We start from the raw sequence: 72089 nt of genomic DNA, 5'->3' as shown, positions 1-72089 counted from the left end.
TGTGACTTCAATTGTTTGTTTATAACCATCACATGTTTTGCCATGCTTGTTGCCCATTCACGATTCTCTGCACTTGCTTCCACTGTCATTTCTAACTTTGTCACTGGTGGTATATCTACTTTCTGCCCAAAAGAAATGACAATGAAAAACAACACCTATAGCATGCATATAAATCCAAAACACATCACAACACTATCTGTTCGAGTTTTTGTATCCTTAGCTATAAAAATATAATGCGACAAATATTTTGTTTTTCTTTTTGTGCAGGTAAATTAAAGGGACCAGTCATTTTGATTACTTATTCCACTAAATTACTAAATAAAAATAAATTTTGAAGACAAAAAATAATTAATTATTATATTAACTAAATTTTGTAACTATGTATTTGTTGTGGTGGATATGAAACATAATAGATTGAAGTGTAGTATTTTCTGGTTTTTGGTTGTAATGGATATGCAACATAATAGATTGAAGAGTATTCTTTCGTGAATTTTGGTAATGGTGGATCTAGAACATAATAGATTGAAGCGTAGTGTTTCTTGGATTTTTGTTGTCACAATTACAAAACTACTTAATAATCTAAGTACTCTCGAGAGTTTGTTGGTCTTGGTCTTTTTTGTTGGTTGTTGTATCATTTTGTGATGTTTTGGTCTTCTAGTTAGGTTTTTATGTTTAAGTCATTTCATTCACATGTTGTATATAGGTTGGATCATTCCTTAATTGTCTCATTTTACTTAATATAATTAGTGATAAAAAAATACTAAAAAAATAATTATTATCTAAATTAGTTTATATTATTGATAAATAGTTTTTGTATCTAATTAGCTACCAACTTTAGAATTTAAATAATCGATAGCTAAAAATTGGTAGTTGATTAGATATCAATTTAAAAATTATTTATCAATAATAAAAACTAATTTAAATAATAATAATTTTTTTAGTATCTAATTTAGTGAATATAGTAACTAATGAATTTTTGTCTCTAAAATTAATTTATATTTAATAATTTTCATATTTAGCATTTATATGGATGTCATGTAAGTTACATTTGCATGCGTTATAAAAGAACTCGATCATGTTCATAAATTGAGGTTGTTTAGGGAAAGAGAGAAAACCTGTTTTTCAACAATCTTTTGTTTCAATAAACCAGAACTATCAATGGCACTTTGATTTCCTCTGTAGGGTGGACATAAGGAAAGGAGGGTGGCAATTCCCTGGATTGAGTTTTGCGGATGCTTGTCAAGTTGAGAAACGCTATATTCATTGGAGGCTCTCCTGTTTCTTGGTGTAGAATGCAACGAAGATAGTGAAACTACCACAAGATTGGTTACTCTCCCTGCGTTTAACAAAATAATCAACTATGCATTTATACCAGTTTTGAAACATTAACCATAACTATCATGGCTTCTACAAGCTGTTATTTATGTAAATGAATATTAAATGATCTTTGAAATACAATTTAGATGAAAAATCTCATTTTACATGTGAAAATGGATTAGACTTAATTCCATTATCTTTCATATGGTATTCAAATCTATTTAGTGAACTGGTTTTGCAAGAATTAGACTTAATTCAAATATCTTAATATTTTGTCCTATAAAATGTTTTACACATACCAAAGTGACTAGTAAATTTCTATCATAAGATCATGAAATAAATACATATTTGGATTGGTTATTACCTTTTAGGAGACTAAACCTTCTAATGATTTGCAAACTGGAGATGTCCCAGGTGCAAATCGAATAATCTTCAGAGGCAGATATTAGGCATGATCGAGATGAGGTTAAGGCAGTAATGGCTCCACTACAATGTTGACAAATTTTTAAGCTGGTTATATTCAACCTCATTATGTGAGCATGACTACGAGTTTTGAAAGTTAGGATGAAAACTTGACCTCTTAAAAAGAGGTTGCTTTGTAGTACTAAATGGTTTGGTTTTAAAACAAGGTAATTTGAAGCATTCCAACACTTCCATGGAATTTTACATGTTTCAGAAATAGCTATGAAATGACAAGTCACCAAACATTCAAGAAATGAATACTTTTGTTAATAGTCAATACTTAATTACATGTTTTGTGATGAAATTATATCCTGAATAAATAATGCAGAAAATGAGAAGCTTTAAGCAGTATATATATATATGTTACTTGTGTCCTTTCAATTCAAGTGGCTGGACTTCAGTGCCAATAAAAGGACCTTCTCTCCGACCAAAATCGAGCTTCTCGACAAATATTGTTCCTTTTTCTGTTCCGCAGAACAAAAGACTTTCTCTTTGGTGAAGGGCAATTGCAGTTATGGCCAAAGAATAAACTTTAGTTTGCATATGTTCTCCTGAGATAAAATCCCAAACCTATGGCAAATGAAAAATATCATCTCATGGAAATCTTATAATTTGTATTAGAAGTAAGAGTGTAATTATACAGATTCATCACCTTGCAGGTGCCATCAAGGGAGCTTGATATTAAGACTGAGAAGTAACTATTTGGTGTAGTTAAAAGGCCTGTTATGGAGGACGTATGTCCTGACAAACAAAGCATTGGAGGTGGCGAACTTCTCGTTTCTTCTATGTCTAACAAGCTTCCATTGAATCAAACACGACAAACGCATCAACATAAATTTGTTTAGTATCTATTTCATTACATATATTCGTGAGGGCAAATGTTGTCTGGGAAAAACAAATTCAGTCTTTTACCTAATCAGGGACCAAACACAGATCATTCCATCATCTGAGCTAGAAATGAGAAAAGAGTTGTCAGATGAAAATAACATGCAGTTTATAGATTTCTTATTAGCCATCCAACTCTTCAACAATTTTCCATTGGTCACCTGTAATTCACAACAAACATATTAGGATTTCGAGAATATCTAGGATTCATCTGATGTTCTCAGTGAAAGATCGTGTCATTGAATATTATGACCAAAAGAAGTTGGCAAATTTCAATCGATTTAAGCCAAAATTAATATATGTGTAATATGCACATGATATGAATAAAAACACAGATCAATGAATTGAAAGTTACTACTAATTAAGGAAATAAGCTTTTAATGTGGTCATACATACATCCCATAGATAAGCAGTTCCAGAAAGACCTGCTCCAGCAAGATATATGCCATCATTTGTACAAGAAAGTGGCCCCATAGCCTCCACTGTGTAACACAGAAGTGGTTGTTGAGGCTGAAACATAAAAACAGTAACATAAATATAAAAATGAATTATTTTGCATAAAAAAAATTTAAACAATCCATGATGGAGATTCCACATCGACTAGATCTTTCAAAATATATAAGTGAATGCAAACTTTATCTCATTGAGTCAATTTTATAGATTGAGTTAGACTTAATAATTCAAGATAATAAGCAACTTTATATTATTAATTTAGCATGACAATCATGACATTATAAGTTACTTAAGTATTTTTTTTCTTCAAAATTAAACAATTTCATTTAGAATATGAGATAATTTAAATACATTTTTTATAAATGATTTTGGAATTGTTTTCCAAATCAAAATATGAGTTTCACCTTGATAAAACCTTTGGTACAATCCTTCATTTCATGATTTGTTGAGGTGTAACTCCAATTTTGATTAACTTTCATCTAAGTGTTCTTCTTATAATCTTCACATCTTATCTTAAAAATCACAAACAAATCTAGGAAACCTAATAACATGAGAAGAAAAAAATCTGGTATGTTTCCAAAATTGTTACTTGGTATAGACTAGAGTTAATTATGTCAAACACTAACAATAATTATGGTGTGTGTATTTTATATCAATTTTCTGAAATTCAAAATGATTCCTTAAACTAGGATACAAAACTTTGAAGTCCAATGCAACTAGATCTTTGCTCTTTAATGCAGACCTTTATCACGCAATTGCAAAGGTGAGACATCAAATTTTATTGGATAACAACATAAATAAAACACCTATAAAATTATATTTATGTTTTGAGTAGTGATTGATTCACAAACCATTTTATTAATTTTATAATTAATAATTTAATTTTAATTAAATAATTTGTTTTAATATTTTATTATTAGTTAATGTTGTTGGAAGGTCGTAAGAGAAAGTGTCAAAATAACATTTTTCCTAATTATGTGTCTTTGAAAACACAAATAACTTTGTGGAACTTTATAACTAAAAAAAAGTAGTTCAAAAGCATAAAAGTGGTGTAGTTTTCTCCCGAAATTATCATAATAGGAAAAATAAGTTATTATAAGAATAGGTAAATTGTGAGGTAGAAACACAAGTTTACACTCTATTGAAATACGCTCGACTTCTGAGTGAAAAAAAAAAAATATAATTGTGACAACTTTTACATAACTCATTTGTTGTGGCAATTTTTGTTAATTAAATTTGTGTTCAAATACTTTTTTTTCTTGTTATAGTTATACCATAATCGTGATGTACTTATATAATTTCTTCACAACAATTTTTTCCACACTGAAAAACGATTTTTCAATAGAACGTATATATTTTTGTCTCACGACTTATTTACTTTTGTGAACTTTTTCATCAAGTATTATTTTCACTTTTATTCATCTAGCATTTTTTTATTTATTTATTTAGTACTGTTTTTAACTTTTTTTTCATATAACAATGTTTCTACTTTTAAAAATTTATAAAACTGTAGTGAATTTAAATATTTATAAAATTGAAATAGAAGAAAATTTAAAAAGATATTAAGTAATAGTCAAAATTAAATAAATTGTTTGGATATTTTATAAAAGAAAATATTAACTGTATGGTTTAAAAAATTATAAATAAAAATTAAGTTATTGATGATATGTGTGTAATAAAATGAATAAATTTTATTATTTGGTTTAATAAAAAAATAAATGTATAAATTATAATTTTAAAATAAAAATTAAAAAAAAAATTATATTTAAATTGAAAAAATATGTAAATAATGAGTTATATATAAATATATGTCATAATTATAATAACAAATATGATTATATAATATTTCTTATAAATTCTTATGGTTTAGGGTTTAAGTTTGTGGTTTAGGGTTTAGATTTTAGGTTTATGGTTTATGATTTATGATTTAGGTTTTAATATTTAGGGTTATGGTTTACATTTATTTTACCCATAATATTTACTTACATCAAAATATCTATAAAATATTTTATTTCATTCTCTTTGTATTGATATTTCTTCATAAATTTTTATATATTTAATTTTTAATTTTCAAATTTTCGTCTATTTCAATTTTATAAATATTTAAATTCACTATAATCTTATAAATATTTAAAAGTTGAAATAGTGATATTTGAGAAAAAAGTCAAAAACACACTGCAAGAAAATCATGAAATAGAAACCAATTTTTAGAAACCAAAATAATTAGTTGCAATAGTAACTAAATTAGAGACCACTTTAGAAACTAAAAAGAAATTTGGTTTCTAAATTAGTTTATATTATTTTCTATTATTGTTAAATAGTTTCTAAATTGGTATCTAATTAGCAACCAAGGTTTTAGAGACTAAATTTAGAAACTAAATAATTGGTATCTAAAACTTTAGTTGCTAATTAGATACCAATTTAGAAACTATTTAACAATAATAGAAAATAATAGAAACTAATTTAGAAACCAATTTTTTTGTTAGTTTCTAAAATGGTCTCTATTTTAGTTCCTATTGTAACTAATTATTTTAGTTTCTAAAAATTGGTTTCTATTTCATGATTTTCTTATAGTGACAATGTTAAATAGATGCTAAATAGAGAAATCAAAATCAAAAGACGTTGGATCAGAAAATAAAAGTGAAAATAGTGTTTAGAGTTTAGAAAATAGTGAGGAAAAAAAAAGTCTACTTTTGTAATAAAAAAGTTTCTCAATTTCAAAGAAAAACTGCACTTGATAAAAAGTACAGTTTCTAAATTTTCTATTAGAATTATGGTGTGTTTATTTCATTTTTAATCTTTATTGAATTAAAAAAAATCAAGTTTTTTAACATTTTTTTTAAAATTCAATATAATAAAGTTTAAGTCAAAATCATATAAACAATTATTTTTTCAAAATTGAATTGCCTGTATTTAAATTATATTAAAAAAATTCAGGTTTCATTATTTGATTTTGCAAGTCAATAACAAATATTTAAGAAACTTAATTTAATATTGATCACTTTAATGATCCATTTAAAAAAACAAATAAAGATTTTTATGGACATATCTTGCTGGTTGATATACGAAAATAAGAAATGTTAGTAAAACATCAAATACAATTTAACAGTAAAAACTCTTAAAATACAGGAACTTGCCTCTTGATTAACAATTATATCCTGATTTACAATTTTCAATCAGTTATAACAAAATCACATAAAAAAATTAATTATAATAGACAAAAGACAGTTTATCTAAGAAAATATATTAACTCTCCTCGAATAGGAATTGATCACTTAGAAATTGACAAAAATGTAAATGAAGACAACTTGATACAGTTGTATTTTTAGTAATTTTTAAAGTAAAATTTAAAGTTTTACACTGATAATTTAATTTATAACGTTAACTTTTTTCGCACAATACATAAAAACTAGTCCTTAACAAAAATCATAAGATTGATCTTCATAACCGTGCACACGGGTGAAACCCATATATATATATATATATATATATATATATATATATATATATATATCGTTTTATAAATAAATAAACACATTATTACACTACCTTCATTTTAACAAATCCATAATTTATTTTGTATTAAAAATCTCACGTCAATTAAAAAAATAGAATAATTTATAGTATATAAATAGATATAAATCTTAAAATTTAAGTTGTTCTTAATAAACTACGAAAGTCATTTAAGATTTTCTTTAAAGAACGAGAGTCATTTAAGATTTTTTTTAAAAAAATTTGATTGGATTTATTAGTTCATTTTTATTGATAAATATATAATTTTACATACAAATTTTTAATTTTAATATAATACTGTTGTGTTGAAGATTTCATATCAATTAAATTTAAAAAATATTTCATCTTATAAAATTAAATTATATTTAAAATTTAGTTCTTATTTACTTAAAATTCACTTCATTCTAAGTTATTTTTTCTAAGTTATTTAAAATTAAAGTACACTTCTTAATACATAAGTTATAGTATATTTACTTCATAAAAATTTAAATAGGTGATTTTTTCTTTAGCAAAATTTTCCATAACCATTCGATTCACACTTCCAAATCTAGTCTAGAGTTTAAAATCGCAAGAGCAGAGTGAAGCATATGGCAACAAAGAAAAAGGAAAACATTCACTTTTACAACAATATATTTAGAGTATGAAAGAAAACTGAAATTAAAAATAAAATGAAATGTACTGTGTTGGTTGGAATGGACAAAGAGTTGGAATTTTGAGTACCTTGTTCAAGGCCCAAACTGCAACAGCTCCATCGCCAATGGACCCGTGTTTGTTCTGTTGCGACGCCACGAGGTAGCGGTTCCTCAAGCACAACATGCCGAAAGGTGGCGAGGCACAGCTTGGAATTTGAAGCAGTTTTTCTCCCGTTTCCAAGTCCCACATCGACACCCCTATTTTCATGCTCTTGTCACTGCACGCCACCACCGCCTCTCCCTCTCCCACCATCTCTCTCTGCTGCATCATCTTCTCTCAGAGACTATGAGAGAGAACACTTCCAATAACTATTTGATTTGTAATGAATTAGTGCGTAAAGACGAATTCAATGATGGGTCTTAATACATTCAAAACGCTCACTACAGTTTCAGAAGTTATTATTTACGATCATCGATGATGATAACTGTTTTAATCAACGGCGAGTTTTGGTTCTCTTAACATTTGGTCCATCGTTGCTATCTGAATTGGATTATACTGGAAGATTACTTATTTTCTTCGTTTTCATGTTTTCACGCCAAATACATTGAGATTATAAAAGTAACGTTTAAAAATAACATTGAAATGTAAATATTCATGATAATAGTTAATACTTGTGGAGTTAACTTTATTATTATATAGTTCATTTTAAAAGTTATATTATAAAATATTAAATAATTATTTTTTACTGTTATTTTTTAATATTTAATAATTTTAAGTATATATTTAACTATTGTTTTAACATTGTAAACAGCAGTTTACATAAATTATAGTAGTAATTGACTTTCTTTTATTTGTAAATTTTAATAATGTGATTTTGACTGAAAAACATGTTTTTGAAATATCCAAATAAACAACTCATCATATCAGTGTTGATTTTTAAAATTAATATGTGGAATTCACAATTAGTTTTTTTTTTCTGCGCTAACATTATATTCACTAAAATCGTTCGTATTGCTAGTAAAGGGTTATTTTGACTATGATGGATTATTTTATTTTATTTTTACCAAAATGGGGTCCATATAAAAAGAATTACAAATTTAAGCAAGTCATGCCTAATTGGGATGACTTTATATGTAGAAGTTGTTTCAATTAGGCACGACTTCTACCATATCATACTAAAGTCGTGCTAACTTGGTACGACTTATGCCCTATCATACTGAAGTCGTGTCAACTTGACACGACTTCTGTCACGTCATAATTTTTTATTTTATTTTTAATTTTATTGTTTATATATTGGGTAGTAAGTTATGTAATGTTAAAAATTAATTTATTCTCATCATTACGTGTTCTATAAAATCATTACTTCTAAAGCTATTTATTTTGCAAATTCACAACAATAATTCTCTATTTATTTTCTAAATATAATAATTTTTCATTTATCTATTTATTTCCAAATTCAATAACAATTTTCTTCATTTTTTAATTAATCAAATAATCAAGTTATTGTATTACATTACCGTCAAACATGATTCATACACGATTATCCAATTTTTTGTTCCTTAAAAACTAACACTCTTAGAAAATTATGTATCAAATTAATTTTTAACATTACATAACTTACTATCCAATATATAAACAATAAAATTAAAAAAAAATATATATATATATATATATATATATATATGACGTGCCAAAAGTCGTGCCAACTTGTCACGACTTCTGTATGACAAGGCATAAGTCGTGCCAAGTTGGCACGACTTCAATATGACGGGGCAGAAGTCGTGCCAAGTTGGCACGACTTCAGTATGACATGCCAGAAGTCGTGCCTAATTGGAACGATTTCTGCATATGAAGTCGTGCCGAATTGGCACGACTTGCCTAAATTTGTAATTTTTTTAAAACGGACCCCATTTTGGTAAAAACCAAAAAAAATAACCCCATCATGGTCAAAAAAAAAACCCTAGTAGAGTGATATTTTTCATGTGGTTTTAAATATTCAATACAATTATGTAAAAGAATTAAACGTATATATTTAACAGTTTATTACAAAATAAATGCAATACAATAAATGTTTTAATAATATAAACTTGGAGAGCATTTAATTAAATATAATTCTTTACTAAGATTATATTGGAGTTATATTTATTTATCTTTAAATAGTTTTTATAAATTTAAACTTAATAATAATGTAATTTAAAGTTACAGTTTTATGATTTTAAAATTAATAATTAGCTTCATAACTAAAATATTTTATGTATATTGTTACATAATTCAATAATAAAAAATTAATGAGATTGACCTCAAATTTTTCTTTCAAAAAATATTTTCCTTGTTAAAATATTGCTTTTTAAATTTATAAGTCAATATACGTGTTGAATGAATACTATATAACTATAGATATAAATGTTTAAATAATTAATTGCACTCATATTTTTTGTTTTTTTATTGGCAAAAACTTGATAAAATTAAGTCAGGGTATCTTATGGATTGTATCTTATTAACGTCAAGGATAAATGATAAATATATATTTATTCACACTCAATAACTTTAATCATATATTATTGAACTATAATAATAAATAAATTTATTGTTTTAATTAATATTCATATAATTTGGTTTATTTGGGCTTAACTATTATTTTTGTTGTGTTTTTTTTAGAGTAAATGCTCTTAAGGAAGTGTTTACCTTTGTGAATGGGTCAAATATGCAAAAAATTCAAATTGTTTATTTGAATCAAAACAGAAAACAAAATATGAGGTGAAGAAGGAGGAAATAAAATCTATAATATCTCATAAACATAATTTAAAACAAATCTTCTGCGAAAAGGGGAAGCTTTATAGGGTTTTCTTAGTTTATTTTAATCTCCTAAAAAATTGATTTTTGTGAGAGGTTGTAATTGAATGCATAATTGAGAATCTTCCTTATCTTAAACTTTAGTTTCTTAGTTAGTTTGCATTGTTTTAATTAATTTATTGGGCGCATGTTTCAATAGGGAGGAGATAAGCATTCCCATAGAATATATGCATGGGACAAAGTGGGTATTGATTAAACCAGTAGACGCATGCTTTACTGGTGAGTTTCAGTTGAATAAGATTGACGCATGTTCAATCTGGTTTAGCTCTGTTGGAGGATCGAAAAAAGATTAATATTTAGGAAACCTGTGAAGAATTCAATGATGGAAGAACTTGGAAATCAACCGCTTTTTAATTTTTATTTTAATTTCTTTTGTGCTTTTTGCACAACTATCTCAACCCCTTTTATCTTTATTGTTATTGCCAACTTTTCTTGCTTGCAGATAGATTTTAAATACTAATTTACTGATTTCACTATAGGATTCGTTGGGAGACAACTTGAGGTTATCTGACCACAATTATATTGTCATCTCTTTAGTGTTAGACAGGTATACATTGAAATCAATTTAATTTGACAACAAAATGATAACTATCAATAAGATAAACATCAAAATCCTTAAGAACCTAGATGGTTAAGTAGCAAAAGTCTACTTAATGTGCCTCTTGTTGAGGACCTTGATGCCTTATTCTTGAGTAAGAATTTTATTCATATCTTTTTCTTACTTAACATTTTGTTTTTGGCTTACCTTTATGAACGCTCAAACATTTGTTAACACCCAAGAGTTAGAGCACCAAGTTCATGACCTCTAAAAGGAGAAATTTGAAGTTGGGCTAACTCTTCAAGCGCAATCCTTAACAATTGCACATAGCAAAAGAAAATAAAGAATCTTGAGACCTGACTGGGGATTTTGAAGGAAAGCCTAAAAGTTGTCATTACTCTTCTTAAAGAAAAACTAAAAAAGACTAATGAGAAATTAAATAAGGTTGATGAGAGAAGCAACCACCTCCAAAAGGAACTTGATCAATCTCGTTAAGGTGAGGTAGATCCCAAAACTGAAAATGTCAAGTTAGCGGATGCAAACCTTGAAGGTTACGCAAAGTGTTTCAAGAAGGTTATGTACCAGACTTTACACTTTTCTCCATCTATCAACTTAAACAACTTTAATTTGGAGAAAGATATTGTTGATGGAGAACTAGTAGATTATAAATAATTTGTACGCACTACATGGTCGTCATTTTTTATAATTATAAGTTTTTTTGTAATTCTCTTTGTGATATCAACTAAGTTTATTTCTCATAATCGATTTTCATTTTACTAAAATATTGACAACAAATTTTGATTTAATTTTGAACAATGATCATTTACTATTTGGTCTAATTTATGAAATTTGTTATAATTGTTTGACCTTGATTAAACACTTTTATTTTATGATCATTCGATCTCAAATTGCTCTATGACAGTTTGGTCAACGTTTGTAAAAAAATTGATGATTGGTTGATATTGGTTTGACATTGTTGATTCGATGACTGATTAATTTTGGAGACTGCTTTTTGAGCTGTATTGGTCTTCGTAAAAATTTTGATGATCACTTGATCTCAATTTGGTATTGTTGATTTGATAATCGTTTGACTTCAAAAGAGTGTTTGTTTTGACCTGTTTGGTTTTATAACCTGTAAAGATCCTGATGATCATTTGATCTCAATTAGCGTTATAAACTGATGGGAAAAAACGCACGCGGAAGTAACACACATAATCACGAATCAACTGCAGAAAATAAATAAAACAAGATTTAATGTGGTTCGGTCGTCAACTGCAACCTACATCCACACGAACAACTATTAGGTTTTCATTTATGTTCTTTTGCGTACAAAATTGCAAGCACAATGATCTCTTTAAATAAAGATAATAAAGGGGACACAATGATTAAACTCACCCACTAAACATGGTGTCTAGTCATCCCAACCCAATTTCATACCCAACATAAACAACTACACACATACAAAAGGAGACTTTTTAAGAATGAGAAAAAACATTTTATTTTAAGAATAAACCTCATTAAAACCTTATCCAGAAAAAGCATCTTTAGATATAAAAATTGAGCTAAGGAAAAATAGTACTTCATCCTCATTATTTCAACTATAATACATTTTTAAATGAATAACATTGCAAGTTCTCGATAAGAGTTTACCATTTAATTCTTCAAGCTTGTAAGTCCCATTTTGTAATAAGTTAACTACTCGGTAGTGTCCTTTCCAATTGTGTGCTACCTTCGTGTCTATCCTTATAGTCTTTTACGAGCTTTCTCCACAATAAGTCGTCTTTGTGAAATAATTGTTCTTTGACGCATGTATTGTGACGTTGTGTTGCCCACTCTTTGCAACTTCTTTTCTTACATGGACTTTCTCTCTTATTTCATGAATGAGGTTTATGTGAACCTTAAGGTTGTCCTCATCAAGTTTGTTCTGCATTTTATTTAAGACATTTTGTACATTCTCCTTATTTTTCCGAAAAAAAAAAGTTTCAATTTGAGTTGTCAAGATAGTGTCTGTTAGGGGATTCATTTATGGGATTGGTGAAGAGGATACAATATATTGACTTCTTGTCAATACCATAAAATTTGTGGTTTAGGAAAAGTTTTATCTGGATCCCATTGTACGCACCAAATGTTCTTTCTAGAATGGAGTGTTGGAGTCTCGAGGTGGAAAAAAAAGGTTGGCATGGCAAGCTGAGTTCTGGATAGGCTGATGTTGGTTGAAGATAAACAAAAGAAAAAAATTCATTTATAGAAAACTCTATGACGTTCAAGTTAATAAAAGTATTTAAAAATAAGTATATAAGAGAATATAATTTTTTTTTGTCTTCCACCTAACTCGTGAGTTTTTTTTTTGTTTGTTTTTAATATCCTACTTTTGGTTATTATGTGTAGGTTTGAGAATGTATTGCTTTTAAGAAGTGCGAGTTAAAGAAAATAAGTTTGTATTATACTTGATTTTTTTGGATTATTATCGGATCTAGTAGAATATACAATACTTTAAAACAACTTACATTGATGTTTTTTCTAGTTGGAAATTATTTACTTCACTAAAGAAATATTCAAAAATATCTACTATCAATCTAGAAGTGAATAGTCAATATTAAACTTATTTATTGTAGTTTGTTTGTTTTGTGGAACATTAAAGGAGTATTTATTTTGAAAAAATTATACTTTTATACCATATAAGGAAAAATATATTTATTTTACAGTCTGGTTTAACGATATAATAATATATATTAATAATTTATATTAAAATATAAAATAAATATAATTAAAATATTAATATATTGAATTGTGAAGTAATTATCTTTTTCTAAGAGGTATAACTTATCATCTCCTTATATATTTTTTGTTATCTTCTACATGTTATTACATACATTATCCATTTAATTGTTTTAAACTTCCTTTTATATTTTATTTAATTATCTTCTACATGTTATTAGATACTTTATCCATCTTAATTGTTTTTTTTTAAATAAAAGTTTTCATGTTAGGCATCACTATGCAACTTAAGATTTCAGCTAGGCTGACACCTCAAGTAACAACAATCATTTGTCATCACATGAAAAAAAATATTATTAAAAAAAGAAAAAAGAAAGAAAATACAAAAATATGGGAAGACTAGACTAAAACTCATATGTTAACAAGAACGATACATAGGTATATTATACATATTCATAAAGAATGCTAAGAACAGACAAGATGGAAGCCTATTATACAAATGAAAAAATTCTTTATGAATAAATCCTAAATTAGCCAACTTATCAGCACACGCATTCCCTTCATGAAAAATATGAGTAACCCTAAACCTAATTTTCCCACAGTAATTAAGACCAGTCTTCCATCGATTACGAAGCATCCAAAGAACATTTGTCTTAGTAGTAAACGCACCACAAACCAAAGTAGAATCACATTCCAGCCAGACATTAGTAAGCCCAATCTTTTGACCTTCCTCCATAGCATGTACAACCCCATAAAACTCAACAACCAGAGTAGTCTGAACTTCAAGAAACGCAAAAAAGCTCCAATAAATTCTCCCATACTCCCACAAAAAATACCTCCACAAGTAGCAAGACCAGGATATTGTTGAAGATGATTGCTGCCCCTTCAAGACATGTGTTTAATGAAGACTTTTATGTACAATACTTGTATATTTCTTTTTGCTTTAAGTATGTCTTAGGTAGTGTTTAAAGGTTGTTTAAGAGTAGGTTTTTTTGCTAAGTAACTCACCTCTTAACCACTGACCATGTGATAAGAGCAAACACAAAATTTCTTAAACTGTTTTTCACATGTTTTACAAAAAACACGTTTACTGCATAAAAATAAATATGTTCTTTTCTAAATAAACAGATTCATTTTTAAATTGGTGTCTTGGCTAAGTCTTGTGAAAATTAGATTTTGTGCATCAAGCATTTTGACTAAGTCTTTTATCTTTCAAAACGACTGTGTTTTAAATAGTTAAGCTTTTTATGTTTTCGTTTTGAAAAATAAATCTGTTCATCTGTAAATGAATAGATTCTTTTTTTACTCTAGTGCCAAGTCTACCTCAAACGGTTTTAAATTTTGTCCCTGTATCAGAATGGATGACTAAGTCTCCTCACATAACAAATTCTCTAACTGCTTTTTGAAAAAATAAATCTGTTCATTTTATAACAGCTTTAACTGTTTTTCAAAAATCTGTTATAAGTTGGTTTTCTATAAAATGAAAACTTGTTTCTGCGCTTAAACATCGATCATACAATTGAGAAAACGAGTTTTGCATCAGAGAATTGAGGGTTGACAAAGAATTAGCATATGTTCTTGATTAAAAGCCACTGAAACAGATTGATTGTGATAGGTTACTCAATTAATTGTCAAGCTATCAATTGAACCTTAATCACTTTTTTTCTTCATTATATCAGTGTGTATCTGGAAAAATCAATCTGCATAATCTTGTGATTAACTTGACTGTATAAACGTTTTTCAAACACAAACAGTGCCAAAATAAATCTGTTCAATTTCAAATAAATCGATTTATTTTCTGTACACTGTGATAAATACTGGTTCTGCAAGAATCTTTTAAAAGATCAATTCACCCCCTCTTGAACTTTGGCACTATTAAACCCAACAGATATCCCCTAGCAGCTCAATTAGTGTTAATTTTAACCCAGTTTGGTGAAAGAAACTCCCATCTAATAGGAAAAGGACGTAGAACTTTACCAGTATGAGTGTTAATACCAAAAAACTTGAGCACATTGAAATCGAACATATCATTCTTCATTGAAGCTTTAAACGAATGACCCACTAGACAAGTTAAATCTTTAATAACCAAAATAGCCCTAGAAACCTCAATTTTATCCTAAAAACGAGCATAATTCCTCATACGCCATATCCAAATAGAAAAAGTTATCACAGTTAGCTTAATCAATTTAACCAACGAACAACCATAACTCTTAATAAAATAAAGAAGATCATCCTTATTAGAGAAAAATGTGTCGAACCCAACCCCAAATACGCAAAGCATTAGCATATCCAAACAATAAATGTTGAATATATTACTGGTGTTTTTCACAAAGCGTACACATAAAACAAATATGCAAACCTTATATTTTATTTAATTATCTTCTACATGTTATTAGATACATTATCCATTTAATTGTTTTAAACTTCCTTTTATAGTTTATTTAATTATCTCTACATGTTATTAGATTATCTATTAGTTGTTTTAGACTTCCTTTTATATTTAATTTAATCTTCTTAAAAGGGTAACTATTGACAGCTTCAACGCTCTTAAATTCATTTTGACAAATTAAATAAATTCGTCTTTTTATTCCCTTTAAGATCTCATTAACAATTTTTCCCACAGTTTTGTTTTAAAAAACTAAAATTACTATTACTTTTTCAATCCCATTTCACTCATGTATGTTTGAGAGAAAAATGGGAAGAAACTGAAATTGTTTGGATTAAAGTCTCTATAGTGATGATGTGAAGAAAAATTATTAAAGTTTGTGAGTAATGTTATGATTGTTAATTTTTATTTTTTTTAAATATTTAAATATAAATTATCATTGTCTTTAAAGATATTTAAATAATAAAATATGAAGAATTCTTGTAAATATTTAAAATTAGTTAAAATTTTGTAAATTATTTTCGGAACTTTTAAATAACATTTTTTTTTATAAAAGATACACTTACTTGTCATTATCAAAACATGAAAAATTTTCATAAAAATAATTTTTTTCCGTTATAAAATTAATTGTAATATTTGAAATTGTAAAAAATGGTTGAATTTGTTTATATAATGAATATAAAAAATTACTTATTTAATTAATAAAAATATAATATTACAACTAATTAAAAATAAATTACTTATTTATATACAAAATATGTTTAAATTAAAAAATTATTAATCAAATATTTTAGTTAAAAAATTAAAAATTATATATGTTTAAATTAAAATAATATTAATCAAATAATTTAGTTAAAAATATAAATTATGTAATTATAAAAAGTTATTACAAAAAATAAATTTATAAAAAGTTAATTTTAACAAGTAGATTTAAGTTACTTAAAATTTTGAAAATTATTTCCAATATTGTGGCATTGGTCCATGAATGTTTACCTCAATCAACATAACCCATATACATATACATATATATATATATGACTTTGAGTACTGGTAGGATGCTTGATGATGTTAATAGTATACTTGTTCACCATGTAACTCGTTATGTCATTTAATTTCGTTAGCCACCTCTTGTGTTGCGATGACTTGTAAACGAGCAATCTCTACCAAGTCTGATGCCACTTCATTACCACAGTTCATGGCAAATTTTTAAGAGTTACTATTTAACATGGCAAATTGATTATCAATTATATCAACCATCGATGGTTTTCTCTTTGATCCCCAGGTAAGGAAGTCCCACCTGATGACTAGGATGGTGCAAATGAAGTACACTACTGGTTGATTTAAGAATTATCCCTCCAACTTTTTAATATGTAACTGGAATTTTGTATTTAATTTTTTAATTTTTACTATATGTGAAAACTCACTACATCCACAATAAATATAATACCCCAAATAAAATTAGTCTTTGACCTAATAGAATAAAAACATATTCGTTATAGAAAAAAATTGTATCTCACTTTATTAAACTATTTCAGTTTTTATAAAATACTTTAAATTTTTTCATTAAGATGTTTTCATGTTATGGTGCTTGAAAAGTAATGTAATAATAAATTGACCTTATTATATCATGCAACACATGATAAAATATCGTGACAATGATATGCCTCTTCCATATTGTTGTTTAATCACACATGTCATGTTGCTGTATGACATGACTTGATGGGAGAATCATCAATCACGTTAGGATGGATAACTTTTTTGAGAAAAGACCATAAAGAAAATGAATATCTTTAAGGTCAATGGTGTTTGGCAACTTGGAAAGCCTGGCGACGAACATGAACAAGAACACGAAGACATTCCATCGCCTCAAGAACATGTTACAGGCGATCATCCTCAACCCAAAATCCCCCATAATTCGGATGTTAACACAAATTTGGGGGAATCCAAAATATACAGGAAAGTATATCAAACATGAGGTTGGATATCAACACACGAATTGAAGATAAACTTCATCAACTTAAAGACAATGAAGAATTTTGATTGTGTTATTATTATTTTTTATGTTGAATTTGTCAGTTAAATTTAATATGTTATTGAACATTACTATGTTTGTAAAAATTTTAAATTTTCATGACACAACATTCGGTATCTTCATCTAGGATTCTAATTTAATGAATCTATTGTGTATTGTAATCACCTACTATTTCATGTTCATCCAATGTTTATTAGTGATAAACGAAAAATGTTATTTTATTTTCTTTGTTTTATTGAATACAAATTAAAATAAAATATTATACATTATTTTATAATATTTATGAAAATATGTGAATTTTATCGTGCTAATATGTTTAAATTATATATTATTTTTAAAATATATAAATTATTCAAACTATTAATAATATTAATTATTTTATTATTATTATAATTATTAATTAATATAATTATACATATACAGTATACAAAATTATATTAGATAATTTTTTTAATAATTTAAAAAATATTTAATTATACAAGAACACATAATTATAAATAATAAGAATAATAAAATAAAATTATAATATCAACAAAAATTATATAATTACATAAAATAATAAATATTATTTTTATAAATTTTAATATACTTAATAAATTTATTTCAGTTTAATACAAAATTATTTTTTATTAAAAAATATAAGTAATTATGAATATTATATATTAGAAAAATAATTAACTGAAATGAAAAAAAAAATTATATCATAACACATTATTCAAATATTATAACACATTATTCAAATATTTTTTAATAATAAAAATAAATTTATTTCATCTTACAAATTTCAATAAATATTTTTAGAATTCATTCTATCATTACCCAACTCAAACTATCTCACAAATCTTTTCTAATCTTTACACATTTACTTATTTTCTTTCCCCACAAATCTCTATACCAATCCAAACTTTATTTTACCTTGCCACTGTGTCACACGTGTGGTCCTAAAATATTATGTTTCAATACACGTTCGAACTGGTGTCGCTAAGCTAGGACAAAAAAACCCATAGCGATAAGAAAGATATTTCGGGAAGTGAAGTAGCTGATTAGTGTAATAAAGTGAGTATGTATCTCTTTCCCGCTTCCAACGCTGGAATTAGAGAAAGAGCAGAAGGAGCACCCTGCAAAACCCTCTGAACATTACATTATTAGGGTTTTAGTCTTTCCTCTTCATCTTCTTCCTCTTGTCAGAATGGCCTCTTGCATTTCTCTTTCTCTCTGTCCTCACACCTTCTGTTGCCGCCACCGTCCTTACTCTACGCGCCGTTCCCTTTCTTGCTCTCTCTCCTCTTCTTCCCTCCTCGGTAATCCTCCTTTTCTTTTTCACCAAAACCTCGATTGAATGGATGCGGTTCTTTTGAGTTTTTTCAATTAAGGTTTCACCGTATTGAGTGGGATATTTCGTGTTTATAATTGGATTCTTGTTCCTCCTCACACAGTTCTACTTTAGCTAGGATTTTTAATGTTTGAAATGAAGCTTCCAAGGCACCACTACCACATTTGAAAGTGGTTTTGATAAGGAATTGGGTTTTGCTTAAATGAGTGACACTGTATCCACCACTCTGCCGATTTGACTTAAAGCATGTGTTGTGTGCAGTGTGTAGATAAACTCTTTTATAAATATTTCTTGAAGATGAATATAAGAAGAAAAAAAAGAGAAAAGTATTTCTTATAAGTTGTTAATTGTCTTTTTAAACAACTAGTATCAGCGAATTTTTATAAATTAATAAATAAGTTTTTACGTATATTAATTTTAACTTATGAAAAAATTATATAGAGTGTTCTTCTTGTTTTCTTTCTCTAAAAACGTGCTTATATACTTCTTGTTTTCTTCCTCACTAAAAATGCTTATTTAGATAAGTTTATCCAAATAGATATTGAACTGTAGTTTTGTTTCATTTGTCTGCCTTCCACTTTGTAGCGATTCTTTTAACTTTGCGTTCTTTTGTTTTACCTGTAATTTTAATCCTATGTATGGTTATTTATTCTTTCTATGGACTAGTTTTGTTTATACTGCTTGTTTTGTGCAGATACGGATGGACATAAAGTTCTGCGTAAAAGATCGAGAAGGATAGAAGGTCCGAGAAAAAGCATGGAAGATTCTGTTCAACGCAAGATGGAGGAATTTTATGAAGGACGGGATGGGCCACCCCTCAGAGTTCTTCCCATTGGTGGGTTGGGTGAAATTGGGATGAATTGCATGCTTGTTGGTAACTATGATCGCTACATCCTCATCGATGCTGGTATCATGTTTCCAGAGTATGTCTTACAACTCCATTCCCATCCTCTTCTCTCCGTATTTATGGGACACGAAGAGAAGAGGATACTTAGCCCACTGAATAAGTTTGAACTCTTGCATGGCATTTTCTTATGGAAGACTTTAAAATGTAAATACTAACTAAAGTTGGCATTGGATCCTACAGTCGAGAACAGATAATTTTTATATATGAACTCATTTAAAACATTAAAGATCTCTTTAAAGTCATAATAAAAATGCCACTGCATAATTGTTGTTTGCTCTGATTTATTTTTCTTTATGGGTGAACTGACCTTGATTTATGCATGGATTGCATATTTCAGCTATGATGAGCTTGGGATCCAGAAGATCATACCTGATACAACGTTTATAAGAAAATGGAGACACAAAATTGAAGCAGTTATTATAACACATGGTCATGAAGATCATATTGGTGCATTGCCTTGGGTAATGCTTTCTTTCTTCTCCTAGGAACTGCCAGTTTGAAAATTACTCCTTTTGTCAACTAGTTTTCTTTCATAGATCCAGTATGTTTGTATATTTGTAATGAGATATAATGCCCCATGTTTGATACATTCTACCATAATAAACTGAGGCTCAACTTAAAGAAGCCTCCTTAGTTTAATGAATGAATCAATGTCTGATGCCTTTGCTGCTATGCTATGACAATTAAAAGGTAATGCGATGGGCCTAGAGAAGACATACAGCCATTCAATAAATTAGTTCTCTATCAGTGGCTTTGTAGTATTTTTAAGGACTAACTAGGGCTCATGGATACATATACTGACTATTTGTAGTGTGCTTTTTACAAGCTTTGACATATGTCTAATCACGAATGTAGTAGTTGAGTGTACTTTTTTTGCAAATTGCTGGGTGCCTATATTCCTTGCTAGTAAGACTGGGAGAAATTTAAAACAGTCATATTTACAAATCTTTGTGAAATAGGATTGTGATAGACACCAACTGGTATGGGAATATGACTGATTTTTTATTCATTGAAAACTGGTGCAGAAATACCAAATTACATAGAACACTAATATCACTTCAATACAAGAAACGTCTTCCAAGATACTGAGAGCTTGTTCTCTCCCTTTCCCTTCCCAAAATACTTACTGTCGGATCCCCCTTTTCCTCCTGCCCTTCCCCTATTTTCTGCTCCTGCCTGCTAGTAATTGCCCAATGGCAGTTATGAAAATATTAGAAACTGCTAAAACGGTCAACAAATCAGTCCTATTCCAGAACCTTATTTCTGGTTCTCCTCTTATAATATTTACGTATAAGGTCTAACAGTTTGTTTCAGTTCTCCATTTTTTTCATTTCTTCTAAAGTAAATGAGTTATTTTTTTTAATATAAATTATTCTGATTTTACTTTATGTTTTCTAGTACACTATTTTTTTATTTAACTTTTTTAATCTAATTCATTATTCTATAAGTTATTTTAAAAGAATGTATTTTGACATTTCCTTTCATGACTTACATGTACTCTCGATTTCACTTTGATTTGGTCCATCAGGTCATCCCAGCATTAGATTCTCATACGCCAATTTTTGCGTCATCCTTTACAATGGAGGTAAGAAGAAGTCTTTTGTAGTCTTATTACTTTGTTGGTGATATGGTGCTTTTCATTTGTTTTTTCATATGAATCAACAATAATGTTTCATTAAAGGTGATAGGAGGATTTTAGTGTTAACATATTTTGAACTTGAAGTTGACTGACTAATTCTTGAACTCTTAACTCTGAGCCACTGTATTAAAATTATTAACAAAAATTGTGGCACAGTTTAGTTGTCGAAGTTCTATCCTTTGCATTGATTATTTTATTTGTTACAGTTCAGAGGTGAAACTCTTTTCTTTGTAACAGCTTATAAGGAAGCGTTTGAAGGATCATGGTATTTTTGTTCCATCTCGACTGAAAGTTTTTAGAACGAGGAAGAAGTTTATGGCTGGGCCATTTGAAATAGAGCCTATCACAGTGACTCATTCTATCCCTGATTGCTGTGGCCTAGTGCTCCGATGTTCTGATGGTACCATTCTCCACACTGGGGATTGGAAGGTCAGTATTTTTCTTTATTTTTCAACGCATTGTTCCTTTCTTCTGCCTTGAATCTTTTGTTGCTGAGTTAGTTGATTCAACAGATTGATGAAACACCATTAGATGGTAAAGTTTTTGATCGGGAAGCTCTAGAGGAACTCTCTAAAGAAGGAGTCACATTGGTGAGCCGCCTGTATCTTTAAATTATTATGATGTTTCTCTGTTGTACATAAATAGTCTTTTCATGGTGAATATGGCTCTCATGATCTTTATTGTGCTGATAGATGTGCACGAAAGGGTAACATCTTTCTGCTTTTTTAAAGTTTCTAGTTGCAGTCTTATCAATAACTTAAATTTTAATTTTTTTCAAGGAGAGTTGAGCTACACCAATCATAAGTTCATTTTATTTTATTTTATTCAACTATGTTTGTAAGTGGCTTTTACTTGAATTTGGGGTTGACCTGATGATTGACCTGACCTGACAAGGATATCTCATGGAGATATTGTGGTGAAACTAAGGAAGAGGAAGGGTTGGGTAAAATAGAGTCACTGCATTCAAAATAACTATATTGTGATTAGGGTTCATTGCTGTGTGTCTACTACATGTATTCTTCTTTAATTACAGTCAGTTCTGTCTTTATTTTTGCCCATGGATATAGGTCTGCAATTTGTTGTTGGTTGAACATGCTTGCTAGACTGTGTCGGTTTCTTATTTTTCAGTGTGCCTGGCTATTTATGACAATATATGTTGTCTTTCCACTTTTCTTGAATATTGATAAAGGATAGAAGAAAAACGGTGTTTTGGGTGTTTCTTTTCAGATGATGAGTGATTCAACAAATGTACTCTCACCTGGAAGGACAACCAGTGAATCTATTGTGGCAGATGCATTATTGAGGAATATTTCAGCAGCTAAAGGACGTGTTATAACGACCCAGTTTGCATCAAATATACATCGTCTTGGAAGTGTGAAAGCTGCTGCTGATTCAAGTGGTAGAAAGTTGGTATGTTCGTTGTTCTCACAAACAAGCCCACATAATTGATAAACAAGTATTAGCACTATAATTTCATGTCTATACTATCAGGTATTTGTTGGCATGTCGCTAAGAACATATTTAGATGCAGCTTGGAAGGATGGAAAAGCTCCAATTGATCCATCAACTCTGGTAAGAAACATTCAGCTATTTTATCTGTTATTCTGCCTAATTCATCATTCATTTCATTGTATTTGATAAGTGGACATTTTTCCATAAAGTAATCTTAAGATATGACTTAAATGATTAGCATATGGAAACTGCAGTTGGAGAAGTCCATTGATATTGTATTATCGATTAAGTAGTTAATGGAAATCATTGCTATTAAAATAAAGGAAAAGAGAAAATAGGATAATTCCCTTGTGTCTAATGAACACATAAAGTTATGTTTATAAAGAGAAATAACATGTAAAAAATATGGGATAAACCCATTACATATTGATGTGAGTTGATTTTAGGATTGCACATTTTATGGTGACACTTTGTTTATGAGTTTTGTTTTAAGCAAGATATGACGAGAAACTCAAAGAAGATTCCCACTGAATACAAACTTAACCCAATGATTAAGTGTGAAGATTCACTTCCAGAGGGCAAAAAGAAAAACACAATATAAGGTGATGATGATGATGAAGTGTGAAAATTAAAATGACATAAGATGGAAGGAAGCAAGATGATGACCGAATAAAAGAAATGAATAACAAATAAGCAAAAGGAAATGGAATTATGGAAGGCATAATGGAAGAAAGAAAAAGAGAGAGATGAGATAAAACTTATGGAGTGGAAGATGGATCACACCACTTGGAAGGATGGGAGCTTCAAAGATGAGTGGTGAAGAATCGCCACTTGAAGTGCACTACACTCATAAGATAAGACCCAAGAACCTTTAGGAGACTCAGCTCACTAAACACTCTGTTAGAGTTTTTTTTTTCTATTTAAAATTCAATGTGTCAAATACATGAGGCAAGACACTCTATTTATAGGAGAGAGTGTCTTGGAGAGCAAGATAGAAGGGTAGGGTTGTCATTTGTGAGAAACATCCTAGAAGGTAGGTCAAAGAAACCCTAAACCTAGGTGCAATGTCATGAAAGGTGAGCTTGGCACAAGCCCAAATTACTAAGCACACCCTACTCAAGTTACTAACCACATCCTACTCTAGCTTATTCTTCTATTTGGCACCCCTAAAATGAGCCTAATTTATTTTACATAAACTTGTCTTGTGAAAAGACTAGAAGGAAGAACAACTGATATTCTGGTCCATGTTTGATTCTTCTTTTGTTGAGGCTTTTATGAGGTTTGGTGGGGTCTGGTCTTATATGTTGAGATGACTGACCTAGTCGTGAAGTGTCTGTTGCGTCCTTGGTCATTTGCTTGTCAAGTTGGGTTGTATCTTATATCTAGAAATATCTAACAATATCAAATATCTAACATATCTAGAGATATCTAACAATTGCAATTTGCAAGTAGGCAAATAACCAGTTATGAATATTGCTTTGTTTTCTCTTGGACCTTGGACCTAGTTAGCCTTCCTTTGTACTATTGCACCTGCAGTTAGTTTTTATTTTCTCTGCAACCTAGTTGTACCTTGCTTACCTACCTAAACTTTTAGGTTAAGTGGTTCTTTGACACATTTCTATCTTAACATATTGACTGAATTCCTGTATATCCTGGTTTTTGTAAGAGCTTCTACAAATCACATATATGTTGCCTGCTATTAATTATGTCTAATTTTACAAAGGTGAAAGCGGAGGATATTGATGCTTATGCACCAAAGGATTTGCTAATTGTTACAACAGGGTCTCAAGTAAGAACCTTTTAAGGTCCTTAGACCATCTAGTTCCATTGACTGCTCAAGTTTATGACATTTGACCAAATGTATGCTATTGTGTCAGGCAGAACCACGTGCTGCCTTAAATCTTGCATCTTACGGAAGTAGTCATTCTTTCAAGCTAACAAAGGAGGATATTGTGTTGTATTCCGCCAAGGTATGATACCCGCACTTTTACATTTTGATTTATCTAAAGCATGTCCAGTATAACTAAAGGCTTGTTTATGAACACTTAAATTCTGAAAAATAATAGAACTATTTTTAAACCTATCTTAGGAAGGTGTCAAAGAGAAATTATTATCTGCTAATCATCCAATACCATTATATGAATTTACAACTTACTGTTTTTACTTTTAAATCTTAATTCATTCTAGTAACAATTTCTGATTTTTTTTCCCTGCGTGAAGAATAAATATAATTCTGAAAATTTCTATCTAAAAGTAATGTGTTTCTTTTTATATCACTATTAGGTTATCCCTGGCAACGAGTCTCGTGTTATGGAAATGCTAAACCGCATATCAGATATTGGATCAACTATAATTATGGGGAAGAATGAATGTCTGCACACATCTGGTCATGCGTATCGTGGAGAATTGGTAAGCTTTTTATTGCATTATTCAACATCATCAAATAATTGTTTTAGTACAAAAATTAATAAAATGAAGAATATCCCAAATTTTTAAATTCCATGCACTTAGTTGCTTTTCAAATTGTTCTATCTTTTGCGTCCTTTCTCTACTTTGTTTTAACAAATTGTCGCATGGATAATCAAGCCTTATCAAACTAGTTACTTTGGCATATTATTAAAAATGATGTATTTTCTGTAGGAGGAAGTGCTTAGAATTGTGAAACCACAGCATTTTCTACCCATACATGGAGAGCTCTTGTTCTTGAAGGAACATGAATTACTTGGAAAATCAACTGGCATTCGGCACACAACTGTGAGTGGTTGCCTCCCTATCCATGTTCTGTGATACACAAGCTTCCAGTGGCCTATAACTAGATTCAGATAAGCATTTCATATGAATTGTTTCATAAACTGCTGAAGCAACTGATGAGATTTATGCACCAGGTTATTAAGAATGGAGAGATGCTTGGTGTTTCTCACTTGAGAAACAAAAGAGTCCTTTCAAATGGTTTCATTTCACTTGGAAAAGAGAATTTCCAGGTTGGTGGCTCCCAAAGATTATGGTGGTCTCGTTTTTTAGGAATTTTTAATTCTGAGATTCCCTCCCACTTTTTCATGCAGTTGATGTATAGTGATGGCGAGAAAGCATTTGGTACATCAAGTGAACTCTTTATTGATGAAAGAATGAGAATTGCATTAGATGGCATCATAGTTATTAGGTAATCTTTAATGTCCTGATTAAGTCTAAGCCAAGTATAACTTTTTAATATAATGCTAATATTCATTTTTTTACAGCATGGAAATCTTTCGCCCACAAAATTTAGAAAGTCCAGTTGAGAACACCTTAAAAGGAAAAATAAGAATTACCACAAGATGCCTGTGGCTTGACAAGGGTAAGCTGTTGGATGCACTCCATAAAGCTGCTCATGCTGCCCTTTCAAGCTGCCCCGCGAGCTGTCCACTGGCTCATATGGAAAGAATTGTGTCTGAGGTGGTGAGGAAAATGGTGAGGAAGTACAGTGGCAAACGGCCTGAAGTTATTGTCATTGCCGTAGAAAATCCTGCAGCTGTTCTTGCTAGTGAGATAAACATGAAGCTGTCTGGAAAATTTCACATGGATGGAACATCGGCATTGAAAAAAGTGGTGGTTGGACGTGGGAAAGAAAATCAGAGAACCAAAACGCAAATAAGAGGTAACCTCAATTTACATTTGAAGAATACATTTAGAACTATGGAGGTCTGGCTGGTATGCGCTAGGTTTATGTGCAATTATGCATTTTATATGAAGGTTAAAAAAGGTCATGTTAATTGTATGTTTGCATTCTTCTTTTCAATCATTTTTCTTACGAACTGGATCATATTCAGAACTAAGGAGAAAAATGTAGTGTTTATTGATACATCAAGCAATCTCTGAATAATATGCATTTGGATACGGAAACAGAGATTGAGCAATGGGATAGAGCAATAATAATGCAGAATCCCCTTCTTTCGGTCTTTGAGAGACCAGGTCTCTCTTAATCTCAATGCTGATCACTATTGATTCCCTACTATTATTTATTACCTGTCATCTGCTCTTATTTGTATCCAACTAAACGAGAATGTGATAGATACCCCCTACTTAGTTACACTAGTTATGATGTTGGCTGAAGAAATGAAGCAGGTTGTCTATAAAGAGGGAGGTAGTGAGAGATCTCTGCGAGAATTAGTGCCTTTGAGCATTGAGAGCTGCATTCAAGAGGCAGAACAGAGGCACCGATGGAGCTGCATCTGCTTTGATACCAACTTGAGAAAGTTTTCCAGACTATTGTGCAAATGAATTTTCTGAATAACTCAAGTTACTCAGCTTATCTAATAATTACAATTTTGTATCCATCTGCTTTGATACCAACTTGAGAAAGTTTTCCAGACTATTGTGCAAATGAATTTTCTGAATAACTCAAGTTACTCAGCTTATCTAATAATTACAATTTTGTGTTTACAAGGGGATTAATTATGACTCTAGTGCATTGTATATTATAAGTACACGAAATAGCTATGTCCATGAGTCTAATATTACAAGGAGATTTATTTCAATTGATATTTTTTCTGTTACATTTTTTTAATATCATATATTTTTTCTTACCCTAGTTCTATTATTTGGTGCAGAACGAATTGATGTCGGTGGTATACTACCTACTGAAGACATTGCTATCTCAAGTGGAGTTGAGGATGACTTATCGGATGCGGAAAATTCAGATGATTTTTTTAAACCACTTGTTGGATCCTCTCCAGTTGAGAAGTCAATTAAAGCTAACAATGGTTATGTTCCACAAAAGGAGAAGCCATCCCCTTTTAAGGATGGTAGTTCTGAAGACACTGAAGAAGAATGCAATTCTGTAAATACATCAAATTCCGAACCTAAATCTTCAAAATCAGCAAAGAAAAATAAATGGAAACATGATGAAGTTAAGAAGCTTATTGGCATGCGTGGGGAGATGAATGACCGATTTCAAGTTGTGAAAGGAAGGATGGCCCTCTGGGAAGAAATATCTCAGAATTTGTTGTCTAATGGGATCAGCAGAAGTCCTGGGCAGTGTAAATCTCTCTGGACATCTCTGTTACAGAAATACGAGGTTTGTTTCTTCATATGAGTGACTACATGTTAATCTTATAAAGCAAATAATTCAGTTCCTAGAAATAATCCTCCATAATTCTTGGTTGTTTATGTTTAAGGAAGCCTCTACATTGGATGGTGTGGAAAGGGGAACAAAATCCTTATTGTGATTGCTGTCATTTTTAACTTGTATAAATTTTGTTCATAACAAAAAACTCACTGATTGGGCCAAAATTAGTGGTGCCTTGGAGAACTGCATTTTGGCCCTTTGACTTATGCCAACCATCAAGCAGAACTGTTTAAGTTTCATCGTGTCTCCATAACATATTTTCAAGGCTCCATAACATATTATCAAGCATCTTTTTGAAAGCTCTGCAACTGTGTCAGGAGCCTCACCCTAGAAATGATTTTAAATTGTTTCATTTTAGGACTCTTCTTGAGATTAGAAGAGAATTATATGTTCTCCAACCTACTTTCATTTTCAGGCTTTACGGCTGGCTAAACTTAATGACTCCAAAATATAGGATTCAAAAACCAAAAGCTATTGACCATCTCCCTCTTTGTCACAATCTTCAAATCATATTCTTCTCACATCCAAAACCAACCCATCATCCACCTCTACAGTTATCTCGGCCAACCCCTTACCCATCAAAAGCCTAACTGCAACTTAATTACAAGAAAGGCAAGCAATCAATTTGTGTTAAAACCGTGATGAAAAATACTACTCTGGCCACAAGTGCTCCTTCAGTCGTTTTTTATTGTTATTGGGGGATGATTTTTCCTCTTCTACCATCCTTCATCCACTGGATGGCCACATTATAACCAAATGATCACATACACTTCAACATTTCATTCCAAGCTCACATGGGATCCCTTTCTACCAACATCAAAATTGGAGGGTTTCTTGAAGGTTTACCTGTCACTATCTTAGTGCAGACTCTGTTCTCACAATATTTTGCAACCATGTTTGGCCACACACCTCCATTTGTGTACTGTTTCAACCCTCAAATTCTTTTTTATGATTATTGGCAATGGGTAATGCAAACTTTGCTCCTCCTATTGCCCGTGGGTTACTCTCTCTATCCAATCCACTACCTTTCTTGTCCCTTTCTACTTAATTCCTATTGAACTTGGCCCATATCCAATCTGATTCTCTCTTTTGCTAAAATGGCTCTCACGTTGCTCTTAAGGACTCTGCCTCATCATCTCCTATTTCCTACTCCTTTCACCAATTTTGTCACCTCCTCCATCGTGACTCTATACTATCCTCCACATTCTTGCATATCACCACCTGACCCCAAACAATTCGTCCAACTATCATTAACACTATTTTGGAATCTTTTGCTAATGTTTTAAAAACACCCTATGGCCTTCACCTAACTCATGATCATCAAATTCCTCTCCTACCCCAAGTTGCCCTTAATATTAAATTGTACCATTGCCCCTTTGCCCACAAAAAGACTATGACCTCTCTCATTGACACTATTAACTGCAAGGGATAATCAAGCCTAGTAATACTCATTTTTCATCCCCATTTATTTTGATTAAAAAGAACGACGAGTCTTGCTGTTTCTGTGTGGATTATACAGTTTCAATGCCATTACAGCTAAAGACCATTTTCCCATTTTCATCACTGACAAGTTGTTGGATGGGGGGCTCCCTCAGGCTACAATTTTTTTGAGGTTGGACTTTTGTTTTGGCTATCACCAAATCAATGTGATCTCAAATGCTTGTCATAAAACAACTTTTTGGACGTTTGAGGCCACTTCGGATTCTTAGTCAGGTCATTAGGGTTGACCAATGCTCCATCCACTTTTCAAGCGGCTTCGATTGATTTACTGTGACCTCACTTACACAGGTTTGTGTTGGTAATTTTTTATGATAGTATGATATACAGTAAATTAATATACGATCATTTAGTAGGCACCAAATATTATTCTCCAATTACTACTAGTTATCAATGTTATGTTAAGCATTCCAAATGTGTCTTTGGTGTCTACTTTGTGGCCTACTTGAGACATATCATTTCCCACAACAGTGACCCCAAATAAAAATCAAGGCAATCCAAAATTGCCTCCCTCCAAATTTGTGTATCACCCTGCTTGAGTTTTTAGGACGTATAAGGTTCTACCATAAATTCATTTCCTGATATGCCACTCTTGCACTGCTTCTCATCTGCAACAATTTACAAGGATATAAAAGGTAGAATAAACTCTTCCAATTTTAAAATCTACAGCAATGGTAGCTCTTCCTCTTCTCCTTGTAGGTTTCTCATCCACCTTCTTGATAGAAACAAACATTTTTGGCACTGTGGTTCGGGTTGTTTTGTCATGAAATGACCATTTGATCTCTTTCTTTATTAAGAAACTTAGCCCTTGCATGTAAGTTGCCTCGGTGTATGTTGGTGGAGATGTTTGTTGCTACAAAAGCAGTAAAAAATGGTGTCAATATTTGATTGGTAATCACTCTCAAATCATCATATACCAACAGTGTTTGAAGAACTTTCTTACCCATGTGTTTCACACACCAGAGCAACACCACTGAATCGTCAATTTATTGGGTTACCATTTTGATATTTGTTACTGGCCAAGACACCACAATACAACAACAAATACCCTTTCACGACCACCATCACCCACCAACCTTTGTTCTTTTAGCCATATTGTCACCCATTCCCAACATCCTTCAACAACTACAATAATTTTACTAAACACCCGAGGGAAAAATAGTAGTTGCAGACATGCTATACTTCCCATCATCCTAGTATTCCTTGCGCAACTACCTGTTCTACCATCAACAATGATTGCTTTTACTCCTATGTATCTCTTTGTTACGCCAATAAATTTTGGTTGAATACCATTCCACCTCACTAGGGGGGCCTAATGCATCAAGGCTACTCTTGCTTGTTTAATAGCATCTTTATTTTTGGCTCTTGATGTATCATTACACGAAGTTGTTCATCAAACCTTTTCGTACCAACAAAACAAACCTGATAACCAAAAGAAAAGGGGTCTCCATCAACCCTTCCCACCCCTACTTCAAGTTTGGGATAACCTAACCACGAACTTCATTACCCACTTACCTTCATCCTTTGGTCATACGATTATTTGGATGGTTTGCATTAGACCCTCCAAATCGGCTCGCTTATTTGCATTACCCACCTCCTTCATAGTCTCTTGTTTAGCTCACCATTTTTCTATTGGGATTTGCAATTTTCAGAGTCTTGATGTCTATAATCTCCTATTGTGATGTGTTGTTTCAATTAGTTTGGTGAGATTTTCTTCGCTGACAACGAACACAACTTACCATCCATGAACCCATGTGTTTCACACACCAGAGCAACACCACTGAATCGTCAATTTATTGGGTTACCATTTTGATATTTGTTACTGGCCAAGACACCACAATACAACAACAAATACCCTTTCACGACCACCATCACCCACCAACCTTTGTTCTTTTAGCCATATTGTCACCCATTCCCAACATCCTTCAACAACTACAATAATTTTACTAAACACCCGAGGGAAAAATAGTAGTTGCAGACATGCTATACTTCCCATCATCCTAGTATTCCTTGCGCAACTACCTGTTCTACCATCAACAATGATTGCTTTTACTCCTATGTATCTCTTTGTTACGCCAATAAATTTTGGTTGAATACCATTCCACCTCACTAGGGGGGCCTAATGCATCAAGGCTACTCTTGCTTGTTTAATAGCATCTTTATTTTTGGCTCTTGATGTATCATTACACGAAGTTGTTCATCAAACCTTTTCGTACCAACAAAACAAACCTGATAACCAAAAGAAAAGGGGTCTCCATCAACCCTTCCCACCCCTACTTCAAGTTTGGGATAACCTAACCACGAACTTCATTACCCACTTACCTTCATCCTTTGGTCATACGATTATTTGGATGGTTTGCATTAGACCCTCCAAATCGGCTCGCTTATTTGCATTACCCACCTCCTTCATAGTCTCTTGTTTAGCTCACCATTTTTCTATTGGGATTTGCAATTTTCAGAGTCTTGATGTCTATAATCTCCTATTGTGATGTGTTGTTTCAATTAGTTTGGTGAGATTTTCTTCGCTGACAACGAACACAACTTACCATCCATGAACCCATGTGTTTCACACACCAGAGCAACACCACTGAATCGTCAATTTATTGGGTTACCATTTTGATATTTGTTACTGGCCAAGACACCACAATACAACAACAAATACCCTTTCACGACCACCATCACCCACCAACCTTTGTTCTTTTAGCCATATTGTCACCCATTCCCAACATCCTTCAACAACTACAATAATTTTACTAAACACCCGAGGGAAAAATAGTAGTTGCAGACATGCTATACTTCCCATCATCCTAGTATTCCTTGCGCAACTACCTGTTCTACCATCAACAATGATTGCTTTTACTCCTATGTATCTCTTTGTTACGCCAATAAATTTTGGTTGAATACCATTCCACCTCACTAGGGGGGCCTAATGCATCAAGGCTACTCTTGCTTGTTTAATAGCATCTTTATTTTTGGCTCTTGATGTATCATTACACGAAGTTGTTCATCAAACCTTTTCGTACCAACAAAACAAACCTGATAACCAAAAGAAAAGGGGTCTCCATCAACCCTTCCCACCCCTACTTCAAGTTTGGGATAACCTAACCACGAACTTCATTACCCACTTACCTTCATCCTTTGGTCATACGATTATTTGGATGGTTTGCATTAGACCCTCCAAATCGGCTCGCTTATTTGCATTACCCACCTCCTTCATAGTCTCTTGTTTAGCTCACCATTTTTCTATTGGGATTTGCAATTTTCAGAGTCTTGATGTCTATAATCTCCTATTGTGATGTGTTGTTTCAATTAGTTTGGTGAGATTTTCTTCGCTGACAACGAACACAACTTACCATCCATGAACAGATTGTCAGCTGTTAAGTCTTTGTATTCTATTTAAGAGCAATTGCTCCTCTATATATTTTATATTTATTGTACAGGATCATTGATTTTGAATTGTAGGAGTAAATTATATCCATCATAAATTAGGATTTTCGGTTTTTAAGTCTTTGTATTCTATTTAAGAGCAATTGTTCCTCTATGAATAATATAAAAAATGGCACAGATGTTTGGCCTGCATTGTAGGACTGTTGTACCGAGGTATTTATCAACGTTTTGGAAATAAAAGGGGGAGAAGAAAGTTTGTTGTTTTTAGCATAGGGTCTTTTATCTTTTGCTTTGCTCACACCGTCATGGTATCACTACCCCAAATAATGTTTACAACTAAGAATTAGGATTGTGACACAGCATCTCGAGTACCTCAAATGGAAAAGGTTGTGTTGCCTATAATACAAGTGTACAACTATTATGAGTATGTAATGAATGAATCAATAGTAATAAAGCCACGTTTTCCAGTTTCAACAACTCACATCTTTATTTCTTTTTAAAGCAGGAGGTGAAGAATGAGAAAAATGGCAAGAAGAAATGGCCGTATCTTGAGGAAATGGAAAGGATTCTGTCTGATAGCGAGACACTGGCATCTAAATGATCATTAAGGTGATAGACCAGACAAGAAAAATTTGCAAGAGTTTTCTGCATTATGATTGGTAATATGTCTAAACATGGTCGCTGGGAAGGTAATCCGTTAGCTGCATTATTCTTCCATCTTGAACTCGTTCATTGAATATTCATATTTTTGAGGAGACAGACAGCATAAAAGGAATTGACATTTTACGTAACACAAGTTAATGAGGAGATCATGCTGGTTCCGTGGATGATTTATCCCCCCTTCCTCCAAAAGCTCCACGCCCACCCAGTGGCAGCACTGTAGGATCGTTTCGATGGTACTGACTGACATTGAAAAAATATTTTAATGATAATGAACAGTTAATTAATGTAACGAGATCAAACTACATTTCTCTGTTAATTATCATAATTGATTTCATTATTTTTGTTAGTGGCGCCGTCTTGGAATGAAACAACTATTTAGTTTGCATCTTGGCCACATACGACAGTGAAAAAGTGAGTCTTGGTTTTACTTGCCCCCATGAAACTTGTAGGCTCCCTCTGTTATGAAAATTAATATAATCACTGAACAAACCGGAAACCTATTTAAGGCAAATGCTTCCTACACCCAATCATTTTTAACCTGCACCCAACATATTTTTTTAATTTTTAAAAATGCCCTTAATTCCAGAAATAAAAATCTGGAATTGAAAATAATATATTCTGGAAAAATAAATCCGGAAGTGATTATTGAGTTCCGGAAATAAAAATCTGGAAACAAAAATTAAAATTCTATTTTTGACAAAAAAATTCAGAATTGAAAAATAATACATTCCAGAAAAAAAAATCCATAAAAGAAATTATTGTGTTTTAGGAAATAAAAATTCGGAAACAAAATGAAAAACTCATTTTGAATAAAAAAATCTGTAATATAAAATTTTGTTCTGAAAAAAGAAATTCAGAACACATTTTGGAAATTTTTTTTAAGGACAGTTTCGTCTTTTCCGCTGAGATTGGGTGCAGGAAGCAATTGTCCCTATTTAAACCTTGCATTTTGTTTTTTGTTTTTTTCAAAATCTTTGTTCTTGAACATTAATTTGCTGATTATACAGTAGGAAATATGTAAATGTTCAAAAAATAGTTCTAAAACATCTCGGAAACTAAATTCGGAAATGTTGTAAAAATATTTAATTGCAGAATTCAGTTTTTGAAATGTATTAACATATAACTGCTTCAAAATCTAAATTCTTAATAAAGAGGACAACAATTAGAAAAATCAATTAGAAATAAGTTTGTAGAATAAGAAAATACAATTCAAAAACTTGTTTTTGGAACGTTGTTGACTTAATTAAAGTCAGTAAACCAATATATTTAATACAAAAAAATATAATTAACAAACAGGATAATGCATTATATAATACTTTCACAAAGCTGTGCTTATGTCGTGGATACGATAAAAAATATTAATGATATAAGAGTAGAAAATAAGTCATTAAATAATACAAAATAGGAAACAGAGATGAAATATTACAAAATAAGTAAAAATATATAAAACTAAAATTTTCTTCCGACACTTTTATAAAAACAGTTAACTAATTGACTAGATTAAGTAAATAATTAATAGTGTTAATTTTATTTTTAATTTATATATTTTCAATTAATGACAACATTGACGAGACAAACTTTAATTATTTTCTCAACAACTAATTATAAATTTAAAGTCCTTTAATCTATGTCATTAATATGTTTATTGTGTAAAGTTCTATTAACCATGACTACGAATGGCCATATTAAGCTCTTAAAAATGCTTTTCGTAGAAGATCAATTTAAATGTGGCCATACAATTAATCTATTTCACTCTTTATTTATTGAAACTCGAATAAATTGTTCATAATTAAATTAAGAATATTTTTTTTGTGAAAAAATTAAGTAGTGCAAAATACGTTGTAGATTTACTCTTATAAAAAAATTATAAAACGAATCTTAAAAAGTATGAGTATTATATAAAGGATTAAAGGATAAACTAAGGATTAAAGCTAGTAAATGTCTTTAAATTATCACTATAATATAAACATATATTATATTAAAAATAAAACTTTAAATTTAACTCAATCTTATAAAATCAAATTATAAAAAAATATTTTTATTTATTTATATATTATAAAATGTTTTTATTAATAATTTATGTGAGATGTCAACTTTTTTTATTTATTTATATATTATAAAATGTTTTTATTAATAGTTTTTATGAGATGTCAACCTCATGTTGTTAAATGTGAGTAAATATGAATATGTAATGAAAAAATAAAGCAATTGTTTTAGGTTTAATTACCTTTTTCGTCCCTATATTTATAGTCAATAGTCAATTTGGTACAGTGATTTTTAAAAAAATTCAATTTGGTCCCTAAGTTTTTTAAAATGTATTCAAAATGGTCATTTCTGTTAAATATCACCAAACGGCGTTAAGTGGTGCTTATGTGGCAGACACGTGTAAGTTACGTGGATGGTGCTTACATTACTTTAGTGAATACTGAATTAGGGTTTAGGTTATTCAAATTGGGGATTTCGAATTTCTGATTTAGGGTTTCTAATACGAGGATTGCTCCCCTGGTTGGATTATGTGGTGCGCTTCCCTGCTTCGATTCCATTTGGAGGTGTGTTCCCCTTCTGTGGTGCGAGTGAATTCAGAGGTGCGATCTTGTGGTTTGTGATTCGTTCGTGGGCGTAAGCATGGGATGCAATTTTTTTAGATGGTGCAAGTGCATTGAAGACATTGGGGATGACAAAGATGGAACTATTGCTAGACAAATATGGAACTATTGCTAGACAAATAAACAAGATTTGTAGCTTGGAAAAGCGTTTGAAGATGTCAAGAAAGTGGATAAAGATGTTGTTAGTAGGGTTGTGTGTTGTTGTTGTTGTAATAAACCTTGCTATGTTGATTATTTTCTTGAGTGACGTCTGAATGTATGTTTTGGTTGGGATTATGATTGAAAGAATTAATGTAATATGTATTGGTGTGTTGAGTTGATTATGTCTAGTATGTAATATGTATCCTGAGATCTGTATCAATGAAAAATGAATTTTAGCAAGTGGTTGGCATAGAAGTTATGTATTATTTTCTTGTTTTGTGGTGCTGCATAATTTTGGGGTTGAATAAGTTGGCATTGTGGAAAATAAGAATGGTGTAACCAAATTAAGATGCAGATTCATTCTTGAAATCAATATCAGAATAGACTAACATGGGTTAGACTTGCTTAGCTTGAACATTAATGTTAAATACTACATCTAGTATACATCTTAAGCTTTTACTTTTTTATGAGACAATAAAGTTCAGCTATCCTGTGTCTGAATAAGGTGATATGCATCTCATAATGGTCTAATGGACAATTCCACAATGGTTGCAGTGAGCGAAGTAAACTTCATAATTGAAACTATGTTAGTTAACTTATTTACAATTCCCAGGGCCAAGGCTGCATTGTAAACTCAAGTTTATTATATGTAAATGAAACCTGATTGAAGATTTCACAAAAGTGATGTGAGGTACATCAAATACGTTGGTTTTTGTTTAGAATATATTTATAGAAAAAGATAAGCAGTGATATTCTCAGAAAAATTTAAACAACATTTAAAAATGTGCAGCCGCTATATAAGTTTTTTCTCCAAGGACTTGAGATTGAAAGGTATTATACAATTGAAATTAAGAATCAAACAGATTAGTATAATGAACAATTAAGAACTCTGATTTGGACAACACAGCAGGAAAATTCAGAGCAAGCAGAGGCCAATCTCATAAAAGACTAAATAAATGAAGGAAAACTGTGATGTTATAATAATATAAAGGTAAAGTATGTAAAAGTAATACAAAAGATATGTAATACATTAGAAGATAAAGCACAAGCATATTTTCTTCACTAATGAATCCATAAGAGCTACCACAGTTTGGTCCTATAATAATTGTTTTTCAAAATACATATGTTTAGAAATGAGTGACTTCCAAAAACATTCATGGCTTCCAAAAGCGGCCTCTGATGGACTGTAACTTAAGCCTCGTGTTGGGTCTTGAAAATGTTGCAGTTGTAGCTGCCTGACTTGGAGCTTCCTGAGATGGCCCTGATGCCCTTGTAGCTGCCTGACTTGGAGCTTCCTGAGGTGGCCCTGGTGCACTTGTAGGTGCTTGACTTGGAGCTTGCTGAGATGGCCTTGGGTGAGATGGTCGTTTTGCACTTGGACCTTGTTCAGATGGCTTTTCAATGCAAGACTTTCTATTGTGGCCAAGCTTATGACAGATCCCACATTTTTTCTTTAACCCAGTTTGGCCTAACTGAGTCTTGTTCTTCATTACCTCCCATGGCTCTAACCTTCTCTTCTTTTTTGGACCAAATGTTGCACATGGTGGACCCTACATCATAAACAACTTTGTATATATTCTCTAAAAGTAACAAAAAACAGAACCACTCTGAAACTAAGTTAAAAATTACCAACCTTATAAAGGAGCAACCACAAAACGACACCACAGTCTGGATCGCAATCGCTGCCCCTTCACCACCTCTGGATCGCACCACATAATCGCTCCTCCAAATCGACCATGGGAACGCAGCTCACCATTGTAACTCACGATTGCACCACAGAATCGAATGAGGGGAGCACACCTCCGAATGGAATCGAAGCAGGGAAGCGCACCACATAATCCAACCAGGGAGCAATCCTAGTATCAGAAACCTAAATCAAAAATTCGAAATCTCCAGTTTGAATAACCTAAACCCTAATTCAGTATTCACCAAAGTAATGTAAGCACAATCCACGTAACTTACACGTGTCTGCCACATAAGCACCACTTAACGCTGTTTGGTGATATTTAACAGAAATGACAATTTTGAATACATTTTAAAAAATTTAGGGACCAAATTGAATTTTTTAAAAACCACTGTACCAAATTGACTATTAGCTATAAATATAGGGACGAAAAAAGTAATTAAACCATTGTTTTAAACTTTTTAAATTGGTTAGCCAAAAGATCCAAAAAGAAATTTTGCATTGACAAATATATAAATTAATGTAATTCTTGTGTGTTAATTGCAGGTTAAAATATTTTTTTGTGTGTGTAGCTGTAGTTGCCACTGTTACTACATATAAGTAGCCGTCTCCCATTTACTCATTTAATTTATGACACACTTGTATGGTATAAATTAATAATATATTAATTTACATATATATATTGATGAGCATTTATATTTTAATGATTTGTACATAAATGACTTGTTATTATTTTGTAAATTATTTTAGAAGTTCCATTATTAATTTATTAAAAAATGGCTTATTAATTCTTTAATATTAATTAAATATTTGTTTTATTTGTTCAAATACTTGATATATACTTTAATATTAACTATTTTTTTATTTGTTCAAATACTTGGTATAACATTTTTAGTTTTATTTTATTCAAAATACTTGAAAAAACATATTTAGTTTTATTTTGTTCCACTACACAATGTCATTTGCTACATATTACGTGAAATAACTTATTCAATTATTATAAATATTTTTTTATTTAAATGGTTTAATTATAAATTATTTCCTGTCTTAATAGTTTTGTTTGATTCAAAAATAAAATAAACTTTTTACGTAAATGAATTCAATAACTGAAATAAAATATACTTATTTTTATGTTAGTTCTTCAATTAATCGGCCTAATTTTTTTTATTTGTTATATTGGATTGGTTGATATTGATATTGATATTTTCCTTTTAAGTATTGTGAAATGATTTTCTTTTTATATCTATGGATGGATGATAAATTATCTTAAAGTAATTTTTTTTTGTTATTGTCATAAAATATACAAACAACGACATATTTATTTTACGATAATCTATACCATCAATAGACTATTTTATCCTTAATAACTATTCTTAATAAATTAAGTATAACGATAAGTTTTTATGATTTTTTCAAATAACACATGAAAAAAATATAATTAAGTATATAAAAAGGTTTAATTATTGTTAAATACATTGGGGATATAAATGTACAATTTAGTTTTCTTGCTCAAAGTAATTGAATGTCTTTAAGGAGTTGCATAAGATGGTTTGTTAAAGAGGATCCATAATGTAAACCCTATTTGTTTAAGGCTATGCTCGTCTTTTCATATTGAAATTGGGTGCAGTGATATGATGCAGAAAATAATTGCCAAAACTGAGTTGGTATTGTGGGCCCATGGATCCAAATTCAAAGCCCAGTATAAGTCACCAAATGTAGAGGCTTAGTTTAATTGGCTAAAAACCCGACCCATCGACTCCAACCCGATCCATTGTTAAACGAAGCAGTATTATTTTTTTCTTTCTTAAACCCTAAACCTCGTTACCCGGTAGGCCGCAGCAGCTTCCTTCAAATGCGACTTTCTTATTCTCTTCTTCACTTCTAGGGTTTCAGTCTTAGGTATTCAATGGCACTGTTCCTTCTCTACGAATCTGCTTCGGGCTACGCTCTCTTCGAGGCTCATGGCCTCGACGAAATTGGTCAGAACACCGAAGCAGTTCGGAACTCCGTTTCCGACCTCAACAGGTTTGGGAAAGTCGTTAAGCTTCGTTCCTTCAATCCTTTCACTTCCGCCCTTGATGCCCTCAAGCAGTGCAATGCCGTCTCCGAAGGTAAGCAACCCCCTCTCACTTCACACTGTTATTCCCTGCGCCTACTTCCATGTTACGTTCATAAACTTCCGTGGTACCAAGTTTATTAGTGTAATCGTGATTTTATTCTGTTGGTTGATATTTTTCATTATGTTACGGCTTTTGCTTCTTTTATTTTTTATTGCGTTTTCAGTGTTTGATTATACGTATGACATAGAATAACTTTCAGCAAGGTCCTGTTTGCATATACTTTTTCATACATACTTGTAGGAAAAAAAAACTAGTGTTAAGTTGACTTTATCTTATGATAGAGGCAACATTCATTTTCTATTGTTACTTGGAGAAGTTTATCCAAACAGGTATCAAGTTGTAGTTGAGTTTTGTGAACTTGTTCTTTTTATTGTTTACTGTGTGTTGATTTTTTTATTTTTTTTTGGTTTTCAGGCATATTAACTGATGAGCTGAGAACTGTTTTGGAGACTAACTTGCCTAAAGTAAAGGAAGGTAAAAAGGCCAAGTTCAGTGTAGGTGTGTCTGATCCTAAGATTGGTTCGCAAATATCTGAAGTGTCAAAGATTCCTTGCCAGAGTAATGAGTTTGTGAGCGAACTTCTTCGTGGTGTTCGATTGCATTTTAATACCTTTGTTGGTGATCTAAAGGTTAGTGCTTCCTAAGGCTTATTATTGAGTTTCTGTCTGCAGAACGAGTCCTACTTAAATATGTTTGTATATAACATTTTTGTCCTGTTTTTGATTTCACAGTCTGGAGATTTGGAAAAGGCCCAACTTGGTCTGGGACATAGTTACAGCAGAGCGAAGGTGAAATTTAATGTCAATCGAGTGGACAACATGGTTATTCAAGCTATCTTCCTTCTCGATACACTTGATAAGGATGTCAATTCGTTCTCCATGAGAGTGAGGTAGTATAGTATAACATTAAATAATTAATTTTCTTTGACAGTTTTTATTAACGTGAAGAGTCATTTACTCTATTTGGCTTGTCAATTATGTGCAGAGAATGGTATTCATGGCATTTTCCTGAGCTGGTGAAAATTGTAAATGATAATTATCTGTATGCCAAAGTTTCAAAATATATTCAGGATAAGGCAAAGTTGACAGAAGACAATATTCCAGCCTTAACTGACATAGTTGGAGATGAAGATAAAGCAAAGGAGATTGTGGAAGCTGCCAAGGCCTCCATGGGTAGAATCCTCATCCCTTTGGGGGCTTTGCTTCATGATATAATGTTTCCTTAGGAATCTAATGTCCAGGAATATTATAACTAGAATATTAATTTGAAAATGTGTTTGGTTTAATTTTGATACTCCTAGGAATCCTTTTTGAATTTTGAAAATAATTAAAATAAAAGATGATAGCTTTAGTGGGGTTTGAAAATTAAGTTATACATTCCTGTGAGAATGCAGCTTTCTCACTCTTAACAAAGTAAAAACTGTATAGACGTGGAAATATGACTTCCTTGTGAAGAAAAGATACCTGGTAATGATTTTTGATTGCTTTACAACATAAGAATGAATATTCCCTATTTCATATACCCCATATTGAAAAAAGAAATAATTGTGGAACAAATGTCCCTTGTAGTTTTAGCTTTTGCTTCATTGTGTATTCAACTCTTCTTTCTGTTGATTTTTTTCAGGTCAGGATTTGTCGCCAGTTGATTTGATCAATGTCCAACAATTTGCACAGAGGGTAATGGATCTGTCTGAGTACAGGAAGAACCTGTATGATTACCTGGTTGCTAAAATGAATGATATTGCACCAAATTTGGCCTCTTTGATTGGGGAAGTTGTTGGTGCTCGTTTGATTTCACATGCTGGTAGTCTGACAAATTTAGCTAAGTGCCCCTCATCAACTCTTCAAATTCTTGGTGCAGAGAAGGCTTTGTTCAGGTTTAAACTACACCTACACCTTTTGTTTTGAAGTTTCTTAAGTTTTGAAGTGCCAATTTGTTTATCCGAAGTTTGAACTAAAACAAGCATTCCTTCTTCATTTGTAAAATTGAAACTGCAGGAATTTGGTATTTCCATTGTTTAGATTGCTTGGTCAGACCCTTGGCTAAAATACAGGCATTACTGTTCCATGTGCTCTCTCTACTAATTTATTTTGTTTTGCTGCTTTATTCAGGGCATTAAAAACCAGAGGAAACACTCCCAAATATGGTTTGATATTCCACTCTTCTTTTATTGGTCGGGCATCTGCCAAAAATAAGGGCAGAATGGCTCGTTACCTTGCAAACAAATGCTCAATTGCATCACGAATTGACTGCTTTTCAGGTTTGTTTCTTGCATACTCAATTTAGAAATCTCTCATGGCTGTACTTGGCACCTTTGTCATGATTTTGTTCTTCAATGCAGAAAAAGGTACTACTGTTTTTGGGGAGAAACTCCGTGAACAAGTTGAGGAACGACTCGACTTTTATGACAAGGGCGTTGCTCCTCGCAAGAACTTAGATGTCATGCAGTCTGCCATTGAAAGTGCTGAAAACCAAGGTACGGATTCATATATACCTACTGTTCCCCAATTAATTTTGGTTGTGAATGTACCTGAAATTGAATTAGTCTCTAAATGATTAAATAATTTTTTTTACTTTTTTCCGCGGCTATCTGGTGGAGAGTTAAGTTTGTGTAGTTAAGAAGCATATATGTTGCAATTCGTAATACAGTGGACAGTGAAGTTTGTTTTATAGTTAAAAAGCATATAAGTTGCAGGTCGTAATATGTTACATGTCCTTTCATGGATGCTTATGTACACTAATTGTTGCAGATACAGAGATGGAAACAGAAGGTGCCGTTGAAGTTTCAGACAAGAAAGCCAAAAAGAAGAAACAAAAATCTGCTGCTGACGAAGGTAGTGACATGATTGTAGATAAGCCTACAAAAGTTACAAATGGTGATGCTGCGGAGGATCATAAATCAGAGAAGAAAAAGAAAAAGAAAGAAAAGAGGAAGTTGGACCAGGAGACGGAGCATGAGGATCAGGCTGAAGACGATGGTGCCAATGGGGTCGTTAGTGAGCAGGATGGAACAGCTAAAAAAAAGAAGAATAAGAAGGTTAATAATGTAGTGGAGGCTGGTGAAGAGTCTAAGAAGAAGAAAAAGAAATCAAAAAAGGAAAGCGAGTAAAGAATGATGTAATTGCAGTTTAGCTGTAACAATGGAATATGTCATGTTATAGTTTTGGAGAATGTTAAGTTGTATTTCTTTGAGCTTTTAGATTTTGTTGAACTTGTCTAGAACTATTGATATAACTTGTTGTTTGGCATACAAATTTTGTCCTACCAAGTCTCCGCATAATTTCATTGTTAGGGGGAGTCTATGTCGAACAATTTTTTATTCTCTATTTTAAATGGTTTTTATTAGATATAATTTTTTTTATTAGTATTACTTTTGTATTTTTTATGTTGTACTTTTAATTGAATATTTTATTATGTTATGTTTTTAGTTTGACTATTTTTTAGAAACATTAATAATGTTGATTATCACTAAAACTATGGCATAATTATTGTCTATATTAAGATTTTTTTCTATACTTTTATTGAAAACCTTATTTAAGAAGATTTTATTTTTTCGAATTTAATACCATTATTTATCAATAACATGTTAATATATGTTAAAATTTAATTGGAGCATTCTTTCGGTATAAAAAAGTTAGTAGAACATAAAAATAAAGTAGAATTTAAAAAAATAATGTTGTCTGGATAAACAATTTCTACAAAAAATAATAAGATTTGAAATATATTAAAAAGATATTTAATTGAAGGATACGTAATACCCTATGTTAACTATTTTGAAGATTAAAGTATGTGCATCCTCCCTTTTAATGTTTATAACAAAATAACACTTTCCTCCTCAATAAAATTGATAACCTAATATCAATCTCATGAATTTATATTGTGACGTGAGAATTTGATCATGTGTAAAATTTAATACACATTCATTTTAAGTTTCAAAAAATTTATTTAAAAATTATATAAGTAGTCTTTAATGTTCTTCTCGTACTAAAGTAGAATAGTAGATATATAGTGGGTGTAAAAATGTATTGAGTCTCAAAATACTTTATTAAATGTCATGACATATGGGACAATGATGTCAAATTACTCTCATGGAAATTAAAAAGAAAATATAGATATAATAAAAATGTAGATTATTTCACCAGTTTTGATTTTAGACATAATTCTAGCTTTAATCGTATGATTTAATAGTTCACTAAGAATTAGTTAATCAATCTATAAAAATATTTTATCTATAAATAATAAAAATATTTTCTTAGTGAAAGAAAATTTATTTTCTAACAAATAAATATATCTATAAGTTTTATAAATATTTAAAACTTAATTAATTTGTTTTTTCCAGTTTGACTTAATTAAAAAAAATAACATTAATTTTCATAAACAACACTTGTACCGTGTTTAGATTTAACTCTTCCTAGATGAATAGTGTACCTTCTTAGTTTTAAAAAAATATTCGAAAATCATTTTAAAATAAAAATAAAAATTTGAACACATACTTATTTTGATTAATAAGTTGAGAAATATACAATTAAATGAATTTTTAAATTATTTCTCAGATTTTAATATTAATTATTCACCATATTGTTATACCGTAATATCACACATACATATACATACATATACATATATATATATATATAATTTAGGAATTAAACTGATTATCTGTTGTGGAATTTGAATGTCAAATTGACAATATTGATCAAATTTATAAATTAAATTACATGACTAAATAGTTAATGTTACAGATGAATTTACTTAATGATATTAATTTTAATTAAACTGATTCAAAAGAGGAAAAAAAATTACTGTATATAAGTTAAATTCACCACTATATCTCTAACTCTAGAAAAAAATACCAGTAGTTATTTTATTTTAGTATATTCCAACTTTTCGAAATGTACTCAATAATAACATATGTAAAACTTCCTGGACTCTCTTGAATTTACAGTTTCCTATATTAAACTTTTGAAATAATAAATAAAATAAAAGTTATTATTTTTATAATAAAAAAAATGAAACCAAACAACCCCTTAGTTTTAGAGACAATTTATAAAATGAAAGATTAAAGTTACCTAAATTAGGTAAATCTAAGCCTCCATCAAAATCAAAACATGAATACCCAGAATAGAAAGAAATCTAAAAGGTTATATTTTTTTAAAACTTATATTGTAAAATATTTCGGTATCTGCAGGTTGAATGAAGAAGAGTGTTTAGTTGCTGTATAAATTTGTAATGATAGGTATCCAGTGTGCTTAATAACATGATATCATATAAAGCAATTTCTGGCATACTATTGGGTATGAAGTGTGGAAACTTGTGAGGGAGGCCTTTGAGAATGGTCACTTAGATATATTATTTGTTGAAACTTTGATTATCCTTATTCCCAACACTGAAGTGCCTTTCTTCTTCTGCAATTTTCATCCTATTAGTTTATAGGATACAATTTACATAACTTATCATAAGAGAAGTGATCTTTTAACTTATCAATATTCTCACAGTCAAAGTGAAAAATAATTTATCGTGATGGAATTTTAAGTTTCAAAATAAATAATATCTTAAATACATTAATTAAACTTAATAATAATATTTCAATGGACTCTTAATCAGAACATTAATGATATTAAGAGTAACACTTAGTTGCACTAAGATACCATTAACTTGTGTGAATGGCGTTTAGGTGCACTAAGGAATTCAGTGGCTGAAGTTATAGCATCTACTTATGCCCGAGGCTTCTTGGAGTTGGATATGGAAAATCTAAGGCCCAGAAAAAGTTAAACTTTTCATTTGACTCCTTGAACACCATGCACTTCCCCTGGTGCACTTCTGCATAAACATTAGTGGCTGAATCTCCTGCCCCATATCAATTTAGATTTGCATTCAATACAATGATGCCCGAAATGTCCATTTTAATCTTAATGATTTAATTTTTTTGTCTTTTGGATATATTTGTAAGTTAAAATACAAAGTGTAATATGTCATTTCCAAATTTCACTATCCGAAAGCTTATCTGGACAGTATAAATGATCTTCCGGATGTTAAGATCCGTAAGCAAATATAAATGAGTTCTGAATCTCAATCCTCAACACCATTTACAGCACACCATTCTGAATATGAAAATCTAAAACTCATAACTCATTTCTGGATATGACTATCTGGAAGCTTAAATAAAATATAAAAATAAGTTTATAGATTTCAAAATTCGAAATGTATAAAAATCACTTCCAGATATTGGTATCCATAAGCAAACATGTGAAAATAGCATAATAAAATTTTAAAATTTTCGTTGGATGACAGTCAAAATTATCGGGTGTAGGAAGTAAACAATTGCCACATTAGTGTTACAAGTCAAAGTCTTCGCATTCTGGTGTATTTGAGACTTACATGAGTTTAATTCATAGCAAGGAAAATCTTTGGAGTATGTAACCGATTACTTGAAAAAATTTCCTGCGTTATTGCCGGAACAACCTTGTATGTAACGACCCTCGAAACAGAACAATAAACCACGTTCTCGTTCACCTTTTAAAGAAGTATTTTTTCATTTGAGTAAAGGTTACTTTCACACTTAACTTTTTTTCCTCTTACATTCATTTAACAACTTTAAATAAAATAAAATATTAAATTAATGTATTGTTTGAATTAAGGAATGGATTTGAAAGAGGGAATTTGAGATGATTTGAAGAGAAAATGTAAAAAAAAATGATGTTGTTTGGATTAAGGTAAATAAAGTGAGAAGTATAGAGAAAGTTTAATTGATGTGATGGATGTGATTAAAATTGTATTTTTTTAATTGATAAAAATATAAATTTACAAATTTATCCTTGAATTTAAAAATTATTGAGAATTAATTAATTTGTTTTTTTTAGATTATAATTATTTTTAATTCAAATATTATATTATTTTTTAATAATTATTAATTTATAATTTTTAGGTTTAGATTGTAATTTTAGTTTACATAAACATTATTATAATTTGAGATTAAAATGAAAAAGGATAATAGAGTAAATTACAAAATAATTAATTATATAAAAATATATACATGTTTGCTTGCCTATCCATTCTCAACTGTGAACAAAATTTCAAATTGAAAAACATTTTCCATTTCCGTGATTCTTCCACTTTATTCTCTCGGTTACCTACTTTCTTCATGTACAGTAAAAAAAACTTTCTTTTCTTTGCTTGGAAACAAATAAAGCCTAAGTCTGATCAGATACAAAAAAAAAATATAAAAATGCAAGCATTATATCTAAAGGATGTCAAATTTTTACTCTTGTTGTTTCGCTGTGTGGTTCCATAATCTCAAAATGGTATGATGAAAAATAGTTACTCTAATGTACTTGACTATTATCGTGTTGGCTACATCATTGTGTATGAAGGAAGTCCTTATCTCTTGCTTGTCCAAAAATACAACTAGAAGACCATTGAAAGGTTTGAGCTGATTTAAATAAATTTGGAGGAACACAAATGTATCCCAAAACATGATATTCACTTAACTTTCCTAGTCGATCAAAACCCGATAAACATCTCGATTTATCATCACTACTAAAAGGACAATGAAATCCTCTTCGTGAGGAGTTACATCTAATAAGTTGGCATATGAGAACGTGATCGTTGCTTGGAGTTGTCTTTCCTCTTTTTCCGATTGAGCTAACACCATCCATGAGTATCTTTTACTAACTAAAATAGTTAATACTCTACCTGCGAAATCCTTTGCAACTGTATTAAAGTCCCTTAAAATAAGGGTCTCATGTTCCTCACTGTTTGGTCTCCAATCCAGCTATTGGACTTGTTTGAGGGTCTCATCGTCTAAAGATTTTTTTCTTGTAATGATGCAGACACCCTTCCCTCATCAACCTTTTGGTATGTTGCATGAGGGCATAAAAAAATTTCATTTCATGCTCATGGGGTCTTGAAACTCACTCCAAGCACTTCAGTCGGGTCCAAGTGGTCAATTAGTCTATCCACTACTAGATATGGAACAAATTTGTTGTGCAAAAGATGTGATACATCCATCTTACAATCCCCTTTACCAATGTAACATTATGTGAGATAGAGTTCCAATAAACATCTTACCGCGTATAATGTCTGATTCTCCATAAATGAGTATTTAGGCATTAAATGCTTTATTATGGTTCTCAAAGTCTATCAACCCTGTGAAAGAGTCAAGCTTCAAAACCACGTAATGGGAGAATTATGTTTTCCATTATTTGTTATAAAAAGTGTTGAAATGCACGTTAAAATTTGTATGCATTTAATGAGTTATTTGGATCTCGTATGATTTGTTGTAGTTCCTTGTTCTTACATTGTAGTTCTTCATGAGCCTTGAGCACTTCCTTAACCTGGATACATGAGTCTTTGATTACTTAATGTAGTTCTCTTTGGGTCAGTAGAGTTACTTCTTCGCTTTGTATTACCTTTTTATTATACTTTCGAAGCTCGTTCGTGGTATAGAGATTTTGTTGCAAAGTAAGGTGTCCCTTTCTTTCTACGGATAGCTAGTTCATTGATTCCTCATGGTTGTATATGTTGAGATAGGACTACTTTTACCTATCCCACGCTAAACACCACAATATTGTAGAATTCAAATTTAATTCAAATTGTCCTTAAGCTAGAGAATTCAAATTCAAATTCAAAAGTCCAATTGCCCTTAAGGTAGATAATTCAAATGTGTTTATGGACTAACAACAAATTTAATTTATAGAACGAAAGGTATTTTTTTGACATCTAACCTATTATTTTATACCAATTTTTTATACTATCCACACAACAACCTCGTAAAAATCCTTGAAACACAAGAATAAAAAGAAAATGCCCTTTTCAGGTTTATTAGAAAAGGTGATTACAATCAACTTGAAAATATGTTAAGATTGTATCAAAAAATATTAATAGGCCCATGTTGGATGTGACCTTCTAAAGAAGCACCTTTAATTTTAACTGACTTGCCTAACTAGGACATGGGGAGATTTCCAAACTCCATCCTCCAAAAAATGTGATGCAAACTATTAACTATTAAGGATATTATCCATTGTTTTCATGTTGTCCAACGTGAGATCGATTGTGAATGAAACTAAAATTTTCTATAAGAGATTTTTTTTAAAAAAGATTATAAAATAGTGTATGGTGATTCTGTGAAGGCTCAAAACCTTTTTGTTTTAATTTCAAAGATAAATAAATGTCCTGTGTAAGGAACTAGTTAACCAAATTAGAAAGATTTACGAGGAATGTGTTTCTTATGGTAACATTAAGGTAAGACTTTGAGTCACTATATGTTATTGATGTAGAGGGTAGCTTGTTCTTATAACCTAATTTTGCAAGTGACACTGAAGTGATTCGTAAAAAAAATAAAAATGTTACCTTCTTTGTGAGGATAATGAGTACATTTATAATCCATAAATAATCAACAAACTCATATAAAGTTGATATATATATATATATATATTTATATTTATGATGTATTGGTGTTAAATATCTTCTCTCCAAAGAATCCATCTAGTAGTATGAGAATCTTGATGATTTATTTCAATAACCAACTCATAATGAATACTATAGAGTGAGTAAAAGATTATAAATTTATAGAATTATTTGTATAAAAAAATTATTTATAATATTTTGTTTATGAAAAAAATGTACAAATAAAAATCACTACTGAAATCTAAAATATTTGTGATTAATTATTAATCGGTTTATTCCAAAAGAATATGATTGAAATATCTTTGTTAGACATTAATTATATGTTAATTTTTTTTAGTTTCTACAAAAAATTCCAAAACAAACTAGAAAAGAGGATAAAAATTACCATTAGTAGAAAGATTTAATGGAAAAACTATTTCGACATAGAAATAATATAAAAATTAAAACATGGCATATGATCTAAATTTAAAAAAATTAAAATAAAATTAGACCAACAACCATTATTTTTGGTAGTTGGAAATGGAAACCAACAACCATTGATTTTACTGTAATACAATTTCTGTGGGTAGAAGAAGCTTCTTCAATTAAAAAGAACTATTAAAAGGGAATATTAAAATTAGCTTTGTTGGTTAATGGCAAAAGCCAACGAATAAGACGGGATTTGGATCCTCTATAATTTAATACAGAACTGCACTGCGGGATATCACATCCTACGGTCCATAAACTTTAAGACCGTATTTAAAATTTGTATAAAATTGCATAAACATTTGAATGGCCATGATTGAGTGAGGTTGGTTTACCAAACTTCAGGCAATCTGAACCGTTGCCGATCACAGTCAGAAAACAGATGAAAGAATTCAAACGGCCAAAAGCGTCTGCTCTGCACCTACCCAAAAATAATAATAAAATAAAATAAACGGTTGAAAGAAAAAAATAGTTTAATTACACCCTTGTAAGATCTGTGGTTTATTTAATTTTAAAAGATGAAATGAGATTAAATTAAAAATTATAGAGAAGAAGGAAAGTTTTTGTAAGTAATATTAAATAAAATAAATAGAAAAAAGCAGTCACCTAACACTTATAGCGAAAGAAAGGGTAAGAAGGAAAGACAAGGGCGACGGCGAGTTGAGTTTCTTGAAGTGTGGGAGAGAGGGTTGGAACCGAACAGAACCGAACCTTGAAACGCAGCTTTGGAGAAAGAGAAAGTGATTCTGGTTTTCTTCTGTTCTACGGAGAAAACAACAACGCCTCAGAAACAGAAACAGCAATGGCGAACACTAGCTTGGAAGATGTTCCCTCTATGGATCTTATGACTGAGCTCCTTCGTCGCTTCAAGTGCTCCTCCAAACCTGACAAGCGCCTTATTCTCATTGGTATCTCCATCTTTCTCTCTCTTGAAGAAGAATTTTCTTTAAGTTTTCGTTTCGCTGTTAATCCAGATCCGAAAATGCTTTTGTTAAATAGTTCGATGTTTTTGCGCTCGTTGCGTTCCAATGTTGTTGATGCGGATTTTAGGGTTTCCTTCGTGAGGCACTTATTATCGTTTAATAGGGAAAACGCTGAGAACTTTTGAGGGGTTTTAGCGTTACGGTTAAGGATGGAGATACTCATATGCGTCTGTGTTCTTCAGTTGCTGGAGAAGAAAATAAGTGGGTTTGCTTTACGCTTTATGGATTTTTTATTCAGTTTTTCTGATTTTTTTTTTTTAAGTTACTTTTAGTTTTTCATTCTTTGGTGGATGAATATTGTTTTTCAATTGGTGATTATATGCTACGAAGTTATTGTCTGGGATGGTGTAGGGTGTTTTGAACCCCACGAGGCATGTGGTGTTGCATAAAGTAGCTCTTGAACTGTTTAATACTTTTTTTTATGTTTGTCATTTGAATACGATCCTCTAATTGTGAATCTACACGCATATTAGAGAGGCTTGCTTATGCGTTCTTTCTCTATTTTTTTTCTTAGTCATCATTCATGTGTAACTTTTTACATTTTAGGTTTAATATTTTTTCGCAGACTGCGTACCTGACATGAGTTTTAATTTTAGACAATAGAGACAGTGCATATATGTGCAAAGAATTTATTTTGGTTTGATTAGATAATAGTCTAGGTTCAAAACATTTCAGTTCCTGAAAATTTGCATATTTTTACTCTCATGCTAACTTTAGTGTGTAGATCTATCTGTGTACTGTTGGCAGAAAGATGTTAGGTTTGTGGTTTTATAGTTCGCCCTATTTTATTTCAATCAAGTGATGTTGGTTTTCTCCAGAACTTTTTTTATAATTGTACTTTACCACAATGCCTTTACTTTCCTAGCTTGTTGCATCTTATTAATGTTGGCATTTTTTCTGCTTCTAATACAATTTGGTCATCTGTAACACCACCTCTTTGTATCTGCCAGACAGATAAAATGAAGAGCTAAATTGAGTTTATCGGTTGATCTTTCAAACTTGAACCTGTTTGCCTCAAGAGTTAGATTGGGAATTTTAATGTGTACATTCCTACAATCTTATTATTTTAAAAGGAGACTTCATCCATAATGGATCCTCATTTTCTATGTTTCTCTTAAATTTATTGATTGGAAAATGAATAGTGAGGCACTAATCTTCCATAAATATTCAAATCGAACCTATACATTGTGAAGTGATAACTCCTGTAAATGATGAGTAGCAGTTGGATTTGTATTGTCTCTGTACTACGCTTAGACTACTATTCTAATTTGATATGCGTCCATGTATTACACCAATGTTGTTCTAAGCACTGTCAATTAGTGAGTTAGGGTTAATCTCCAAATTTGCCTTGCTGTGCTCATTTGAGTAATGCTTTAAGGATTTATAACATATATTTTTTTTTCTCTTTTGAAATTCAAGTGGAATATAACTTTAAAATATGTTACTGCAGGCCCTCCTGGATCTGGTAAAGGTACCCAGTCACCAATCATAAAGGACGAGTACTGTTTATGCCACTTAGCTACTGGTGATATGTTAAGAGCAGCTGTAGCTGCCAAGACCCCTCTTGGTGTCAAGGCTAAAGAAGCTATGGAAAAGGTAAAGCCTTCTTGCATGGAATCTTATTTGGGGATTTACTGTGTGTACTCTGTTGAGAGATTGCTAATATGATATTATGTTACAATATTTCAGGGAGAACTTGTTTCTGATGACTTGGTTGTTGGGATTATAGATGAAGCAATGAAAAAACCATCATGTCAGAAAGGTTTCATTCTTGATGGTTTCCCAAGAACTGTGGTCCAAGCACAGAAGGTATGACATTGTTGGACATCTGAGTTACTTGTGAGTTTCTTTTGTTTGAAATATTAGACTTATGTCAAACAGAATACTCGAATTAATGCACTGTTTTACATGTTGTTCATCTACATCTTTTGAACCTGCTTTTTTCTTTCTTTGCAGCTTGATGAGATGCTGGAAAAACAGGGAGTGAAGGTTGATAAGGTGCTCAATTTTGCAATTGACGATGCAATCCTTGAGGAGCGAATTACTGGTCGATGGATACACCCTACCAGTGGCAGAACATACCACACAAAATTTGCCCCTCCTAAGGCTTCTGGGGTTGATGATGTAAGTGTGCAACTTTATTTAAACCCTGCAAAAATGTTAGTTGCCTAAACGTAACTTCTACTTATAGGTGCTTTAACATTTATGGAAGTTCTGAAAAGCTACAAGTATCATTCAAACATAAATATTGTTAGGTGTCCAACAATGGTTAGACATATGACCAGTCTATTTTCTATCTTAAAACTAGCTTTTGAGATTGATTTAGGCACACTCCCTTTCTAATATGGTGTCAAGGGAAAATTCAGTCTTAATATTTTGCCACTCTAAAATGTCTATTGATACAAACTTAAAACTCCCCTTTTTAGTACTACTTAGGCCGGTTCAATTTTAACATGTTCTAGTTGAAATTTTTGCGTATCTAGGGGTAACGGAGGATGCCCTGCCCACTTAAAAGGTCAGGGCTTGCCACGAGCTTTGTTATGATAGCTTAAGAAAAACACTAACCTGTAACAATTTTGCTATTGAATTTGTTTTCCTCAGGTTACTGGTGAACCACTCATCCAGCGCAAGGATGACACTGCAGCTGTTCTCAAGTCGAGACTGGAGGCATTTCATAAGCAAACTGAGCCCGTATGTTTCTGAATCCATTTTTAAGCGTTCGGATTCACTATGATAATTGTTTGAGGAATGCCTTTCTCATTTCTGTGTTGTTGAATTTCCATTGTAATTTCATGGTCTTGATTGGAATTTTTTGCATTGAACTTGCAGGTTATTGATTACTATTCCAAGAAGGGTGTTGTTGCTAATCTTCATGCTGAGAAACCTCCCAAAGAGGTGACAGTTGAAGTAGAGAAAGTGCTGTCTTAACAGAGTTCATCCCCGGATCCTCTGGCCCGAACTGCAATTGTTCCTTTTTTAGGAAAACATAACTTTACCAATTTGTATTTTAATATACTCTGAAATTCGCTTCCCTTTTCAGCTTTACTGCAAATGCCGGCTGTTCTTAAACCCAGTTTCGAAGAGCTACTTTAATGAATAAAAAGTCAAGCGAATTTGAATTTATGTTCTGCATACTTTTTTGCATGAATTTTCTCTCTTCGTTGGAAGAATCTGAGCTACTTGTAGCATAATTGGGTGAAAACATTTGTGTCCCCCAAATCTGCTTTTGACGGTGTCGAATTAGATTTTTCAAAAAAAAAATGTTCGGTTTTCTGTTTTTCCGAAGTTTGTTCTTAAATATGTTTTTCAAATATGAATTATAGTTCTTTAGTTTTTACTAAAATCAAATTTATAAAATTAAAAGGTGAAAAAAATAGGTTACATTTATTTTTTCCTTCAGAAAAGTATATTTTAACATAAACTGGTAGTAAATTCGTCTTCCTGTTTGGAATGAACCAAGAACAGCATTAACAAGCATACTCATTTTTTCTTAAAATTGACTTTAATACTTTAAATGACTAAATATTAGATTTACCATTAAGAATGAGATTATAATACCAAGTAGAACGAATGGATTGGTAAAAAGTATTTTGGTGGTAGAATTTTTATGAAGGATGGTTCTATGGTGGAATATATCTCATCAAGCAAACTTATGTTCATGTTAAGGATAACACAAAATGGCAGATTGACAATGGAAGTTTGATAAACTTCTGGATTAACACGTGGCTCATTGATCCAATAGTCGAGATTATAAACATTGACATAAACTTATATAGTTTACTCAGAGCTGAGGTTTCAGATTGTATTTCAGATAAAGCATGACAGATTTCTTAATGATAGAAATAATTAAGCAGCAAAATTTGCATTGTGATACCCTCAACTAATTTACAGGAGCTATAAGATGCAAATCCACTCAAAATTGTGAATTAAGCATCAAGCTTATCTGCATATCCATAACATTGAGAAGAATCTAGGGCAAAATCGTTCTTCTTTCTAAAACATTTTATACTGTGCAAAATTGTTACATTATAAATTGCCTAGTAATGATGTTCTTAAGCAGTGTGGTCTTAATGTGATTTCCTTTGGTTGTCATTGTTACAAAACTTTTGAAATTGTTGACTATTTACTTTTAAGATAGATTGTGTAACTGACTTTAAAACATCACTGATCAGCAGTTGAATACCTCAAGTAATTATGCAGTTAAATGGAATTGGAGTTGTATGCATAATTGTAGAAGTTCGGAACACTAAACAGAAAATCAAGTTTGAGTGGCAACAAATTCATTATCAGCATATTAAAATAAAGTATATGCATCGGTGACCATTTGTGATTCTTTAACAGCAAGTAACACGAATTCTACAATTAATGAATTCAAATTCTTTAAAAACTTTTGTTGTTGCTTGCAGGTGAAGGAAAGTAGAAAAATCACCCTGTGGAGGTTGATCAAATGTAACACAAACGGAGCTTATACTCGACAAGGAAACAGAATTGCCCGTGGGGGAGTTTTAAGAAATTCTAGAACTAAGCCCATGGGTTGTTTTCCCGCAGACTCATTCTTCCTACACCTCCATATTTTCTTGTGTCACCTCCATATTAAATGTAAAAAAAATCGTTTTGTCCTCTTTTTTTGCACCATCTCCTTGGATTTTGAAATAAGCCTATGGATTATGTAATCTGGATATATTCCGGATTACATAATTCGAAAGTCAATCTCATATTTAGAAAAAACTTTCGAATTATGTAATCCGGAAGCTAATCACAAAAGACTTTCCGGATTACATAATCCAGAAGCTAATTCTGCTTTTAGAAAAAGACTTCCAAATTATGTAATTCAGAATTTTAAAAATAATATTTTTGAAATAAAAAAACTTATGGGTGGCACAAGAAGTGCCGGAAGAAGCAGCCTTTCCAGCATCCTTACAAGTTCAATAAGCTTTTGAAGGTAAGGTTACGAGAAAAAATTATGCTACTCTAACTATAATTCAAAATGAATGGAAAGCTCTTTGGATTGATATACTTTGGTTACTTAATATCAAGTCCTTCTCGGACGGCGCAGTTATTATTTGAAAGCTAAGAAACAGATGAAATAATCATTTAGATAATATTATACTCTTCGAATATTCATAATTTTTAAAAGAGAGAAATAGGTAACTAGTTAATTATGGATAGAAAACTTCAATTTTTTCTTATTTGGATAACATATTTTCAAATAATGTTTTGGGTACTTCTATTTTGAGTCATCAACTTTTTTGTGTATGTATTCTTGAATCAAACACAATTGAGGATAAAAAATTCAATATCTTTTCTACTTTTAATGTTGTTCTTTTTATAGACAATTGACATCGAATAAAATCTGAAATAACTATTAAATTTTGCATAATAGTAAAAAGGATTTGACTATATAATGGGTCAGTTGTAGGTTTTCACTATAATCTCATTATTAGAAAGTTGTTATCCTGCGAATATAGTCGAGATTGAGTGAGATCTTTTAGAAGTTGATTTCCTAGGGACCGATCTTCTAGGGCCGATCCACACCACCAGGTTTTCCAAGGGTTGAATTATCGGACCAAGGGCCGATCAACACTATCGAGTCTCCAGGAGCCTATTTACTTAAATATTCATTATTCATCTAGAATGGAAGCATAACACCCTTGAACAATGATCATAACTTCACGTGTAAGTTGTCTAAAGTACGATCTGATTATGTCTCATCACTTTGCCTAGACAGCCAAGACCGAGACAATACACAACTTCTTAGTCTCAAGCTGAGTAGGCAAGACAAAGAGGTTTATCGAGTAAAATATTGAAAATAAATTAAGTTGTGCTTAATGTGCGCAAAAACATTAAATCACTCATTTTCATAAGTTGAGTCTAAGACTTAAAATCGCCGAGAGACTCCTTAAATTTATCTCAACTACTAATGTCATAAATTACACTGAATGGTCAAGCTTTTTATGGTGAATGGCAACGTCAAGAATTAGGCTGAAATTATTTTTATGTCACCAAGAGTCAATTTAAGGTAAATTGTCAGGAATTAGGTTGGTCAAGCTTTTTTAAGGACGACTAATAATGTCAGGAATTAAGTTGGTCAACTGAAAGTGTCAAGAAATAGGTCAAACGATCAAGCTTCTTAAGGTTGTCATGAATTAGGCTAAAGTCTTTTTCATGTCAACTGACAACACCAAGAATTAGGTCGAAACCTTTTTTTATGTCTAAGTCTCAAGAATTAGACCAAAACATTTTTAATGTTGACAGTGTCAAAAATTAGGTTGAATCGTTTTTCATGTCAATTAATAATGCCAAGAATTAGACTGAAACTTTTTTTATATTAGTTTGCTAAAATATAATAAATCAAAATTGGAAATAAAAACTATAAATTAATTTTATAATAATAAAATTTTATAAACAATGTATAATAAATGGTATTTAATCCAGCTAAGAAAATCATGATTTTCGAGATAAAAATTATATTGAAAATACTTGTTCCTTGTAAAATTGGTGAGGTAAAGCAACTGTTTTTCAATTATTTTCACCGAATATCAAGAGTTAAAAAGTGATTTCTCGATCTCTCAATCAAAGGAGTCCTTTTAATTTCAATCTTTGTTTTTTTCTATCAGCGTGGCACCTTGTCTTTGTTTCCTCATCATGTCGTTGCTTTTAATATTGTTGATTTTATAGACAATTCAAGCCTTGAATAAAATCTGGAACCATCGACTATATTTTAAGAATCACTTACGAAGTACTAAAAAATTGTTACTCCTTAACTATAATCGAGATTAAGTGGTCAATCTACACCAACAACAAATATTTCAAGGGCCAAACTAACGGATCGTCCAGGAGCCAAACTATTGGATCTCTCATAAACGATCCATACTACCAAATATCCTCCAATAGTCTATCCACACTATCAAATCTTCTAAAACCGATTTACTTAATTCATCTATCACTCATAAAGACATAACCGTTAATATTTCACATGTAATTCATTTTAAAAAAAATCAATCATGACGCACTATTCAACCTTATTGTCCAAGACTCAATACAAATTATATTAATATAACCTTCAAATTTTCACAATTTTTACGAAGAGAAAACTTCATTTTTTTTTCTTATTAGGAACATATTTTTAAATGATGTTAATAACTTTTATTGCAATACATGTGATTTTCAACCTTCTAAATTTTATAAGTGGATTTTTATTTAATCTTTGAACTTTTGTGCTTTTGTAATGTGTTAAGAATGCTAGAAATAATTAATAAGTGTTAACATGATTAGGATTTCAATTTTGATCTATGTACACCTGCTTTCTCAAAAAGATTTGAATTCCTTGAAAGTTGCTATTCTAAACTAAATTGTCCTTTCCACTTTGAAGAAAGAAACGAAAAAAATAATAAGTTTCTTTTTCTTGATCCGGGAATTATGTGATGGCTACTAAAAAATTAACTGTACCTATATTTAAAAAAAGATATTTAACTGTTTGTATATAAAGGAATAATAATTTTGATCATTATCCAATACTGTTTAGACAATGATATATTCATATTATTATTTAAATTTAGTATAAATCAATTAATAAATAAATGTAGTTGATTTTTCTATACCATGTATAGTCCAAATATCCAATGAAATTACATACGAAAGTATTTTTAAAATATATTTCTCTTTATATTTCTCTTTAAAATACCATGTATAGTTGATTCAATTTATGACTCTACTTGTTTTTGTCAAGAATACTACAGAATTATTTTTATTCATCTATTTTTTAGTCACTTACCCTTCTTTTTTTTTTGTCCAATTTTAATTACATTTTATTTTTCTTTTTCTGGCATCACAACGGAAAACGTTTTTCTTTTAAATCAAAATCCAAAACAAAAGGATTGTGTATGTTTATTTGAATTTCCTTCTTTTGCTAAACAGTTGACTTGCATATTTTAAAATATAAAATTTCCATAATTCTTTATCCAAACAACGTGGTAAACCTTAACTATTTTCTGTCCTAAATCGATGAAATTGAATGTTATTATGTTTAGATGGCTAAATAATATAAGGAAAATAGGAAATCATGTGGTTCTCTCAATTTTGGTATTTCCCCAAATAACTCACCCATACGATGAGTTCACACAAAACAGCTATGACAATCTACTACACGCCGTTGAACGCAAAGCTGGTGCCGTAATATTTTTAAAGGATAATTGAATTCCTGTTTATTAATTAATAACCCTTTAATTCCTATTATTTTTAAACCCTCCACTAATCTTTACTTTACAAAAAACCTATCCATTTTATTCACCAGTCATTTTATTTACAATAATTTTGCAGAAAAAAAAAAGGTTACATTTTCAAACCAAAATTATCCTGAACTATCACAAGAGATTAACTAATTTGAAGAATTCCAGTCTGAAAGGTGCTATGAAACAGTAAAAGACCTCCCTAACAGCGCTGTATAAATAAATAAAAAAACAAGACATCATAAATTTATAGTCAATTCAAACATTTTAAGGACAACCAGGATATGAAGTGAGATATAAATTGCATATAAATAATGAAATGTAATAAAATACGTAAATGTTTAGTTACAAGATATAATAATTTAATATGAAAAGAAAGAAGGGATCAGATCATTAATTTTAAAATTATTTTTCGTCTTTTCTCTCTCACCAAATACTCAATTAAATCTTCATCGTCCTCTCAATTTTTTCATACCAAACCAAAATTTTTGCACCTCGAACTGAAAATCCAGAAAAAAGATTGAGAGTGAATATGAAGACACCGGAAGAGCAGTGTTAAGCGCTTGAAAGGTTCAGTTCAATTAATACTCGGATGTAATATCTAATCAAATAAAGAATGTGTCTTACGGAGACGAACAAAGTATATGAAAAAACCATCATTATTAGAAGACAACTTTAGTTCTCTATAAATAAATAAGAGAATATGTTATCTTCAATTGAATTTCATCAAATTACCATATACGACCAAACCAGAAGCAGAGCCAAATGTTACCTACCTACCTCTGCCTTGCAGAGAGCTCCACAATCTTCACCATACCTCACCCGCTTCCTTGTGAAGCCTTTTCCAGAAAGCAATCCACTGCCTAAAACTCATTACCGTGTCTTGTTAATTTAAAAACAGCATTACGGTCAGGGAAATGTAAAGCCTATTGCAGAAAAATGGGTAAGAACATGGAAGCTAGGCAACCACTCCCCAAAAATCAAGCACACACTATCATTTTATTTCAGGGATCAACTATGAAATTGAACATATTTACCTGTTGACCATGAAAATCCCTGTGAATTGATTATTTTTCTACATATCCAACCCTACAGATGCTTGGAGAATCAATAAAGCCAATGTTTTTTAGAAGCACTTCCTGGTGTAAAATTAGTAGGAGAAAAGAGAACAACAAAACTCCTCAGCCCCAATTTAGTGAATGTTCAGAACAGCTCAAATCATTTCAGCTGTTTTTTTCTAGAAAAAGAAAGATGTTTGGAATAAACTGACCATTTGAAATAACAACTTACATTTGTAAAACTTTTATTGTTTTCATAACATTGAAAATTTGTAGCTAATTTTCAATCATTTTTCGGTTTAAAATTAAGCGAATTAGAACAAACCCATAGAAAACAAAAATGGAAATAGATAGTACAGGATAAGCCGTAAAAGACCAAATTAGAACAAACCCATAGAAAAAAAAAATGAAATAGATAGTACAGGATAAGCCATACAAGACCAAAAATTCATCATTAATTACCAATTGTCCTGAAATATTATGTACATCATTTTCACCAGCAAAGAGATACATTGAGTTTCACTAGGGAGAAAAAAATCAAGTGCTAGTCATACCTTCTCAGGTATATACAAGAGTTGAGTCCGCCACTTCTAATTTATATAGCAAACATCGATGTGCATTACTCTGTCACTTGCCATATATCATTCTTTGTATATGATATCATAAACAAGGTAAGCAAAAGTTGGAAACAATAGCAGTAAAAATAGCATTGTTCTTGGTATTTCATGCATCCAGCAAGAGTACCTGTCCTAGCACCTCCAAGAAGGAAAAATAGGCTTGAAATCAGATTTGGGAGGAGGGGCTTCATAGAACCAATCATGAAGGAGAGCATCTTCTGCAGTAATCCTCTGAAAGTAAAACAAACATTATGCTTTATTCAGCTTTATGTTGAGAAAACCAATAAAAAATTAGTCAATGACAATATATACCTCTTCGGGGTCATAAGTTAAAAGCTTCTTCAACAAGTCAAATTCCAGCTCAGATAAAACTGGCAAACCAGTAAATGATGCAGCTGGAAACTTCTTCCTTAGCATATTAAACCTGAAATATCAATAACTTGTAGTCAAACAATTGATAAAGTATAACCGCATTATCACCCATAAGTAATAACATGGAATTCTAATCAAGAGCAAACAGAGACAAGGCATGCTTACGGTTGCTTGACAAACTTTGCTTTAGCCCCAGGTAATTTGGATAATCCTGGCCAAATTTTCTCATCGGGTGTACCCAGGGTTCGAAAAATCTGCAGACAGTGGACAAAGAGAGAAGTGTTACCAGGCAGCAAAGTTCTCAAGTTGTAGGATTAACGAGGTGAAGAAAAAGTAACATTCAAGTGATTTTAGTAAAAATTACCTGATCAAGTTGTTCAAGTTCACTTTTACCCCTGAACAGAGGCTCCTTGGCAATTAATTCAGCCATTATGCAACCCACTGACCACATGTCAATTGCTGTTGAGTATTCTTTAGCGCCCAACAAAAGTTCAGGTGCTCTGCACAAACCAATACACCCATTCATGAGTTTATGGCATATACTTCTCTACCAATATAAATGAAAAATCATATAAACTTACGGATGTAACTTCATAAAACTAAAATAATATTACAATGCAACTCACCTGTACCATAGTGTAACCACAACAGGAGTATATGGCTTCAGAGGGCTTCCATACTGCCTTGACAACCCAAAGTCGCATATTTTAAGCTCCCCGTCATGGTTCAGTAGAATGTTTGATGACTTCAAGTCCCTATGGATAACCCAGTTATCATGGAGATACTTGACACCTTCAAGAAGTTGCTTTACCAAGGATTTAATTTCGCTAATGCTAAAAGGCTGTTTCTTAACCTCCATCATTCCCTTGAGGTCATACTCCATGTATTCCATTACCATAAAAGTACCGTCAAAATCATCTACAACTACTTCTTTGACATTCACAATTGAGGGGTGGTTAAAAGACAAGAGAATGTTTATTTCCCTCAAGGATGACATCGGAAAGCCATCCCTCTCTATATTCATCTTCACCTTCTTCAATGCGACTAATTCTCCAGTTTTCTTATCCCTGGCTTTATAGACAACACCATAAGTTCCTTCATTTATTTTCTTAATCATCTCAAATTCGCACACACTTCTACAACTTTGAAGCATGTTTATATTTCTCTGCACAGGCATCAATCCACAACCCTCTTCAGAATCCGAGGGATAATCACCAACGTCACCTGATTCCTCGACATCGACAATAGAGTCCATACGGAAATCATTTTCAGAATCGGCGTCATCAGTAGAAAGACCCATATAATGATCTCTTCCAGTGCTTCCTGATGATCTAGTGACGGTGCTCTCTGAAGATCCACCGCGGTGGAATTCACCTAGTTCAGGACTGGAGATCCCTTTGCCATGATTGAATTTATCATCAGCAGTCGTGGGTGAGTGACCATCATCACAAGCCCATCTTGACTTTGTGATAGTCCATTCTGGCAGATAACTCTCTTCCCCCGCATCGAGTCTGTCGCTTCGAGAATCTGGTAAAGATTCTTCCATTAGATCATGTGAATCAACACCTTTAGCTCCATAACTGTTCAGTTGAGATGGACGAGGAGGAGACGGAGCAACAGTCTCAGAGATCCGGCTCTCAGGCGAGATTCTTTCTTTCTTCTCTGCTAGGTCCCATACGATTGGAGAAAACTTCCTTTTCTTCTCCGGCGGTGGTAAATCATAGGCACCCTCATATTCCCCATCTTCAACACAGATCTCGCCTTGTTCTCTCTCCTCTTTCCCACCACGAAGCCCATCGGAACGAGCAATGACTTGGCAGCGAGATCCATCCAATTCCACGCCGAAAGAGTCATTCTTAGAGTGATCAGACCCCTTGGTGGAACTGTATTTGAAAAAGTCTCTTCTCAGCGAAACACTTTTTCGCCCTGCCGCCATTGATTTACAAGCACAAGCACAAGTCCTCTCAATAAGCAATTAAGAATCCAAGAAAAATGTATTTCAAACCGAAACCCTCAATAATCCCAAAATTTCGAAACCCTAACCCTTCCAAAAATAACAGATCGGATGATTCAAATTTTTTTAATGATTCACAAACCCTAATCAATAAAAAAGCACAAGACAAAAATCAAGTATAATTTTCTCAAGCGCTTCCTCGATAGAATAGAATTGAAACGTACAAGGGAAATGAAACCACACGAAAGCAATCACGCAAAGGAAACAAGGAAGATGAATGGATGATCGAAACCCTAAACGGTGGCTGCGTCTCGTTAGGGTTCAGAGGTATCGAATTGCCTTACCGGCGACACGAAAAGCAAGCGAAAGGAGAAAGGCTGAAGCAGAAAACAGAGAGAGACGAGAGAAGCCGCCTTCCTTGACGCGTTTATTGTGTGATTCTATTGCCCTTTCTCCACTTAAATAATAAAAACACAACAGTGTGTATCCCGTTTCAACAGAGGCGGCAATCTTATCAATTATTTGCTGGATTCCACGCGTTTCCCCGTTTCTTATCAGTTATTATATTTTCTTTATTTTAATTACAGTTAAATTATTATATATTATATTTTTTGATAATACATATAAATTTATCTCAATCATTCCCAAGTATGGATAATAATATTTCCGATTTCATTCATGTGATTTATTACATAAGTTATCTTTTTAGATTCTTTTAACACAATAATAATTTAGATTAGATTTTATTAAGTGATTTCAATTTCTAGGATTTGTTCTATTTTTAATTTATTCAAAATATTTAAAATTTTATATACAAATTAAAGAAAATAAAAGTGACACACTAAAAATAGAAAAAGAATTGTATAAATACTGTAAAAAAGTATTAATGATGTGTAGAAAATATGTGATAATACACGTTTGTATGTTATATGTGTATACATTAAAAATTAAAATTGTAGCATATATTCTCGAATCTAACAAAATCTGTTTTCAAATTATTATTTTTCTTGTTCATTAGTCTCTAATTTATATGTCCTTTTTCATATGACGTTATTGAAAATAATATAATAAGATATTTTATTTTAAATATTATTTTTTCTTTAATTATCTTTTATAATCTGATTTATATTCAAGCTGGAATATAAGGACAAATTTTGGATTGTAGATTCTCTCCTCTTTAATAAAAAATAATATGTAAAAGTTATTTGATATAAAAATCATTTTTAAAATATAAAATTAGAGTTAAATATATTTTAAATCGAGCTAAAATTATTATTTAACATTATATATGATATATTAAAATTGTACAGCTAGTTAATATGATAAAATGAAATATAATTTGTTTAAAATCGATTATAAAACTGATCAAACACATGAAATATCAAATATTAGAATTTTACAAATCTAGACTTACGGCGAAAGTCATAACTTATTCGTTTTTTTATGTAAAGGGTGTATTCTTTTTTAGTTTACTAAAATGAGTTTTTTTTTTTTATGAAATCATGACTGAAATGAAAAAATTACAAATTTATGCCTAATATATTTTACATAATAAGTTTTTGAAAATGAGTTAGTTGTTCAAAGAAGATTTTACATGAATATTATACAATTCAATGTATATAATACATATATAAGTAAAAAATATTATAAAATTAGACAAGTTGTATCTAGCTGATACAATTTTATTAGGTGTGTTATATAGTCGTGCATGATTAAATCAAATTTAGTACAATTGAAGTTGTGTCGCCCTGCTTGACTTTAATTGTATTTTTATTTTTAAATTAAAAATTTCATATTGAATATATTATGAATTAGAGTTAAGAAAATAAGAACGAGGGATTTGGTTGTAAAATTTAGGATTAAGTTAACCGTGAATGTGAATGTTTTATTGATTTTTTTTTTTATAAATTTTATGAAATTTGGTAGGAAAAAACATCAAATAGTCATACATTTTTGATAGAAAATTGGGAATGAGACACGTTAAAAAAGAAAGTTAATCAAAATGTGATTAGAAATGCGATGGTCGATGACCAATACCTAAAGAGATTGGGGATTACAAAATTTAAAAAATCAACCATTATTAATAGTTTTTATATTTTTAGTACTTTTGTTTATTATAAGCTTTTAGTTTAAGTTTTTTTTAAGGATTAGAGTTTTAATAGCATTTTTTTTAATTAAAAATTAACTAAATCTTTCTTAATTTTAGAAGGTTTGTCAGAATTTAATATTTTTAATAATTTAATATTCTAATATTTGAAAAAAACACAAACTTTTTTTAAAATCAATAAAATTGAGTGCAGGCATGATTTTAGTGTAAATTTCATATAACTGAAGTTGTGCATAGATTACACCACTTCAATTATATTAATTTTATACTAAAATCGTGTTAACACAACAGAACTTTAATTAAACGTAATTTCCAAACTTAATCAAAATCATACCAACATCATACAACTTATGTACAAATTGATTTAAGTTAAAGTTGTGGAGTTCTGTATTGACCACTTCCGAAAGAGTAATCGTGTTACCTTGACATGAATTTTTAGTATTTTGTATGAAGTCTTTTCAAACAAGACACGAATGGTCCATATTCATAATAAATTTTTTGTATCCACGAATTGTCCATATTCATAATAATTTTTTTGTATCCATATGGATTATAAAGAATCTATTACAACTTTAACGTGCAAAAACCTTGAAACAATATCAATTATCTCTCTTTTCAGAGTTTGATTGTTCACAGGATCATTTAAATGTTGCACTGAAAGAAAAACCATACAAATTCTCTCTTCTAATGTGTGCAATTAGAAAATAAAATAAAATAAGAAATGTATGATCGAGATTAAGAAGGTCTCCATAAAAAAAATTAGGAGACAGTATACGATAAGCATCGAAAGTAAAATTTTAATTTTTCATACTCTTAGCCTTGTACAAGACTTGACTCATCAGTGTAGAATAAAATAAAAATAAAATACATCTAGAAATAAATTAACAGAGCATATACTTAAATTCAAAATAGCTAATTTTGTTTTTTGACAGCATTACAGAAGAGGAAGGCTGAACTCTGAGTATGTTATAAAAACGAAAAACATAATCGTCTTTTTATTAAATAAGGATCACCAAGTAAAGCATGGAATCCTGTGAAAATCGCTCCCTTGCGATTTTTTTGACATCAACAAAGTAAAGTACACAAGACAGAATCGAAATGACCCAACTATGAGGCACAGTGAACCAACCCCTTTCTTAGTTCAAAGCTTTGGCCTTAGTGTGATGCAGAACTATGTAATTATAGGCCTCCAGAGTGAGAAAATCATCAAGTGTTGGGGACGTGCATTGGCGAGCAAACATCTTACAAGCCTCCTTGTACTTTCCCTTCTCGAACTTCTCTGTTCCCACTTCCTTTTCAATCCTACCCATCTCTTCTTCAACCACTCTATCAAAAAGCTCTTTCTTCACTTTCTCTCCGAGTCCATCCCCATTCAGTTCCACTTCATACTTGAGCCACTGCCAGTTCTGCACCCTGCTAATCTCAGCAGTCGCAGCATCTTCCATCAGGTTGTAAAGAGGCACGCAACCGCTTCCACTGAGCCATGCTGCCAAGTACTGAATCCCCACCCTTGTGTTTAACCGGAGACCTTCCTCGGTGCGGACTCCAACTGGAATCTGCAAGAGGTCTTGTTCGGTTATGTGTGCAGCATCTTCGCGTTTCACTGTCTCTATCTGGTTAGCAGCATTGCTCATTATGTTGTTGAAGACCTCCATGCAAGCCGGAATGAGACCAGGGTGTGCAGCCCAAGTTCCATCGTGCCCGGCCTGCACTTCTCTCAGCTTGTCCTTCCTTACAAGTTCCAGTGCTGCCTCATTTGCCACTGGGTCATCTTTGATTGGAATCTGAGCTGCCTGTTGAACAATCTCAACTTTATCAGTAACATTTTCTAAGAAAACAATAAAAATAGAGTCGGAGTTTGTAATTGTTCATTGGTTCCTACAGATATCTTGATTTTAAGTTTTAGTTCCAATATGAAAAGCAGTAAGTTTAAGTTGCTAGTTATGGCCACAAGAAAAAATGAAATAGTTTTGCACCTCCAATAAATGTTCAATCATATTAGTAATAGGGACTAAAAGATTGACTTTGATGTATATAGAGATTCAAACCTCCGCTTTTATTTTTATAGGAACTAAAAGTTCAAATCAGAATAACAATACGCAATGAATGAGTAGGTTAACCTAAGGCATAATGCAGAAACTAAAGTAGTTCCATTCCATTACATACCATTCTTAAAAAAGTAGTACAGCAAATCAACAGACACTAATTTTGAATGTGACACTTAAGTTGGCAACCAACAATCCAACATTGTATGGTCTATAAGCAGAGTAGTTCCATTACATACCATTCCTCCCATAGCATGCACACCGCGCCTGTGGCAGGTCCTGATGAGGAGATCAGAGTAACTCTTCATGAAGTGTTGAGTCATGCCAACCTGCACCCTATCTGGTAGGAGGCGATCCGGGTGAGCTTGGAAGGTCTTCACATAACTGAAAATGTAATCCCATCGCCCACAGTTCAGACCCACCGAGTGCTCCTTCAGCTCATACAGAATTTCATTCATTTGAAACACTGCAGGAAGTGTTTCTATCAGAACCGTCGCCCTTATGCTTCCTCTTTCGATGCCAGCTACATTCTCAGCCTTCTCAAATACGCTGTTCCATATCTTAGCTTCCCTGTCAATCATAAGGTTGTTATATTACAATCCATTATACAGAGTTCCATAAATGCTGGTCCTGCTAAACCATCCAATTAAGTATGGGTAGACCTCGATATTTGAGCTCCATATAATAGTTGTAATCTCCTTGGTCACGCTAGATCATGCATAAGAGATTTCATTGAGTTTTGAACACGTTTTAGGACTATTAAATCGTTTCGTTCTTCCACATGAATAAGTTCTTTTGCTGTTTTTCTTCGATCAGAACTAGAAATTTGTCTTGTTGCTGATGTTTCATGAATGCCTTTATTGTGTCGACAATCGAAATGAAACTTTAATTTTAATTACAAAATAACACCAACTAAAATAATTGCTTTCAAATTTTGTTCTTGCGTGTATCATACTAAAACCGTATTCTAGTTTCCACTGAAGCTGAAAACTTATGAAATTACTAACAGAAATAGCTTTGTTATTCGGCTCTTGTATTATGACTGCATAGCACAGTGCTTGCTTACCTTGAATGCTCCATTTTGGGAAGATAAAAGAAGGGGCCAAAACCAGCACCTTGAGTGCGTCGAAATGCTGAGTGGTTGTGGTAGAAGTAGAAGCCAAAATCAACCAGGCAACCAGCTGCAGGTTCACCGTCAATCAGAATATGTGCTTCGGGGAGGTGCCAACCTCTTGGTCGCACAAAAAGCTTTGCTGTCTGTTGATTGAGCTTGTAAACCCTGTTTCTTACTTTGTCATGGAAACTTATGGTCCCATCCAAAGCATCCTTCAAGTTCACTTGGCCACTGATAAGATTTTCCCAGCTGGGTGACAGTGCATCTTCAAAATCAGCCTTAGAAATGAGAAAAACATCAACAACTTTCAGTGCTATGATTCCAGGATAAACCAAATTCAATCAACCCTTGTGCAATTAAAAAAAGGAGAAGACTTCATCACACTCTCAGTTCTACTTCTTTATTCTCAGTGCAGAATTTTAATCTTTTAAGTTCTAACCATCTCAATCAAATTGGTACCATTAAAAATAAAAACCCACAACCAGCAGAAGTTTTTTATAGTGTTCTTTCATATGTACAAGTTCTCAACTCAATTATGGTTTAACAACTTTAGGTGAAATGAAAGGCATAGTAGTGAAGAGTGTAGTTGTACTAACCATAAAGACTTTAGCTTCAGAGTTGAGAGCATTGATGACCATTTTTCTATCAACAGGGCCAGTGATCTCCACTTTCCTATCTGCAGCAGCTGGTGGAACAGGTGCACATACCCATTCCTCTTCTCTTATGTGGCTAGTGGCAGGATCAAACCCCGGAAGAGCCCCTTCATTGTACCTCTTCTTGGCCTCTTTTCTCCTCTCTAGTGCATACTTGATATCGCTCCTGAACTCACGTTGCAGGTCAGCAACAAATTTCAAAGCATCTTTTGTCAGGATTTTCGCAAACTCTTCATCGTATCTTCCCAGAATATCCACTCCATCTGGTACATCATAGTAAGATTCAGTCGCTGCTGCTGGTGTAGGATGGGTTCCCTGGTCCATGGCCTTTCTTTCTTCCTGCAATGGTAACAAGGTATTGCTCCTGCGAAGGTAGAATGTGATATGAGAGCAAAAGCATGGTAGAAATTAGGTTTAATCAATCATTTGTCCGTACAACTTGTTTACTTTCCATGTTAATAATGTCTGTAATTAAAAACTACAGATTCAGTATCTCTAGGATCATGTTGGTATCTTTTACTCTGTATTTTGGATTTTGGATTTTTTTACCAAAATAAACCAAATACTTATTTTGCACATTTTATTTTTTAAACTAAGCATGGTTATTGTACAAGATTATAATTGGGTTTGAGAAGAACCGAATTATCAAGTGTGAATAATGATTTTTGATAAAATTAAAATTGGTTCCTGACCTGCTTTTCCTTTTTTTTGCAATTTTTTAAAAGAAAGAAAATATTTTAAAAATAAAAAAATTATTTATGATAAAAGTATTATTTAAATTTTAGACTTATGAAAAATAAAATAAATATTATTTCAGGTTATGTAAATATATAATTAAAATTCACATAAAATTTAATTAAAAACAATAAATAATAATATACACAATCTTAAATTTAAGTTTTCCTTAGCTCAAGCAAAAATATTCGTATAAACGGAAATTTTGTTGTTTGAGAAAAAAAATCAATATGAGAACACTTATAAATTTTATCCCATTTTTATTTTTACGATATTTTTTTCGTTTTAATAAAAAATGGATTCGAAAACACTCTATTTTTCATCATATTTTTGCTTGAAAAATAAGTTTGGGAACAACCCAAAATTCACTGCACCATTCTAATTTGAGCAATGATCTTTCACTTAAACGAAAGTTGCAAATTAAAAACTATATAAAACTACTATAATTCAAGATTTTCAACAAAAATTATACTCCAACTTAAATTTTATCAAAGATACATACCAAATTAACATTTCTTTCCTCAAAGTTGAACATGTACTCCATATAGTTATTATATCAAACTATATATTCATCATTTCTAAATCAATTTCAATCATCCAGATTCAAACAACCAATACTTACAAATCTTACACCTTAATTGAATAATAATGCAATTCAAATAATTTCATACTACCATTCAACACTTTTAATCTCAAACAACACCTTTAATACTTATTCAAATCCAAATCAACATATGCTATACAAAAATAACAAAATCAACAATATCACAATTAATTTCAATTAGTATACTACTTTACTTAAAAAAAAGCATGCAAGAAGATTTGAAATTTAAAACTAGTTTTCCTTCATTTAGAATAAGTAGATGTGCTCACAAATAGTTTCAATCTTATAAAGTCCAAGGATAGCTCAACATGTACCACATAGTCTCTGATCAAATATCTAACTATGTCACTAGGACTCTGTATCAACCGTAACTATTCCTGAAATTAAAAATACTACATGGAAAACATTTAAAAAAAAACCTAAAAACTTAAAGACTCAAAGCAAAAAGGAATAAAGTTGAACTTACTCATAACTAAGATTCTGATTGGATAATATTGTAATATTTTCTGTCAAGAATCTAACTAGACGAGTTTGATGACAGATGAGTTCAGAAAATTAGACAATAGAAGAAGGAAAAAAATTACTTTATAGAAAAATGATAATTGTTTTAAAATAAATCTTAGATGACTTATTTTTTATTTATATATTATTTTTATTATAATAATAAAATATTAATATATTATTTAAATATATCACTTACACAAGCTATTTTCTAGTTCATTATAACTAGAAGTTAAGCAATTTGTATATTTATGATAGATGAAGATGAGTGATTCTATCTTCGTAGACCTGCCTTCTTTATCATCTTTTAATATTAGAAAATAAGTATTGTAAAATGGTTGTGGAAAAAGATTTATCATTTTAGGAGTGAGAGTAAATAATTCACAAAACAAGACAAATCAAATCAATGAAAAATAAATGCAACAAAGAACTTATATTACTTATACTTCAAACTATATTAAATTTTACTATTAACAGCAGAATTTTATAATAAAAAAACATACAAACATATATTATTAATCAACTAGACTTTACTCTACACTATATTGTTTATTTCAAAACAAAACATAAGAAAGTGAAGCAATTATGTTTTGATTGAAACTCCTGATAATTATATGCACATTGTGACGTGATGCCAAATATATATTTATCATCTCAAAATTAAATTTAATTAAAATCAACTTTATTAACCTGGTTCAAAGTGTGGATGAAAATGTTGAAGATTCCACGTCAATTAGATTAGAGATTATGACATTTTATTGTATATAAGTGGGCGCAAACCTCACCTCATATGTTGGTTTTATGGGATTGAGTTAGACTTAAAGTTCAATTCGTATTATGGTATAGAATCATTTTAAACCTATCCTAACGAGTGTTTTTTAAACTTATCAGACTACCTGTTATCAGCCGTTATCATCCGTTAATT

The 72089-nt window shown here is 31.2% G+C and overlaps 6 protein-coding genes across 12 annotated transcripts in view; 3 read left to right on the top strand and 3 right to left on the bottom strand.

Annotated features, from left to right (window-relative positions):
* Positions 1-7666, bottom strand: part of LOC137805943 (protein ROOT INITIATION DEFECTIVE 3) — a 7863-nt gene extending 197 nt beyond the window's left edge. The window contains exons 1-8 of the mRNA XM_068605820.2: positions 7351-7666; positions 3061-3174; positions 2692-2825; positions 2432-2576; positions 2147-2349; positions 1682-1803; positions 1116-1336; positions 1-122 (exon numbers count right to left, since the gene is read on the bottom strand). The exon at positions 1-122 is cut by the window's left edge and continues 197 nt beyond it. Of these exons, the coding sequence (XP_068461921.1) occupies positions 1-122; positions 1116-1336; positions 1682-1803; positions 2147-2349; positions 2432-2576; positions 2692-2825; positions 3061-3174; positions 7351-7593 (1304 nt within the window). The 5' untranslated portion in view covers positions 7594-7666. The remainder of the gene's footprint in view (positions 123-1115; positions 1337-1681; positions 1804-2146; positions 2350-2431; positions 2577-2691; positions 2826-3060; positions 3175-7350) is intronic.
* Positions 7667-18762: 11096 nt separating this feature from the next.
* EMB2746 (RNA-metabolising metallo-beta-lactamase family protein) lies at positions 18763-34118 on the top strand. Of its 6 annotated transcripts, none has more exons than XR_016519192.1 (18): positions 18763-19091; positions 19818-20046; positions 20368-20491; positions 21559-21615; positions 21907-22098; positions 22182-22259; positions 22897-23079; positions 23161-23241; positions 24845-24910; positions 24999-25091; positions 25405-25530; positions 25762-25875; positions 26007-26102; positions 26184-26281; positions 26358-26755; positions 27708-28174; positions 33615-33768; positions 33863-34118. XR_016519192.1 is itself a non-coding variant. In XM_068608829.1 (17 exons), the coding sequence occupies exons 1-17, from the start codon at positions 18980-18982 to the stop codon at positions 33708-33710; spliced, it is 2610 nt and encodes an 869-aa protein (XP_068464930.1). In that variant the 5' UTR covers positions 18763-18979; the 3' UTR covers positions 33711-34118. The 6 variants fall into 6 exon arrangements, 2 of the variants coding, with proteins under 2 accessions (XP_068464930.1, XP_068464927.1); XR_011080632.1 differs by having other exon boundaries at positions 33615-33798; positions 33870-34118; XR_011080633.1 differs by having other exon boundaries at positions 33615-33798.
* Positions 34119-39973: 5855 nt separating this feature from the next.
* Positions 39974-43675, top strand: LOC137807955 (nucleolar protein 56). Its single transcript, XM_068608825.2, has 8 exons — positions 39974-40314; positions 40738-40952; positions 41055-41212; positions 41308-41495; positions 41947-42199; positions 42435-42583; positions 42665-42799; positions 43074-43675. The coding sequence occupies exons 1-8, from the start codon at positions 40110-40112 to the stop codon at positions 43430-43432; spliced, it is 1662 nt and encodes a 553-aa protein (XP_068464926.1). The 5' UTR covers positions 39974-40109; the 3' UTR covers positions 43433-43675.
* A 7111-nt stretch (positions 43676-50786) lies between these two features.
* On the top strand, positions 50787-54299 carry ADK1 (adenylate kinase 1). Its single transcript, XM_068608819.2, has 6 exons — positions 50787-51101; positions 52627-52772; positions 52866-52985; positions 53133-53300; positions 53778-53867; positions 54006-54299. The coding sequence occupies exons 1-6, from the start codon at positions 50996-50998 to the stop codon at positions 54102-54104; spliced, it is 729 nt and encodes a 242-aa protein (XP_068464920.2). The 5' UTR covers positions 50787-50995; the 3' UTR covers positions 54105-54299.
* A 6600-nt stretch (positions 54300-60899) lies between these two features.
* On the bottom strand, positions 60900-63847 carry LOC137807954 (Protein kinase superfamily protein). 2 transcript variants are annotated; one of them, XM_068608823.1, is made up of 6 exons: positions 63630-63847; positions 62078-63377; positions 61816-61951; positions 61617-61705; positions 61392-61503; positions 60900-61310 (listed from the first exon to the last, which is right to left on the bottom strand). In XM_068608823.1, exons 2-6 carry the CDS (start codon positions 62995-62997, stop codon positions 61212-61214), a joined length of 1356 nt encoding a protein of 451 aa, XP_068464924.1. In that variant the 5' UTR covers positions 62998-63377; positions 63630-63847; the 3' UTR covers positions 60900-61211. The 2 variants fall into 2 exon arrangements, with proteins under 2 accessions (XP_068464924.1, XP_068464923.1); XM_068608822.2 differs by lacking the exon at positions 63630-63847 and having other exon boundaries at positions 62078-63520.
* Positions 63848-66389: 2542 nt separating this feature from the next.
* Positions 66390-69847, bottom strand: LOC137807953 (malate synthase, glyoxysomal). Its single transcript, XM_068608820.1, has 4 exons — positions 69268-69847; positions 68624-68949; positions 67797-68127; positions 66390-67305 (listed from the first exon to the last, which is right to left on the bottom strand). The coding sequence occupies exons 1-4, from the start codon at positions 69646-69648 to the stop codon at positions 66649-66651; spliced, it is 1695 nt and encodes a 564-aa protein (XP_068464921.1). The 5' UTR covers positions 69649-69847; the 3' UTR covers positions 66390-66648.
* Between the last annotated feature and the right edge of the window lie 2242 nt (positions 69848-72089).

The sequence above is a fragment of the Phaseolus vulgaris genome, chromosome 3 (assembly GCF_051622355.1).
Source record: "Phaseolus vulgaris cultivar YP4 chromosome 3, ASM5162235v1, whole genome shotgun sequence".
NCBI classification, from domain to species: Eukaryota; Viridiplantae; Streptophyta; class Magnoliopsida; order Fabales; family Fabaceae; genus Phaseolus; species Phaseolus vulgaris.
This window is presented reverse-complemented; position numbering and strand designations above follow the sequence as displayed.

Bases quoted from the DNA above. Each gene is read 5' to 3' on its own strand.
- LOC137807953 (XM_068608820.1), bottom strand. From the start codon at position 69,648: ATGGACCAGGGAACCCATCCTACACCAGCAGCAGCGACTGAATCTTAC. The intron at 68,950-69,267 runs GTTAGTACAACT...CTCATTTCTAAG, and splicing joins CTGAAGCTAAAGTCTTTATG to GCTGATTTTGAAGATGCACT. The intron at 67,306-67,796 runs GTATGTAATGGA...ATTGTTCAACAG, and splicing joins TGCATGCTATGGGAGGAATG to GCAGCTCAGATTCCAATCAA.
- ADK1 (XM_068608819.2), top strand. From the start codon at position 50,996: ATGGCGAACACTAGCTTGGAAGATGTTCCCTCTATGGATCTTATGACT. The intron at 51,102-52,626 runs GTATCTCCATCT...ATGTTACTGCAG, and splicing joins CAAGCGCCTTATTCTCATTG to GCCCTCCTGGATCTGGTAAA. The intron at 53,301-53,777 runs GTAAGTGTGCAA...TGTTTTCCTCAG, and splicing joins AGGCTTCTGGGGTTGATGAT to GTTACTGGTGAACCACTCAT.
- LOC137807954 (XM_068608822.2), bottom strand. From the start codon at position 63,387: ATGGCGGCAGGGCGAAAAAGTGTTTCGCTGAGAAGAGACTTTTTCAAA. The intron at 61,706-61,815 runs GTAATTTTTACT...CACTGTCTGCAG, and splicing joins AACTTGAACAACTTGATCAG to ATTTTTCGAACCCTGGGTAC. The intron at 61,504-61,616 runs GTAAGCATGCCT...TTGATATTTCAG, and splicing joins GCAAAGTTTGTCAAGCAACC to GTTTAATATGCTAAGGAAGA.
- LOC137807955 (XM_068608825.2), top strand. From the start codon at position 40,110: ATGGCACTGTTCCTTCTCTACGAATCTGCTTCGGGCTACGCTCTCTTC. The intron at 40,953-41,054 runs GTTAGTGCTTCC...TTGATTTCACAG, and splicing joins CCTTTGTTGGTGATCTAAAG to TCTGGAGATTTGGAAAAGGC. The intron at 41,496-41,946 runs GTAGAATCCTCA...GATTTTTTTCAG, and splicing joins AGCTGCCAAGGCCTCCATGG to GTCAGGATTTGTCGCCAGTT.
- EMB2746 (XM_068608826.1), top strand. From the start codon at position 18,980: ATGGCCTCTTGCATTTCTCTTTCTCTCTGTCCTCACACCTTCTGTTGC. The intron at 19,092-19,817 runs GTAATCCTCCTT...TGTTTTGTGCAG, and splicing joins CTCCTCTTCTTCCCTCCTCG to ATACGGATGGACATAAAGTT. The intron at 25,876-26,006 runs GTGAGTGGTTGC...TTTATGCACCAG, and splicing joins CTGGCATTCGGCACACAACT to GTTATTAAGAATGGAGAGAT.